The following is a 72,089-nucleotide window of genomic DNA, read 5'->3' as shown; positions in this document are numbered from 1 at the left end:
GCAGACTATCTCTTTCAAAGATTATTATTTAAACGCGATTAAATTTTCGGGTTCCCTTCAGTTTTCGTGGTAACCATCATGAGCGCACGCAGGAAAATATGCGTTGTCGGTGGCGGTGTGATAGGTTTGACGACAGCGGTCAGAATTATTGAGCAATTAAACAATGTCGAAGTGACGCTAATTGCCAAAGACTTCAGCCCTAACACGACCGGTGACATCAGCGCTGGCTTCTGGTTGCCGTATTTATGCGGAGAGGTTGACAGTGGCCTTCTCGAGTAAGCTATCTTAGGTTCCTTTTTCATGTTTATAAAATAATACAGCTGTTGCTCTTGCATAATTGAAATTAGAAAATGGTGCTCCGACAGTTTCGACTTCTTCGTAGAGTTATCTAGAAGACCTTGTGCCAAAGATATTGGAGTTGGACTGCTTTCTTGTATAACGGATTATGACGAGGTTGGTATTTGTTCATTAACGTCATCAGAAATCTATAAAAAAACACTTTCGCGGGCAAGTATGAAAGCTTTGACAAATTGAGTGTGAATCCACAGTGGAAAGACGAGTACGGATTTTTTCGCCTTGTAATCTTGCGCTATATTCCCTTCGTAGTTTACGCTTTGTTCGCTTTTTCAAATCGTGGCTTTAATTAAACCGAAAATTTATAATTTTTATTTTTCAATAAACCTTAAAACATTTTTGCTCATAAAATCAGCGTTATAATTATAAGTCTAAGATTTAAACTTAAAAATTTCCAGTTTAAAAAAAAATGTTTAGTCCAATGCCGGATTCGAACCTGGCACCTCATTTCCTTATACCACAATGCTCAATATATGTAACTACATCGAAAGATAGGCACTGCTTTTACATTGATTATGTACTTGTTTCTAACCCTATCTTCAGAACTTTAATTTTATTGTTTATGGCGAAATTATGTTGTTGATGATTTTTAACACCACATCGGAAAACATTGGCAGCAACGTATTTATGTCAGTGAGGGAACTTACAAATCGTTCCGTTTATAGAAGCGAGAAGTACTATCTCAGGCGTGCCCGAGTGGGTGATCTTTCGTGAATAGCGATACCAGCCTTGAAAATGGTCATAGCGACCTTCAAAATGACGATTTTTAGAATTAAAAACTTGGGCACCCCGGACGTACACCAGTCAGAAAATCGCAATTCATATTGAAGCTAATTGAAAAAGTAACACCATGTTAGGGAGACTTGTTTTAAAATAATTTTATTAAAATGACAGGAAACAAGTTAAGAGTTACTTCGAACTTTTCCATAACTAATAGTAAATGTGTTTCCAAAAGATAATTTGAAACGTTCCTAAAACCGATATTTTCACAGTTGTTAAAATGGAAGGCTTCTGTTTATTGCCTGGAATGTAGACTGGAACGTTCTCACAACCCAAATTGGTTCTTGAGTATCCTAAATTTCAACAATGTTAGGCCTTGACCTAATTGGTTATTGAGTATCCTAAATTTCAAAAATGTTAGGCCTTGACCTAATTGGTTCTTGAGTATCCTAAATTTCAACAATGTTAGGCCTTGACCTAATTGGTTATTGAGTATCCTAAATTTCAAAAATGTTAGGCCTTGACCTAATTGGTTATTGAGTATCCTAAATTTCAACAATGTTAGGCTTTGACCTAATTGGTTATTGAGTATCCTAAATTTCAAAAATGTTAGGCCTTGACCTAATTGGTTATTGAGTATCCTAAATTTCAACAATGTTAGGCCTTGACCTAATTGGTTATTGAGTATCCTAAATTTCAAAAATGTTAGGCCTTGACCTAATTGGTTCTTGAGTATCCTAAATTTCAACAATGTTAGGCCTTGACCTAATTGGTTATTGAGTATCCTAAATTTCAAAAATGTTAGGCCTTGACCTAATTGGTTCTTGAGTATCCTAAATTTCAACAATGTTAGGCCTTGACCTAATTGGTTATTGAGTATCCTAAATTTCAAAAATGTTAGGCCTTGACCTAATTGGTTCTTGAGTATCCTAAATTTCAACAATGTTAGGCCTTGACCTAATTGGTTATTGAGTATCCTAAATTTCAACAATGTTAGGCTTTGACCCAATTGTGTAGATTGAAGGTTATTCTGTTTTCTGGCTATCTGCTTTTAGCACTGTTGCCTTTTGAGGAGATGTCGAAGTACTGGCGTCAAACCCTGAAATGTCAGTTTGTGGTTACGAGTGTGATCACCGCTCAATTGTAAGATTTCAGAATTCCATTTGTGTTATTTGATCTTACTGACTGGGGTTCAGGTTGCAGACATGGGCCAAATCGCTAGTGATTTTAAGAGATTCACTCTCAATCAAGAGTGAGAGTGGAACTAAATAAAAATCTTCACTCTTTCCCCCTCTCGCTTTCCGTTAAGTACAGTTCACTCTTGGCGAAAGAGTGAGGTTAGTCAAGGTCACCAATTTCACTCTTATTCCCGGGGGAAACTTGAAATTTAAGGTAGGAAATTGGAATTCGGTCCAAAATATATACTTTAAAAGGGAAGAGTGCTCTGGTCTTTACTTTCCTTATTTCAGCAACCACGCCATTAAACATCTTATTTAAGAATTAGGATAAGATATATTTAATTTAGGTTCAAGTCCTCTAGGTTAAGTTTAAGTTGCCCAATTAAAATACTCTACAATGATTCTCTGACGATGTTATCATTGGCTTTTTAAAATTTTAGCTTCCTTAATAGATGGCACAACGCTCTCCAGTAAAATCATTAAATTAAATTTATATTTAATTTCCCGACTTCTTTTAATAGCATTGAAAATCCATAAGAGTCATAGACCTGACCTTGACCACCTTTACTCTTTCCCCGCGAAGTGAAAACTCCACTCGTGGAGGTTTGTTTTAGGGAGGGGAGTGAGAAAAGTGAGCTAGAAAATTACTCGCATAATTTCACTCTGAAGCCTAGTTCTCACTTAGCGAAAAAACCAATTTTCGCGCTGAAAATTGACGCTCGCGAATAAAATTTGCGATTTTTTTCAAATTCGCCGCTAAAGTCGCGTCTCCGCGGTATCTATCGAATGTTCTATTTTTTTGGCGATAAAAAGCGTTCCCTCGATCTACTCCGCTCCCGTCCGTCACTTATTAAGCCTAGGTCTTTATAAAAGCGGCTCAGCCAACTTGACCAAGATACTGAAGTAAAGGTAATTATCTCACGAATAGAATCGTTTATTTATTGAAATTATCAACAGGAACATCCATTTGGTTCATTTTGAACTGATGTTTAATGTTAGGCCTAAAACATTATACTAAAAACCCGCACGAGTTGTTTTCAGCGTTTTTAAATTTTCGCGCTAAAGTGAGAACCGCTTCCCCAGCGACCGAAAAACCGCGTCTTTTTTCGTTGCGCGAAAATTTTATTCGTCTCGAAAATTCGCCAAGTGGGAACTAGCCTTGAGTGTTGCCCAACTCTGCCAGGGAGTGCATTTGAACTGGACGTCACTCTGATAGGGACTTTGGTGTTCAAACAGTTACTGTGTGACTGTCTACGTGTACCTAAATTTTGGTCATAATTATAGCCGCCTGCCGACCGAGTTTTAAATTAAATATATGAAAGCTGTCTGCTCGTTGAAAATTATCTCTGCACAACAGCTGAAAGCTCAACCGAAAAACATTGAAATTCAAAAGTCGTCTGCTATTTCTTCACATATTTAGTTGACGGATATATTATGCCAGATTGCGCTAAATTTCCTAAGCTCGAAGCTTATACAAATACATATATTGTAAATCCGACTAAAATCTGGTGTGGATACAATGTACTCCTGTACATACCCTTTCCCACCGCCACTAATAGGGTGCCAAAACTTATTTGGCGATCTTTTAGTGTTCAGCGAAAAAATATTATCAAAGAGAATTTCAATGGAGGTGTGAGGGGTTGAAAGTCGGTTCAAAAATGTCACTGAAACGTCATCAGAGTGTAACCTTGTAAATGCGACGAATGGCGACCAAATTACGTATTTTAAATGGGCTTCAATCCCCCCCAACCCCACAGCTGTCCCTTGAAAGTCCCTTTAATTTCAGTTAGGGCTGATTCCAAAAATGTATTTATGTATACTTTGGGAGAATGACGATGTTGAGACTGGCATCTATAGGAGCAACAAACACAGCACCCCATACAAGGAGAACGCAACCCGTCTAAAGTCATGCATTTTCTTGTGTACAGTTTTCACTGATTAGACCCTTGAGCGCCTGCTGCCGTCGGAAGGGGAAAATTCGGAAATTGTTTTCCCCTTTCCGTAAAACGTTCAGCGTAAAGGTTAGTCCAATGTAAGTGGTACACAACACTGCATTAGCGTGTTTAAAGGCTAGCTGCGTTCTCCTTGTGTTTTTTGCTCCTAGCTGGCATAATGGTCACATTTTCTCTAAGCACGAGAAAGGAGGAGGAAAAAGTAACTCGCATATGCTTTGATAGCGTCCAAAGACGTCATTTTTAAGGGACCAATGAGATCCCAGGCTGATTAGATTTTTTTAGGGAGAAGGAGATTACTTTTCGAGGATGAGGTGGACTGGCAGAAATGCTAAAATCGTCGCAGTCATTCTCCCCAAGTAGTAATTAATACATTCTTGGTGATACGCCACTGGATAAACTAGTGGATTAAATCTAGCAATATCACTTACTAGCTAGGAACATTGAATTGGGAATAGTACCGCTAGAATTACATAGGCGCGTTCGGGAATTGTGGTTTCGCGAAACAAATTCTCAATTTCGAGTCGGCGCCCTCCAATAGTGCCACTTGTAAGAACCTTGGGCACACTCAGCGGTCAACACTATCATTATACGGTGGCGCCACCTATCACTTTCAAAGTATGTACAGTACTAAAAATTGTATAGAATATAGTTCCCGCCGCTAACAGTGGATGGCACCACCAACAAATGTTCGAGTTCTCAATTTTGAAAAATTTGTTTCGCGGAAGGCAGATTGAAACTGAAATTCTAGCGGTACTATTCCCAATTTAATGGCTAGGAATTAATATTAGTGTTGTTTATTCTAACTTTAGGATTTCGGTGGCAACAAGCAAATTTTGGGACTAAGAATGATGTCTGAAAGGGAGCAAAAAATATTTCCATCTTATAAGTAAATCACTTTTACTGGTTATTTCGTTACCGAATTACCTCTTGCAACAATTGCCTAATCACCTAAACCAGGAACCTCTACTTGGAATGCTTATAGCGGCAGATTTTCGTTTCGATGTGGCTGACGGTTTTTTTGACGTCACTATGTTAACTTAACAAACAACAACGTGAGAGGGGGGCGCGCAGATAAGATTTTTTCTCTCGTAGGCGGGGCCAAAGCCGTCAGAGTGATCTTACCATACGCGGTACGGCAGGATAAGCATGCCAAGTAGAGATATGGATTCCTGCCTAAACAAAGTATGTATGTATTTCTAATTGGGGAGAATGACCATGTTGAGACGACTTTTGGCGTTTCTCCCAATACCCCTCACGTTCTAAGAGTAAGCTCTTTCCCCCTCAAAAAATCAAGTCAGTTCGGTTCCTCATTGGTTCTCTAAAACTGACGGCTTTCGATGCTATTGAAACCAGGCGTGGCTCCAGACAAACATATCGGCCATCGTCTTGGTTTTAAATAATATTAATTTACTTTTATTTAGTAAAAATATTTATGCTTAATTTACGTTAAACTGGTAACATTATTTTTATATAAAAATTATATATTTAGAGTGTCATTGGTTTTTTTTTAATAAATTACAAACGCTGGGTAAATAGCAACTATTTGGGGGGGCATGTCTCCCATGGAAAAGCCCCCATGGAAGCACCCACTGATCACTTTTTACTTCCCCCTCTTGTGCAGAGAGTATAAATAAATGCCGTCTTTAGGGCTGTGCGAGTAGTGGTTTTAGGCAATCGAGTCGATTAATATTGAAGTCGAGTCAAGTAATCGAATACTTGAATAAGGGTAAATTTTATCTTATTCGAGTCAAGCAATTCAGAAAAAACCTCGAGTAATATTTTTAACGAGTCGTGCTATCGAGTACTTGATTAGGAGCTGGTTTTATTCAAGTAATTAGAAATGAAATTTAAAATGAGTATAAACTAACTTTCAATATTCCCTTAATTTAAATGAACCACAGCTGAAAATTTTTCCTTTAATTTAAATGAACCACAGCTGAAAATGTTTTCTTTAATTTAAATGAACCACAGTTTCCACAACTTTAGAAACCTTATAGTGACTAGTGGAATAAAAAAAAGGCTACTACACTAGGCTACTACTAGCCTAATTATAAAGTAATTAATAGTAAAATAACAATACTAAATACATTTTTTTAAATTATTAATGTACCGTCTGTCCGTGGGTACGTTCAACAGCAGTCAACGAAAAAAAACTCGATGGATTTGATATTTTCCACCGATGAGCTTTTTCTTCATAATGACGTCGTAAGTTGCTGAACGCTTTTATTCAGTCATCGGTGTTTTTTAAAATGGCGTAGCTTTTATAGTAGTTTTACGTCAGTAATGACGTCAGTCATGACGTCAGTCATCGGAAAAACCGACTCTTCCAGCCGATGACTTCGATGAGCAACCGATGACCATCGTGACGTCAAAACCGGAAACGCGAAAAAGCGTACAGTAGGAAACCGATGTCACCGATTACTAATCGGTGAGTCCGATGAGCGCTGCTGAACGTAGCCCAGATATTGCTTAGGAAGTTAAGACTCGTGAGTCCTAACGCCGGCCGACATCCGAACTCGCGAAGAGACATCAAAGTGACACTCCAAACCAAAATCAAAACTTAATAATATTGATGAAGATTAAAAATTGCAAAAACCACTTCTTGTACAATAAAGAGTTTATTTAAATCTTTAAAAATTTTAAATTCGGACGACTAGTTTCGCCACCATTCGGGGGCTTCGTCAGGTCAGGCTTTGTTTTGTTTTATGTACAAGTGCCGTAAGTTACTTTTAATAATATTGTTTGGAGAAAAACCGCGTAGGCGCACTACGTATTAAAAACCGTGATCCATTCCCAAGGTCATACGAAGTGTTTGTTGTTTGTACGTCTTGTAGGTACCGTTTATTATTTAAAGAAAGTGTCGGCTCTAGGTGAAGTAGCTCTTTTTTCAACAGATGTCGCTAGCGTTGGAATCAAAACAAGATGCTGAAGCTACATTTTGACCCAAAAGGGGGGACATAAAAGTATGCTTCGCGTTGATTGGCTCGTTTGTAAATTTGTCAATAACTTCAATTATAGTAATTGTAGTACAATATATTTTATATGGGATATATAACTTAGGTTGAAGTTCATTAAGTAGAGTAAAAGTGGTCTAAATATAATACTCTATAATGGCTCTCTGACGACGTTATTGTTTCGCTATTTTGAATTTTAGCTTCCATTCCCATTAATAGATGGCTCCACGCTCTCCACGAAAGTCATTTTTTTCGAAGATTCCGATAGATTCATGGCCATCTCTATTAACAGGGGCCTTTTCATAATACAGGTGGCAATGATAGAGCCGACAGTTGCTTTAAACCCCAAAAAGTTGCCAAAATTGAAATTTGAGCATCTTATTCGAGTAATCGAGTATCCGACTATGTAATTTTTTGGTACTCGATAATCGACGAGTATTTCCAATTACTTATTCGATGATGTTCGAGTACTCGCACAGCCCTAACCGTCTTTATTAAACTATGAAACGAAAGTACCTAAATAGAGCGACTCTGAGCGATTGTACAAGCAACTCTCAAAAGCGGAATTTTTCTGGGTGCATCCCTGTTTAGTTTCTCCATTTGACTCCGATTCTCGATATCCACTGTTTAGTCTCTCCGCAGATTGACGAAGCGGGGTCAAATAAGAGGGGCTAAAGAATGGTGCTAAAAAGGGTGTATTAGTTAGATTAGTATTTTTGAGTGTCCAGGTAAAATGATAAACTGAAACTGTTTAAAATAAATGAAAATGTTTGATATTTCACAGAAAAGGGGTCTTCTTCACAACTCTATATGCTCAATGCAACAAATTCTTACCATATCTTCAAAAAAGGTAAATAATAATAATAAATTAATAATACACTCTTTCATTTGATGTCAGCTCTATCTCTCAGTTAAAATCATCACCTAAATTTTCTAGTCGATTTTTGACTGTTACTTTTGCGCTCGGTTCGTTCGGAGCAAACCTTTACGTGTTCCAACGAGCTTGTTCGCTCGGAGCAAATCTTTACGTTTTCCCACGCGCTCTGTTCGCTCGGAGAAAACCTTTACGTGTTCAATCGAGCTCGGTTCACCAGGAGCAAACGCTTACGTATTCCGACACGCTCGGTTCGCTCGGAGAAAACCTTTACGTGTTCAATCGAGCTTGGTTCACCAGGAGCAAACGCTTACGTATTCCGACACGCTCGGTTCGCTCGGAGAAAACCTTTACGTGTTCAATCGAGCTCGGTTCACCAGGAGCAAACGCTTACGTATTCCGACACGCTCGGTTCGCTCGGAGAAAACCTTTACGTGTTCAATCGAGCTCGGTTCACCAGGAGCAAACGCTTACGTATTCCGACACGCTCGGTTCGCTCGGAGAAAACCTTTAAGTGTTCAATTGAGCTTGGTTCACCAGGAGCAAACGCTTACGTATTCCGACACGCTCGGTTCGCTCGGAGAAAACCTTTAAGTGTTCAATTGAGCTCGGTTCACCAGGAGCAAACGCTTACGTATTCCGACACGCTCGGTTCGCACGGAGCAAACCCTTACGTATTCCAACTCACTCGGTTCACTCAGAGCCAACCTTTACGTGTAATTTTTTTTTGGTGTTCTAACTCGCTCGGCTATCTTGGAGCAAGTTTTTTGCACGGAAATAAGGCGAATTTTCGAAACTTATTACTGTCGATCGGGGTGATATTAATGACATCGGAGATCAAACTTCGTTAAAGGGACACACCGGCGTTTGAATTTAACCAGTTCCAGGCGCTTGCTTCCAGAATATGATTGGTCGTATCTGCTATCCCCGGTATCCCGTGGTAAAAACGGGTCGAAATTTTTGAAACGCCGGTGGGGCCCTTTAAATGTTTCGCTCTACATGCACGTTTATTCTTTATATTCAGATTTGAAGAAAGAAGTGGAAAAGTGAAAATTGCGAAAGTAGCTTCTTTTTCTCAGGTACGTGTGACATTTTCATTACTTACTTTAAAATTGGTGCAAGACAGTTTTTCCTTTCACATTTTGGCCTCTTAAAGGGGGCCTACGTCTGTGATTGTACGGGAATGGTTTGGAATTTATCACTACGCCACTGACTTCGTGCTTACCATCTCGAAGGAAAATAAATCGCAACGTCAAATCGATCATAAGGACTGACAAACGCTTATATTTTCCGTATTTCAAGTGTCTTTGGAGAAGTATGAAATGTTACTCTTATGACGTCATAAGACAGAGCGTTATTAGCATGATACAGTATATTTTGTTGAAATACCTATTCATTGTAAACGAAAAAAAAGTACGTTCATTCGTCGCTTCTGACGCATCATGGATCAACAATCTTAGGCAGTGATTCACCAGCTTATTTAAATTTAATTATTTGGATCAAAAGTTGATCAAATATTATTTATTTTTATATATTTATAATTGCGTAAAACAATTGAAAAAATTAAAATGTGTGCTTGTTAATATTTTGATTTTAACAAAACATATTTGATCCTTTCAGGATATGACTTGATCCAATCTTGACATATATCATTTGATCCAAAAAGATTTCATAATTTCTGGATATTCTTGTGCAAGAATATTTGATCCAAAATATTTCTTTCTTCCTGGACATGATTTGATCCAATCTCTATAAATGTATCAAGTGTCATAGCGATAAATACTAGCGAAAACGCAATTAAGATTCAAATTCTAAAATAATACTTCTTTAATAATAATACAATCAGTTTTGGTCATTTGGTAATACCTAAAAGGATAATTTTCGGTCGCTTAATGATATATTTTAGAGAAAAATTAACCGAATATAAGTTATTTATTTTGTTTTAAAACGTACTAATTTTTTAGATTAGCGAAGCAATTTAATTATTTTTCGTGATAGAGTTACGGCAAATATTATTTTTCGAATAATAATATTTCAGGTAAAATAATATTTAAAAAAAAACGAACAATCTTCAGTGGTTAGCTGCTCTTTAAATTAATCGTACCAAAAAATATAAAAATATATTCTTTAAAAATATAATTTTTTTACGAGAAAGTGGTTAATTGGTAAGACTTATTAAGAATGTTTTTTATTCATTAAATGAAGTAATCGCTGATTTTTATTTTTCAAATATCTTTGTTACGAAAGATCATTTTTGAAATAAAAAAAATAGTTATCTATACGAATAATTATCCATTAGTCCCAGAACCTTCAATTTTTAACCAGTTGGAACTATTAATCAAACCAGTTGGAACTATTAATAAAAACTAGCTGGAACCATTAAGTAAGCCAGTTGGAACTACTAATAAAAACTAGCAGGAACCATTAATCAAACCAGTTGGAACTATTAAGCAAACCAGTGGGAACCATTAATCAAACCAGTTGGAACTATTAAGCAAACCAGTGTGAACCATTAATAAAAACCAGCTGGAACTATTACGCAAACCAGTGGGAACCATTAATAAAAACCAGCTGGAACCATTATGTAAACCAGTTGGCACCATTAATGAAAACACGTGGGGAAACCAGATGGAAATGTGTTCCAAAACACATACTGAACCATTTGACCATACCCAATTGGAACCATTTGTTTATCCGAATAAAATAACTGGAACAAATGAGGTGATAGACTTCGGATAATTACTCATATCGCCGAACACTACTTTATCCGAATTAGCCGGGTTACAATGCGTAGGAGGGTGGTGGCAAACCCTTCATGCCACGGTGAGCCAACAGCAACCTAGGCTCACTGTTACCGTTAACAAGTTTTTTTTGAAAGGGGAAAACTCCTCTAAGCACAAGCTGGGATCAAACTCGGCTCCTCTTGCTGCGAAGCGAAAGTGCTAACCACTCGGCCACCCCATTTCACTTTCTATGTTGCTTATACTAATATTAATATCTTTTTCAGCTGGTGGATGACTACGACGTGGTGGTGAACTGTACAGGACTGGGCTCCTACACTTTAGTGCCCGATCCCACTCTGACTCCCATTCGCGGACAAATTGTTCGAGTTAAGTGTCCAAAGAATATACATTGTTTTCAATTTTGGTTTTATATCTATACCAAGAATTTATTTATACTTCTAAGTATAAATAAATTCTTTGTAAAGGGAAAATGGTCAAGTTGAGACGATTTAAAGCAACTGTAGGCTCTGTCATTGCCACTTGTATTATGATAAGGCCCTTGCTATCAAGGCCGCCTTATCGATAAGGCAGACTAGGCAAAGTGCCTAGGGCCTACGAAAATGTTAGTAGACATTAGGGCCTACGATTCAATATAATAAAGCTTACGAAGGTCCGAAAACTCGGTAAATGAGAGATTTTTGCCTAAGGCCCACGGAAAGGTTAAAACGCCCCTATTGCTATTAGAGATGGCAATGAATCTATCCCTTTCTTCGAAAAATGACTTTACTGGAGAGCGTGGTGCCTTCTTTTTATGACACAGGAAGCTAAAATTCAAAATAGCGAATCAATAACGTCGTCAGAGAACCATATGTAGAGTACTATAATTACACAACTTATACTATACTTATTGGACTTCAACCTAAATTATACATCGCATATAAAATAAATTGTAAAATATTACTTTAATTTAAGTTATTGACAAATTTATAAAAGGGCTAATCAATGCGAGAGGTAATTTTATGTCCCGCTTTTTGTGTCAAAATGTAGCTTAAGCATCTTGTTTTGATTTCGACGCTAGCGACATCTGTTGAAAAAGAGCTACTTCAAGTCGCGACGACACTTGCTTTAATAGCTTTGCTCCCGATCCCTTCGCCCTAAAAAATCAAATCCGCCCGATATCTTAATGATTCCAAAAACTGACGTCTTCCGACGCGATTGAAACTGACGCCAGTGACGTTTTTCTTCCCCCCTCCCTCGTGCCCGAGGGAGAAATTCAAGCATGATTCCGCGGATCGTCTCAACATAGTCAATTATCCAAGCATACATTGTTGTCTTTACCAAAAGCGACATAAGATCCAAAAGTGTGTCAACTTTACGTTTGCGCCCTTTAAAATATTTACTAAGAGCTAGTCTGTTGTGAGAATAATAACCTACTAGGAGGCATAGTACTAGCAACAAAATATGGTCTGGGGCGATTTTCTTGCCTATACTTTCTAAAACACCTCACTCGGCGGCGCTGGGGTGGATAAAATTTCTGATTTTGGTGAAGTGTTTCTAACCCCTTCTCCCACTCCCTCTTTTTAATGGCGACCAGCTCTCATTAAACATTATACCGTACTGACACACTTTTGGGTTTTATGTCGCTTTGTCTTAACTAATGTATTTTTTTTATTTAGGTTCGAGCGCCATGGATTAAGCACGCTCTGAGTTGCGGACGATTTCACGCATTACCAAAGTAAGACAAAGAAATAATTACAAGAATTTGACATCTATCGACTATAAAGATAACTATACAGTGGGTATACCTTTCACTATAAAAGGAAGTCTACGCTGACCTCATGGGTATTGAGGTCATGATGAGATGACGACAAAGTACCATACTCATCTACTTTTCCGCCAATCTGCGTCGTGTATTGAAACTTGCCAAATAAAGTATCTACGAATATCTGGTTTCAGCCTCCCGTATATCGTAGCGAACGTTCGCCGGGTGTTTAGTCACAAAACGTAAACCTAGACGGCGATCTTCTGCACGAAAGAGTGTCACCAACAATCGAAAGTACAGTGATGATTAGGCCAAAAGAGCAGGGGCCAAACATGGGCTCATGCATCACATGTCGAGGGGTCCAATAGAAGCTCGCAGTCTAGTGGCCGTAAAGCCAGATATTATAAAGTAGAGCATTCGATGGTGGATCAATGAAATTCATAGTTTTGCCAATAGGAGCGTTTCTGATGTTTTAGGGTGAAACGTCAATAATAGCCCTATTATCCTAGCTTAGGGGGACATGTTTTGTCCAACGAAGGTTCTGCTCAATGGCGGATTAACCAATAGTCTTAGTATGCTTCAACGGCTACAGAATCATTTGAATTTAGTAAAAAGGGCTTGGAAAATGTCAACATTTTATTAGTCGTATCTGTTATAACTAGGAACAGAAGGGGAAGAATTTACTGAATTTTTCAATAATTATTTGTCCCTTTAAACCTAAGTCCGGGAATTTGCTGAAGGGGGGCTCGAGACCGGGTTTGGTCTCGAGGGCCCCTAATTAAGCTCTGGCCTACATTAGGGACCCAGGTAGTAAGCAATCTATTACTGGTTCTGTTAAATAATTCGTTACGATAACTTGGGGGAAACGCCTTCCGTACTATACCGGTGTGCAGATTTCAATGTGTGTGGAACGGTGTTTGCAATTAAATCACTGCCCCCACATTACTACAACCAAATCACAAAACACTTTCTAGTTCGTTTAAAGAAAGCCGTGTAAAATTTTAAATGGTATCGTGAGCACAACGACGGCACATCACAAAGTGTTTTAATACTCATGATTAAATTGTTAAAATTTAATTACGAATAAATCATTTCCATCAGTATAAATCAATTTTCACTAAGATTAAATCACGCCAATCAAATTTTATCTTTTTCAATCACGATGCAAAATACTTTTTAAGCCACAATGTAACCATTTTTCAATCTATTCTAACCTTTAAACAGTGGCGGATACAGAAAAAACTCAAGGGGGGGGGGATAGTATGGGTGTAATAACAAATCATCATATGTATCCGCCACTGCCTTTAAACCTATACAGGGTGTTTGATATTTCTCTGACAGAACACTTTTCTCGAAAAATCTGTAACTTTGAAGAAAATTTAAAAACATTTCACGGTTTTGGAAAATCTATGGGCTTTCAATGTAATTCCTCACTGGGGATTTGCTTACCACCATATCATGTGCAGTCATGAATGTATTCGTTTGAACGATGAATATCGAACTGCAATTTGGGTAGTTTGACTTTTGTCACTAAATGGGAGGGCCTTAGTTATTTTGATGTTAGTTACGCGCCACCACTTGATGAGCAACGTTTTTAAACCTGGCTAGTTTCATTCCCAACGCGAACTTTATTTCGCAAATTATAATACGCATACCTTTATTTATGATTTTCAACTGATTTTGTCGTAGTTATAAGTGATCTTCTTGTCGGGTTGCATAGCGCAATCCGGAAAACGTTTAGTGAGAAATTATGCCTGAAAAACGCCTGTCTCCTGCTTGGCTTAAATGATTACGTCAAACACGTAATGGCACCGCCCATCCTAGCCCCAGATGTTAGAAAGGGTTATGTTACAGTTTGATATTCATGGTTTAATTTCACCTTATTTTGTGGGGGGTCTGCTCGGTGATCGACTTTTTAGACCATTTTTTTCTAAACGGGCAGGATTATTTAACGATCTTGAAGAATGAAGTAGTGAACGAGCTGGACGACATTCCTCTGCCCAACTAAAGACGACTCTGGTTTCAACATGACGGCGCGCCACTACATCAATCTCGAGCGGTTGTAGAACATTAAAACGCCACGTTCCCTCAAGTTTAATTACTAATTCATGAAATTAAAGACTTACCTACTGAAAATATATACCCGGAAAATTTCGTAATTCTAGGCTATATACTTTTTGAAAAATGTCCTACACTCTGTGTAATCCTTTTATATCGATTTATTAAAGGGCAACGCAAGTGGTCATGCAGGGGGGAACTATGTTTTCTTCAACAAGCCGTAAGTAGGTTTTCCAAAGATGATTTTATACAGCGCAAAAGCCTTATTCTCCTTGGTGTAGCCACGTGGCGCAATTTCGCTCTCAATCGCGAATTTTTCGATTTTCTTCACTGAGTTAGCTCGCAATCAACGAACCCAGGAATTTAGGCTTAGCTTAATTTATTTATTATGGAGAAAAGAACTGGGTTAGTTTCCGAGAGTTGGACTTTGATATTTTCGATTTAACAATGTTTTGGAATAAAATTATTTGTTAATTGAATATTTTTAATTATGGAAGTTGAAACATTAGGCCTTGGACGCGGAAAATCTCTGCCGCTAGCCTCACATTGGATTAAGAAAATTCAACACCACACACACTCCTATATCCCGTCTCCCTTAACAATTTCCCTATCATTATACCGCGACAGAATATTTATCTTTTTTTATTACATTTAGTTTGTAGAAGTTTAGGATCCGATTTGTCGGTAAGCACGGAGACTTCACTTTCCTGGGCCATTTTCGCGACTAAAAAATGCATGGATTTTGCGTAAAAACCGCGAGAGGCGCATTTATACAAAATAAATTCGGCAAATATGGTTCTGCTTTTTTTACAGAGGGAAAGGCTATTTCAGATAGCGCATGCGCAGTCGTTCTTTTTATCTATAAGATAATTTACCCCCATGCATGGTCACTTGCGTTGCCCTTTAATTGAAGTTACGATTCAATCAATTATAATTTCAATTACGATTTAAACATTTCAATTGTTGTTCAATACATTTAATCATGAGTAAATACGGTTTAATTGACATGACCAGGTTTAGGAAGGCATCGAAGAAAGTTCTTGGATGTTAAATTCAATAAGCTTAAACTACCTTGATTTAAAAAAAGATATTTATTTAGGTAATATTTATTTTTATGCAGCTCTGATTATGTTCAGCTTGGCGGAACTGCCCAGAGAGGCAATTGGAATACAAATGTAGATCCAAAAGACACAGAAGAGATCTTGAAAGGTTGCTACGATCTTATTCCTAGTTTGAAGGTAAACAATAGTAATATTGTCTAATAAACATTTTTCATATTCAAAATTGTCAAAGCGAAATAATTCCCAAAAAATTTGTTTTTCTTTAACTTCTGACCTACGATTCGATTTTTGTTAATTATGCGTCTCTTTGAGTGCTCTTTCACACTATGAAATATCCCGCTTACCCTATCCACTCCACCTAGGAAAATGTTTTTAAAACATAAACCACGATAATCTTTAATTTTAAATCGATTTAAACCACGATAACTTACTTGGACTGGTTCTATTCAATTTATTACGATAATTCACATATAAAAGGGAATAGAACAACTGATATTCTGTGTGATACACCAACACTTCCAATATTGGCCACTCCAGTATTTTGCTTTAGAAAGGGAATTTTTACTTAAATGTTTAGGGGTCGTCCATAAAGAGTGCGTTGAGGTTACATTGACGTATAGGTGTGAATTGGGTCATAGTTCTGAAAAGGTGCGCCACCCGGAAGCACTAGCCTAGAATGCTTCAGGATGCAACAGCACGAGCTTATATTCGAGGAAACAGCCATCCTGAGAAGTGCCAACAGACACTGATATCATATTACTGAGCCCTCCTGCTGGCCAACTTCCAAACGGAAACCCCATTACATTACCTCATGACTCGCAAGTCTTACATATAACCCCTTTTAGACAAGGCTGCGATACTATCTGGGATACGGTTGGTCATAGAATGACACTTACACAATTTATGATTACCGCTGCACAAATACACGATGATAAACTGAAAGGCAGCAGAAGGTTCTTTTCACGGTTTCCAAATACCTGAATTTTTTTCTCAAATGACTGATAAGCGTTTGATAAGAGATACGTTCCTTAACCGGGGGTAACTTCAATGGAGGTCGATTATTAAATACACTAAATTAGATCAGATGGCACCAACAGTGTCAAATTTTAAGTTACAAAAAAATATATATATAACTTTTTGTTTCTTTCAAAAATGTATTTATTTATTAATACTGGAAGACGCCAGTTTTAGGAAACCAATACGATGCCGGGCTGATTTAAATATTTTAGAAGTTTGATGCTTACTTTTCGAGCATAAGGGAGATTGGGAGAAACACTAAAAAACGTCTGAACGTAGTTATTAAAGAAGTAGAAATTAATACACTCTTATTTTTTTATGGAAAACTTTTTCAGCATTGAAATTACCTTTATAAAACGTTGCTTAAAATATTATTAAAAGTAGTTTTTTGTAATAATGCTGCGATCATTTATTCCCTTCCCGCCAAAATGTTTAAATTGGCGTTGTGTATAATAAATAAAAGCATTTAGATCGAACCTCTAATGGTTGTGTTCTAAATTTATTTCCTAGTAAGCAGTTTGTGAATTAGTCTAAATAAAACTATTTTATTACAGCATAAACTATCTTTATACTTTTAATATAATAGCAGTGACTGCAGTGTTTTTCGTTTAAGAGAAACTTGGGTACCTAAGTAATTAATACACTTTGTCCTTTTAACAGAAAGCTGATATAATAGATGTTAATGTTGGATTGAGACCTGGAAGGGAGGGTGGACCGAGAGTACAAATTGACTCTGTAACAAATTCAAAAAGAACTGTTCCAGTAATTATTATTATTATTTGCATATTGCCAAGATCATCTTTAGCACTGTACAATTTTGCCTTATAGAATGACTAATTTTAAACTCAAGTTGAGAAATTAAGTTGGCAAAACTGGAGGTGCTTGAACCAAATTAAATATTAACCATAATTAATCTATTTTAGTTGATTCACAACTACGGTCATGGAGGATCTGGAGTCACACTATCGTGGGGCTGCGCAGGCACTGTAGTGGAATTAATTCAAACGACGTTTTATAAAACAGATTCTAAGTTGTAAATGAAAAGTACCCAAATTGGTAATTCAACATTAAATAAGAATCTTATAAACTTGTGTTTATTTTTGACACTAAATTCTGCAATAATAGACAGATTAAGCCTGTTCTAGAACACACATAGGAGGAATGTGCAGGGTAAAAATTCAGAAAAATTAAGCACTCCTGCACCTTGGCCTAGGTGTTTTTGTGAGCGTATCTCTGATATTCCCAGTACGGCCAAACTAATGAAAATTATGACACATGACAATACAAAACCTCTAGATACAATTAAGTTGAAGGATGGTACATGTTCACTTTCCAGATTCTAAAGTCATTAATACAAATGACTCTCATGATCTTCCCCTTCGGTTCAAAATAGATAAAAAGGTAGATCGGGATGTGGCAAAACAAGTTGTCACTCACTCCAAGCTTATGTGGGCTATAAAGTCATTTAAGCCCCACAAGGCCCCTGGACCGGATGGAATTTTACCCATCCTACTGCAGGAAGGAGTTTATATTCTCTGTCCTGTGTTATGTAGAGTCTACATAGCCTATATTGCTCTTGGGCATATACCGGTCTCTTGGAAGTATTGAAAGGTTATCTTTACTCCTAAGCCCAGGAAAACTAGTTATCTCGAGGCTAAGGAGGCACTTAGACCAATCAGTCTAACTTCATTTCTCCTGTCGGCAGGTCGACCTCACCGTCAATTCTGATGAGACGAGCCTGGTTCCCTTCACTCGGTGGGTACAGGACTTGTTCAACGATATTTCTTTCTTGGGGATCGTCTTGGTCAAGTCTACTGAGGTAAAATACCTCGGTGTCATTCTCGACAGTAAGCTAACATGAATGCCTCATCTTGATCTTAGTATCAGGAAGGCTAAAATGTTTTCTGGAGAGTAAGGGGCACCATAAGCGAGTCTTGGAGTCTTAGCCCAAAGGTTGTTTATTGGATCTATACTTTGATAATCAGGCCCATGCTGACATATGCAGAAGTGGTTTGGTGGTTGAGGCTAGTACTTAAGTCGGTACAGGCAGAATTACGCACTGTGGTTTCAGTTAGTCGAGCAGTACTGGTACATCTTTGAGGTTCGATCTCCTTGAATAATTCCATAAGCCAGATGACTTCAGTGAACGCTTTGCTTCACGCCATATACTCAGCTTCCATGGAAGATAGTGCGACCGATCTCTGTTTACGACTCGCCCTAGATATGATTCCACCGCTATACAGAAACAACACGCCACTGACGGAACGACGCCCATTAGTATCAGATCCATGATCAGAATCACTGTATGCCTCCAGTATCCTGGGACGGTGATTCGCTTTGTACAAGATACCCCATTGTTGTGTTCCGCTGAGATAGCGCATTATGCGTTTGACCATCTTCCAAGACCCTGGAGGCTGGAAACAACTTTAATTGACATATTGCCAGGTAGTTTAAGCTCCCGACCGTTTCTCTATATAGAACGGTCCCATTATCTTCTGGATCACTGGCTTCTGTCTGATATCTTTCCAACGGAGTGGATACAGGTTTGGATTGGTTCATCTCAGACGTGGGCAAAATTCTGAGTACTAAATAAACAGTGAGCATTCAAGTGTCGAAACTTTAATTACTTATAAGTAGAGTTATTAAAGACCGTGAGTTGAATCGACGGATCTCTATGTGAGCAATCTCCATGAAGCTGATTTTTTATTGAACGATGGGGCCTCCTCTTTCGCTTCCATCTTTCCAATGAAATTCAGATTTTAAAACAAAGCGTTTGTTTAATCAAATTAACCACACTCAAAATATTTTTATCACCAAGCCTATTACTATTCTACGTTTCCTATTGAAAATAATTTAATCTAACAATGTTAATATTATTTTAACTCCATTCATATATTTTTGTTAAAATAGTGCAGTATAATCACACTATGTTTCTTACTTCATGATCTGTATTTTTCAATTTTTACTTCCGGTGAAACAATCAATTAAATATAAAATTTAAGTTTTATTTATAAATGTTGAAGCCAAATGTGTATTTAATGTTAGGCAACAAATAAGTACCGTCATCATATTTTCAATAATCTTAGTCAACAATTTATTTGAATATAGGGTGTTAAAAATTATCCTAACCTATTTTTTTAAAACTGCCTGCCCAATTGAGATAGGTTAAGACTTTTTAACCACAACTTAATTGAACAATCGGTTTCCAAATTAAATAAAAGAACTCGCAAGAAGGTCCGATATTGGAGGTAGAAGTTGCAGTACCGTTCTCCTCTCAGGGGGTTGACATAACAGCATCCCAACAGCCATTTTTCTCTAAAAATCCCAGTAGATGGCGTTTTAACCGCCAAACCTAATTTTTATTCGTGCACATTTTCAAGGTCAATTTCAAAACTATATGCAATGTTTTTCTAACAAATTTTAAAGGTTAATACTATCGTAAAAATAATAAAAATTTAATTCCGAAAACCCCAAGTAGATGGCCCATTAACCCTCAAACCTCGAAATTGTTTTCGTGCACCATGTCAAGGCCGAGGTCAAATAAAACGCTTTATTTTGAAAACTGAATTTCATTGGAAAGATGGAAGCGAAAGAGAAGGCCCGATCGTTCAATAAAAAATCAGTTCAACGCGAACGCAACGGTGAGTTTTTCGGGCGCGTTCTCTCTCTTCGCCGAGAGCCATCAAAGGGAGCGAAAGCCCTCTTCATTCGCGACAGACTCGTTCGTCGCGCCGTAAGCGCCTACCCGTCATCGTGGCCTCTCCACGTTTAGAGAAAGCTCGCTCACTGAAGAGAGAGCAAACGAGGAGAGAGCGGGATTCGTTTAGATTAGATTGAGAATGCTCACATAGAGATCCGTCGGTTCAACTCGCCGTCTTTAATAACTCTATTTAAAAGAAGCAAAGTTTCAACACATGAATTCTCACTGATTATTTAGTACTCAAAATTTTGCCCACGTCTGCGAGAGCGATTAAAGCGAGCGAAAATCCTCTTCGTTCGCGACAGACTCGTTCATCGCGCCGTAAGCGGCTACCCGTGAACGCGGCATCTCCACGTTTAGAGAAAGCTCGAAAGAGCGAACGAGGAGAGAGCGGGATTTGTGTAGCATAGATTAAGTTCGCTCGCTGATAAATCCTCTTTAGTTGATTTTGTGATATTTTAAGAAATCGATGTGTAATACGCTCAGCAAACAAACAACAGAAATATTGTTTCTTAGCTTGCTTTTTTATTAAGCAAACGGACACGAACTTTTTTTGGCTTACTTTTTGAACGTGATTATTTACATCTAAGCAATCGCATCTTTTGCCCATGTTTGGTTCATCTTGCAACGCTTCAAGATCTTCTTGGTATATGTTTCTTGATTAATAAAGAGAGAACCATCCGGCAATAGTTTGATCTGCGTGGGAGAACAGTGGCTTTGAATTGCATTTGTAGTTCTTCTAGGAACTGGATCATCACCGCTTCATGGCGCACAGCTCCCAGACCTTCATCCACGTACATAACTATAATTAGCTCACCCGTTGCGTTGAAAAATAGACATGGGCCAGCATCGCTCTTCTTCATTTGGAACTTGAAAAAAAATCAGTGAAGTGCTTGTTCCAGCAACGTGGTGTTTGCTTTAGACCGCAAAGGCTCCTTTTTCATTTGCAGACCTTATTAGTCGCATCTGCGTAGCATTCCGGTTGATTTGTGTATATTTCTTCCTCCGGGTGACCGTAGAGAAATGCGGTCTTGACGTAGAATTGGAAAAGTCGAGGATTTTGATTCGCTGTTATACTCAAGACTGTTCTTATTGTTTCATAGATTGCGACCGGACTGAAGGTTTCTTGGTAGTCTACAACTTTTGTGACGAATATCCCCTTACTCTGTTGTTAAGTACCCTTGATGAGACTTGTTTCGGTGTCATAGCTGGATTGGATAGTGCTTGCCATCCTTCTTCAGAGCTGGACTGTCAGTTGGAGCGGTATCGACAGTATCTGTAGGGCACTCTTGAGCTGCTACTTCCCCTGAGATTTCATACTACCCATAGGCCCAGCTCCTTTGGATATACAGGTTTTTCCCGGCTCGAATACGACATCAGGACTGAGGACAAGCTTGTTAGACTCTTTAATCCAGATTTTGAAAACTTGAACGTCTTCGTTGTAGCCGACAAATAGCCCTCTTTTGCCTTTTGGGTCCCACTTTCTTCTTCTCTCGTCGGGTGTCTTCATATAGCAGAGGGTGTTCAAAAATTTTAGCCTTGGATTCTTGGTAGTTTACCATTGAACAGTTCATAGGGCGACTGTCCTTGAACACAACTAGTGCCAACTGGATTTAAAATGAACGTTGCCCTGTTAACAGCTTCCGCTCATAAGCGATTGGGTAATTTCTTAGCGTGCAACATCGTTCTCGCCATGTCCATGATAGTGCGGTTCGTACGTTCAGCAAAACCGTTCTGCGGTAGTGTGTATGGATTCGACCTCCGCAATTGGGCTCCAATCAGCGACATAATCTCTGCAACGTCTTTATTGTCGAGCTCTCCTCCGCCGTCTGACAGAATGCACATGATCTGATAACCACTCTGTTTTTCAATGAAATGAACGTCTTCCACGACTTTTCGAACTTGAGATATTTCTTTCAAGAAAGTCATTCGGAACCTCGAGAAATCGTCGGTGAAGCAGACGAAATATTTGACTCCGCCAAAGGATGGTACTTCCATTGGACCGCAAACATCGGCGTGTATGAGCTCTCCAATTCTGGTAGCTCTCTGGGACCTCTCAATGAGCGTTCTCCAACATTTCCTTCAAAACAGGCTCCACAGAAATCGTCGCTTGGCTGGAAAGAGATGTTCATTCTTCTGAGAACGGATTTTAGCTGTTGTTTGTCCATGTGACAAAACCTTTCATGCCACAACTGCAGGGTTTCGTCTTTTGCTGCATTTGCTTCATGCCCTCGGATACGGACATTAAAAGTGTAGAAAACGCCATTGAAATTCGCCACGAGTTTCAAGGTTTTCTCTCGAATGAATTAAATTGTGGCTGATTTGTTAGAGTATTACGCCGCACCTTCGCAACGTATGAGACATCCGTGATTTTAGAAAAATTAAGTTTGCCAGCTTGATCGCATCCACTTCGATGGAACATTTGATAGGTGCCTGTATTTGATCTCCATTTCCAAGTGTGATAGGGATCGGCTCTTTTAACTTCTGATACTCGGTGAACCAGAAAATCTTGAACAACATGTGACAGGTAGTTCCAGTGTTCACAATGAAGGATCAACGACTGATTCTGCTTCTTTCTTTTTCCTGGATTAACACTCGCTTCTGTTATGACCTCTCTTTACACAGTTGAAACAACACACGTTCTTCTTACGATGCTTCTGCTCCGTGAAAGAACTTCTATCCTCGTTGTTACTCCTATCCAATATTTTCTGAAGAGAATAGTTTCGCATTGAAGACTTACTGTATTTTGTGTAGAGAGCGTCCTGACCAGTGACGGTTTCTTCTGCTCTCTGGGCGGTCCTCAGACCGTGTCTTTTCTCAGTGGCCATTAGTGTGGTCGTAAGTGACAAACGTACAATCTGCTGCTGGACTGTTGAGTTCATTTATCGTATCGTACTCAACAGGAAATCCGTTGAGAATCTTTACGTGGATGCTAACTTCGTTGGGTTTGATGTGGAATACGTCCATCTTATCAACGAGTTCATTTAGTCTCGTGATGTACTTCGCCATGGGTTTTTCGGGACTTTTCAAATACGGCTTGGACCACTCGAACTGCAAATTCAGCGCCTCTTGCTCAGTCTTCATTTCGTACGTGTTATGCAGGGCCAGCCACATATCCTGAGCATTGGAGTGACGACGAATGTTCGGGAAAATCGCTTGAGTCCACCATCATGGCGATGATGACCCTGGCCGCTTTATTCCCCTTTTCCCAAGCGGCCACCTTCTTAGCGTAGCTCGCTTGATCTGCAGTAATGGCTTGCCTTACAACAGGAGGAGGCATGACAATCTCTCCTTTGACGACTTCATGAGCTCCAGGCTTCTAAATCAATAGGATATCTACTCCAAAGTTCCAATTCGACGATCCTTGCAGTCTCTGACACCCAGCAATGTCTTGCTCCGCCATCATAAACAGTCGTAAAGACAATTGGCGATAAGACAATTACTTGAAAGGAATATAGCAACTTGACTTTGATGACGAGATTACAGGAACAGGGCTTGGGCTCTGCTACCATATGAAAATAACACAACTAAAACTAACGGATTCTGGTTTCAGTTAGTTCAGCTAAATGAAGGCGACCGTATTTGACAAGCAAAACAAATCAAGTGTTTATTCAATAACGATAAAAAGTATTTATACAATTCATAAAACGTATTAATAATGACAGATAAGGGAAGATAAAAACTATGGTTAAAAAATAGGTTTACAATTGTTTGTTTTCAACAATTGCCAGCTAAATAGGCATCTGCATCTGCATCTGACCAGTGAGAGTCATATGTGCAGGGCGTGCATTGCAGAGGAGGAAACTTCCTCACATGTCCTTTGTGTCTGCAATTTTTATGCAGCTAAAGGTTTGAACATCTTGGTATGCATAGGTTGGAATCGAGATAACTTTCAAATATTTCGGCGAAGGATATTTTGTGCTTTGTTTGTGAGACTAGGCATTTCTAGGTTTTTGCCTTATAGAATGACTAATTTCAAAAGTCAAGTCGAGAAATTAAGTTGGCAAAACTGGAGGTGCTTGAACAAAATAATATGTTAACCATACTTAATCTATTTAGTTGATTCACAACTACGGTCATGGAGAATCTGGCGTCACTATCTTGGGCTGCGCAGGCACTGTAGTAGAATTAATTCAAACGGCGCTGTATACAACAGATTCTAAGTTGTAAATAAACAGTACCCAAATTGGTAATTCAACATTAAATAAGTAAATTTTATAAGCTTGTGTTCTGCAATAATAGACTGATTGCGCCTGTTTTAGAACACACTTCAGAGGAATGTGCAGGGTAAAAATTCTGAAAAATTGAGCACTCCTGCACTTTGGTTCAGGCATTCAGACCTATCAGTCTAACTACATTTCTCATAAAAATTCTGTAAAATTAGTTGACAGACATATTAGATAAGAGGTTCTTAGAGTGACACCCCTCTGATGCTCAGTGTGCCTATAAAAAGTAAAAATCTACTGAGACTACCGTGAAAAATTAAGAACTCCTGCACCTTGACCTAGGTGTTTGCTAGCACAGGGATAGCCTGACTAATTGACTATTTACATGAGCCCATTTTAAATGCCAAGAAATAAATTAGTAAAAATTAAAATTTAAAATTCTGGACCTAAAATTATACTATAAATATCTAATTAGATCAAAAGATGGAGTGTTTAAATGGTTGAAAGAAAGATATATGCATTCCAAGGCATTATCCAAATAAACATTTAAAATGATTTTCCAAATAAACATTTAAAATGATTATCCAAATAAACATTCAAAAGGAAAATCAAACATTGAAGTTCCGATTTAAACATTCTGAGGCACTAAACCGATTTTCTATTATTGCTAAATAATTACCAGAGTTTAATTGAACTTCTGTTGTTTGGGGTTGATCTTGCCCATAATTATAATATACTTTACTTCATTATACCGTTAAAAGATTTTGAGATGAAGCTTTTAAAACTATAAGTTCGATTTTCTCATGTCATAATAATTTAAACATATCAAATTTAACCACGGGAGAATAGCATCACCCCTCATCCTAGCACCAAACCAACTACCAAATTTGCATTGGTGTACACAGCTTGGCCCATATCCCATAGATAACAATATTAAAAGGGAGCTAGTGGTGTTGTTATCGAGTCTAAATATTAAAATACTTAATCCTACATTTACTTTACAGTAGGGATCGTACGTGGACCCCGACCCCGACCCCTATAGTCGGGGATCCCCGGGTTTTCATCCGCGTCCCTGATCGGCAGGGGCGTACCTTTGGGTGGAGACTGGGGGGAGGCTCCCCCCCAAAGCTTCGTAGAGTTGGCAAATCGAGGTGGACTTGGAAAAATGAAAATTATGAAATATGTTAGTTAATTAAAAAACTACTAAATCGATTATAAACGATGTTGCAACAAGTCATTTAGAATTTTCCAGCAATTTACTTCCCTAAAGTCATTAACTATGTTTGAGATTTCTATGTAGTTGCTTCTCCGCGGCCGCACGCCGAGGCTTTATGCAGAGTCCCTCGCTCGCATCCCACGAACGAGTTGAAACTGTCGAACACCCTCTGCCCTCAAACCCTCAATCCTCTAGTTCCCTTCCCCCCGAGTACGGTAGGCTACGCGGTAACGGACCGGGGACTCTGGAGCTACGGGGCCTAGAGCAGAGAGAGAGAGAATACGGTAAATTACGAGGGTCTTCTAGGCTATGGCAGTAGTCTTAGGTGAGATAGTACTATATTGTAATATTCTGGTGGTACTCGTAAAATAAAGTTCTATTTTGAATATGTGTAAAGTTAATGTTACCAACATAATCTAACTTCTAAACATGTAGTATAGGTTTTTTAGGCTTTTAAAATGACATTAGAACATTTTATATGAGACCAGTTTAATAATTCATAAGCTAGGGGGTCACTGTTCACAAGGACCAGTTTAATAATTAATAATCTAAGGGGTCACTGGTCATATGGACCACTTAAAAAATAGCTTATTTCCAAGGCTGCTTGAGAGTACTCTTATTTTGGCGTTTTCACGATAAGCAGACTGGTCAAAATGAACCCCGCAAATCGCGTCTTCCTGTTGTGGTCCTGTGGACCAGGTGTCGCATCAAGTTGCCTTATAGTCTCAAGCTATTTCTTTATTAAAGTCGGTCTTTAATTGGGAAACTATATTTTAAATCATAGCTTCAGATAAATCCCTTCTATTCCTTATTTCTTATTACACACTTACTTATGCATTGACCATTTTTGTTTCTACCGGTATTAACACAACCTTTAACTAAAACGTTTCTACCCATTATGGTGTTTATTAAAAAAATATAATAGCTTATTAAACAATTACAATAGCCTATTAAAAATAATCTTTTTACATTAATTTACTTTGTCTAATAAATCGCTGTAACTTCGAGACGCGTTTAGTTTGCTAAGCCTAATTCTCCGTTTAAAACTTTGCGTCAATTTCGCGCGAACCAACGTCGTCTGAAAGTAAAATCCACGTAACTAAATACACAAATCCGAATGATATACATGGATTTTGCTTTCAGGTTTTAATGATTCCCACCGCTAGAGATAGATGGCAACATCGTCGAGTGATAAAGTTTCATATTTGAGGAATAAAATTTGTCCTGCGACTACCAGATTTCAATTGTACCTCTATTTATTCCCAACTCAATGGGCGCTACCACGGAAGAGTGTGGCACTACAGTGGCACTACAGCGCCACCATGATTTGTTTTGGTCGAGAATTGAGCCCAAAAGGTCCCAAGGAGTGTTGGAAATAAGGCGGTGGCGTCGGTCAAAGTCAAGTTTATTTTGGGCTATGACCAATAAATTAAATTCAATGGTCATGCAAGTTCTTTCCCCACTGGTTTAAGGGGTTTTCCCCCGAGATCTTTGGTGTCCCTTTCCATAAAAACTTGTTGAGGTTAACGGTAATAGTAAGTGTAGGGAGCTGTTGGCTCGCGTGGAATGCAGGGCTTGCCACCACCCTCCTACGCATTGTAACCCGGCCACCTGAAATAAAGTCTTTAAAAGCCCCTTGATGACTTAGGGGGTGGTGCCTTGGGTATTAGCCTAGCTGATTATTATTATTATTATTATTAATGGCCAGTTTATTTTTAATTAAAAGTATAATTCTATCCGCGACCGAAACAGCTCTAGGTGGCGATGCGGTGCCTTAGTTTTCCCGCCACTTCTTGTGTGTGTAGCGTCTGCTAGAGCTGAAAATAAATACATCTGGGGTCTATGACGTTCTGTGTTGTATTCTAATAATAAAACTAGTAACTTCTGAGGAAAATATTATATATTTTTATATATTTCAGGGCGATTTAAAACTTTGATTGTTAGTACCGTCTGCTAATGCGCGACCTGTTACTGCTTCCGTCTGCTGCCGAATGAGGGCGTATCCATAGTTTCGGTCGCGAATACCGAAAAGAGAAAATGATATAAGAGTTGCGCTCTCAGTTTCTCACAGCAAATCGAGGTGGACTTGGCAAAATGAAAATTATGAAACATGTTAGTTAATTAAAAAAACTCCTAAATCGATAGTAAACAAATCATTTAGAATTTCCCAGCAATTTACTTCCCTAAAGTCATTAACTATGTTTGAGATTTCTATGTAGTTGCTTCTCCTCCTTGTATAACTTACAAGACCTTATTTCTATGCTAGGCAGCTAGTGTGCCGGAACTTTAATTCAGCCTTGTGGCAAAAGCTTTTTAAATAGTAATTTTTCCTACAGCACCTTATAAAATTCAAAGGCAGATAGACGCGTGATAGAGAATATCAGTTGTTCGTTATTATTTCAGTGTTAATTTTCTACGTTAAATTGGCAATCTGCATAAAATTTATAAAAATACCTAGTCTTAATTTCTATAGGAGATGTTACAGTTTTTTTTTACTTAGGGTAAATTAGGTAAGTCGTGAATATTATAGTTTATATTCTTTAGGAAAGTGAAAATTTTACAAGCCAATATTCCTCAAGTTGCGTTGGGTAAAGATAACGTGTGTTACAGTGTCGAATGTTCTTCGTTTAATATTTCAGTAATAAGTGTTTGAATTGTTTATGTTACATTTGGGTATGAATAATTCCAGTAACTGGAATCCAGTTATTCAAAGCAGTTCAGTTAAACAACTAGTATTAGTCAGGATGAAATGTATCTATTTTTTACTACAGCGGGATACACGACGAGAAAATAGTAAGCGAATTAGACAGTGGCGTAGCCAGGATTTTTTTCGGGGGGGGGGGGGCACACCATTGAAAAAAAAGTAAAAAAATAAAAATATTTGTACGTACGACCATACGTTTCCGGGGGGGGGGCATGTGACCCTGTTTAGTTTCCTCTTTACTATCGCTTTCCTGAACTTTAAAGTCGTCTGTTTGCACGTATTTACTTAAATATTTAACTTGACTTGCCTTTATATTAGCTTGGGTAGATTTAAACCTTTTACCCCGCGAAGTTAAATCAACTTGAACAGATTTACTAAGATTCGCCGCCATAGCAATCTATTTTCGCGTCTTTCGCGACGTCAGTGAGTCACGTGAGCTGACGATTCTGACGACATCGTATGTCATCATTAGGGCATACGCTTGTCAGCCAATTAGAAAAAATCACGAAATTCAAGGTTGGTCGAACTGTTGTTACACTCGTAAAGCATTATAGCATATGGGCAGTGCCATCCTTCCCCTTTATCTCCTTCTGGTACTATTAATTCAATTGTATAAATTGTATAGCATATAGTTCCCGCTGCTAACAGCGGATGGCGCCACCGATTATAATTTTAATAAAACATTTAAATTGAAATCTACCGTAACAATCCAAACTTAGACGACTTGACAAACTTTGGTTTTTACTTGGCAAAATTCACTTACACCCCCCCCCCCCCCCCCAAACGTACTCTCTTCGGTACGCCCCTGCTGATCGGGTCGGGTCGGGAAATTTTTGAGTCAGAGCATGGACTAATTAATGTATACACAGGGACGGTCCGCGTAGGAAATTTAGCGGCTAGCGATTGCTAAATGTGCCCTCGAGCGGCGATTGTGCGAACTAACGACAAACTGAGTCAAGGGGGATGGAAACGGGAGGAAAGATTTAAGGGTACAAAAACAAGCAGTCGCCTTGCCGGCGATGTTGTAAGCTCCACGTGCGTTTGGTAAATGAATTCATTTATATTAACAATTAAATTGATTGATATTAATTTTTCGGCCCATACAATCGAGACGTTATTCTCAATTTCTCCAGACCAAAAGAAAATTAAAAAGTGGATTTAAGTGATTCCGATAATGGTAAATCAAAGATTTTTTTGGACAAGGCTTAGAAAAAGATGAACAGGAAAGGTATAAAGAAATCTTTCGTGTGTTCTTTATGACAATACTTCGAATCACTTTTACACGAAGGGTAAACACACAGCTTTTTCCTCATAATTAATTTGTAAAACTACTTAAATAAATTAAAGCTCTTAAATCATACACCTTATTCAAATGAACGAAAAAAACCATTTGTTTTTCAAATCATAAGCAGACGCCAACATCGATAGACTCCAAGACTTGCAGATAGAGGGCAGCATCGTTTTTCCGTTTGATGACGTTTTGACTCGGCTAACTTTGCTAAAGGGGGGAGGAAAAGAGGGAACAGCATTAACAAGACTTAGTCGCCGATTTTATGAGAGAGTGGCGTTGTGCGGACCGTCCCTGTGTATACATTAATTAGTCCATGGTCAGAGTTTTTAAAAAAGTCGGGGTTTATTTTTTCGAAAAAAAATATTATCGTGTTCTAAACGACTAGACTAATGAAAAAACTGACTCTCTTCATTCTAATAAACGTTTTGGCAAAAGTGCACTACAGCGGCCTCATGTAATTTCGTTTTTTTTTTTGGTGGAGAATGTAGCACATGACGTGTAGATTACGAAACTATTTTTTGAGCCGCAAATGATAATTAAATTAATTAACTTAATTTTAAAAATTTAGTAATTTTAGGGAATTACAGTGTTTTTGTATTTTTTGTGGCGGAGAATGTAGCACTTGACGCGTAGATTACGAAACTATTTTTTTGGGCCGCAAATGATAATTAAATTAATTAACTTAAGTTTTAAAAATTTAGTAATTTTAGGGAATTACCGTGTTTTTGTATTTTTTTTGTGGGGGAGAATGTAGCACTTGACGCGTAGATTACTAAACCAATTTTTTTGCGGCCGCAAATGATAACTTTTTTAATCAACTTAACTTTTAAAAAAGGCGTCATTTTAGAAGTTTAGTAACGTTTTTCTAAAGAATATTTTCTTCGTGTATCCGTCGACACCACTTTTTTGACACGCCGCAGCCCCATTCCGACGAAGATAATTACTTCCAAAACACGTAAAAGACTTTACTAAACTCCCCGTATTGGCGCCTGGCGGCGCCGCGCACTCACTTCGCTCAAGCGCTGGGGGCGCGCAGCTCCTCCCCAACCCCATACTAAAAAAAGTGATGGGCCATCTATAACGCGACCTAGAGGACAGTACCAAGCCTTACGCATCAAGTAAATACTTTTAATCTCAACCAGAAAAAAAGTGGCCCAAAAATAGAAAACACCTAGAAAATGAACAAAAACTGTAATAGATTTGATAAAGTACGGGAATATCACTTTGTGGCCCAAAAATACAAAACACCGAGAAAATGAACAAAAACTGTAATTGATGTTATAAAAAAAGGGAATATCACGTGGAATTCATTAGGAACACACGACGGAAATAAGTACAACGTAACACGTGAAAATGCCCAAAAATTAGAAATTTAAAATTACATTAAAAAATTAAATAATCATTTGCGGCCAAAATAAAAATTACCCTCGGCATCTACGTGACAAGGTCTATCAGGCGCAACCAAAATTAATATAAAATTCAATAAAAATGTGAAATTTTTAAAATTAAAAAAATTAAGTTAAACAATTAAATAATCATTTGCAGCCAAAATAAAAAATACCCTCGTCATCTACGTGACAACGTCTATCAGGCGCAAAATTAATATAAAATTCGATGAGGCCGCTGTAGTGCACTTCACCCAAAGTTTTTTTTTAAATTAAAATACGTACTTATTCAATTATTTACAATTTTACATATTAATATTTACATTCAAAATTTAATTATTTTTAATAATTACAAATGCAATTATCCCTGTCCCCGACCCGACCCCGTTTTCCGGGGTTTTTATCTCCCCGACCCCGTTCACTAAAATCTCTCCCCTTACGATCCATACTTCACAGAATAAATTTCATTAAAAAACTTTATTATTTAGAAAACATTTATTTCCTTTTTTTATGTTTAGATTTCTTTTGTGGCTTTGGCAAAGTAGTTTTACTCCCACTTGCTTTACATTCTGCAACTTGGTCACTCGATGATTCTATACTTAGTTTTTCTAATCCGGATGTTGTAGCTTCAGTTTCCATTTCACTAACATCATTTGACCTGTTTTCATCATTTACCATCCTATCTGAAAACCTATTTCTTACTGTAAGTAAGAAAGAAAAAAATTTAGATTAATAACAGATTTGGTATTAGTAGGTTATTTTTTTCAAAATTTAAAATTCTCAATGTGATTCACCCTTTCAAGATAACATTTTTAGAAGAAACGTTACCAAATTAATAAATTTATGATTATTTAAGGTAAATATGTAGCTAAACAATGAACATAGGAATAATTTATACACAGCTCTATGGAAAATGGCCTTCGGCCAATTTTTCTGAAATTTGGATATGTTGTACTTTCAAACATCATGATCCAAAGTGTTAATGGGCTCAACAACCAAAACTCCACATTTCGGCCGCTAGAGACCCACAAAGATAGAGATATATGTAAAAAATTGATATGGTTTTTCTATGATTTAGAATGCGAATTTCAAATCTAAGCTGGTAATGTGGTCAGAAATTTATATACCGGTGCTCCAAGCGAATCAAAAAGCCTACTACACCAGTGGTCTCATCAGATTGCCCTACGCCAGCGTCCACAAGCCCGGACAGGTGACAAAGCCAGCATGGGTAGTAGACCCTACTACTGATGGTCTCACCCTCGACGCAAGCCACTCATCCCAACAAAAGGCGAAGCAATGGTTCGACCAGCTGTGGGATAGAGAGCGGATGCTATAGCAACTCCAGCCGGCACCCCACCTACGGAGTTAGAGAGCCAAGCCCTTTGGAGAGAGCTCCTAAAGGGTGTAAGGCCAGACTTGGCCCACGGCCAAATCATACCACCAACGGCCGCGGGTGGCGCTATATTGTAACTGTTATAAATAGTAAGGCATCATCCTGTTGAAGGGTTGTTGTTAGAAGGAGGCTGAGGTGAACGGTTTCACGAATCTAGGGTAGTGCTGATAATTTAAAAGTGCCTAACAGAAGACCACCTTGATCGGACAACACTCAGACCAGGAATTTTGTGAGAGATATTAAAAGGGTTTTTTGATTACTAATAATTTTGTTAAATTATTGCCTAAGTTAAATTAGTCCCTTACATTTTGGTGCCCCGAGTGAGGATATGATTATTAATTGCCTTGGCAAGTCATAAAATTCGAACGATATTAATATTTCTACAAATTTGGTCGTTGAGAAAACGAGGTCCGAAAAACAGCGCCGCCATATTTGTTGTGCCGATGTTTTCGCGCCAAATTTGTTAGTCATCTAGGCACGTGGCGTCTCGAGCCAATCAGCGTCTGGGAGGCCGGCTGGCCATTGTTTTCTCGACGAAACAACAACTGATCCGCCATGCCCGTATCTGTCGACAATGTCTGAACATCGCCGATGCAATTCTCCGTTATTTTGAAAAACTTAATTGACAAGGTAAGCTTTAATAAGCTTAATACAAGTAACATTCGAATCATATAATAAGCACCGTTTGTTGTTTTACCAAGTTATTATATAAGTGAAGTACGTTTTTCGAGCCTTGGCTTTACCTGTCGTCAGCATGTTTTTATATACGCGATTAATGTGGTTTTTAATGGAGTTTTTAGAATGCTGGCTTATTTGGAGCGTCGGAGTCTGTGGTTACTGTGCACTTTTGGTTGTATTGCTCGCTTTTCAGAAATTCAGGAGGATTGGTAATAATCCTAGGTCTAAGTTGAATTTGTGGATTAACTTCTTGAAACTGCCTTGGTCTATAGTGGCACTATTTCGTATGATTGGTGGACTAGTCTTTACTAACTATTTAATGCCTTTTTTATGGAAATTAGATGGGTTACATAACAAAGTGAAGGCTTGGAGTGCTACGCCTATTGACCCAACGTCTCATGGAGCAATTGCACCTCTTAATCCAGCCAGCAGTAGTACTGGAACTGTCCCAGCAATGAGTACACTGTGGCCGATCTAATGAAGGTAATTCAGGATGGACTGAACCAATTACAACCACCTCCAACTCCGCTGCAACCACCTCCAACTCCGCTGCAACCACCTCCAACTCCGCTGCAACCACCTCCAGCTCAGCTACAACCACCTCCCTCTGTGGGTGGCATGCCCCCACGGTCTTTCACGCCACCGGGGACCGCTACTGACACCCATGTTTACCAACGTGGAGCGTCTCCATTTAACGTATTAGGACCGGCAGGGAGTAATCCCCAACAGAGGTCTGTTCACTTTAGTAGTCCCATTGGACAACAGTCCCAACTGCCCGGCATCCAACCTTTTCCCTCTAACCGATTATCGTTTGGGTCAACCATTGGTTCTGGAGGACAACCTTCTATTGGAACGCAAGGTGGTACTACAATGATGAGCACGAGCGTGAGTAATCTTAAAATTCCTATGCACTCCTTTTCGGGTGTAGATGAGTATCCTAGAGGTTTTCTGAAAGAGTTACAGAAATACATGGCGGTGAAACAATTGGAAGTGTTTAACCTAGCAGCTATCTCAAGGGCCCTTTTCCAAGGTTCTGCGCATATCTGGTATGAAGTAGTGTTCGTACGGGGACCCCGACCCCGACCCCGAAAGTCGGGGATCCCCGACTTTTGTCCCCGACCCCGACCCCGACCCCGACTATCGCAAACTAAGTCGGGGTTTTCCATTTTTCGGGGTTATGTTTTCGTAATGTAATTTTAAATTTTCGCAGCGATGCACCCCGCTAAAATCCTAAAAATATAAAATAGATAGGTTCCTTCTCTCCCTTTTTTCGTGGGCAACAATGGAATGATCCGAATGACCTTCGGCCGATGCTTGACGCTCGACTCCAACGTCAGTCGCTTTTTTAAGTTTTAGTTTCATAATTGCGGTTTTTTCGGCCTCTCTCAGTCTCAGCTAAGGAGTGTGGAGTTTGTAGTTAGAACGTACTTAAACAATTACAATGCCTAAGCAGTCTGTGATTTGGGACTATTTTGAGCAACCTTCAAAAGAAAAATCCGAGTGTATGTACTGTAAGAAACAACTTTCAGTAAAGCATGCGTCAACTAAAAATCTCTGGGATCATCTAAAACAGGTACATCCATCTATGCACAATAAAGCAAAGACAGAAAGCATCAAAGCGCAGAAAGATAAAGAACGAGTGGACATGCAGAAGAAGTCTGTATATGATTTATTTAGAGTAACGGGATCGAGATCATTGAGTTCGAATGAAACGGCGGCTTCGGCAACTACTTCTTCAACAAATGCCAGGAGAGAAGGCTCTGAAGCGTCGGTAGTAATCGAAAATGTAATGGAAATGGAGGAATTGAACACAGCAGTTACGAGCCCTTCTCCGACGCCATCTGCTTTCTCAGATAGTGGTTCAAGAAGTTTTAAGACGGGGCCGCTTGATTTGTATTTAGGAAACCCGAGACAAATTCCGCGTGTAGATAGATTATTAATGTCATAGTTGGCTGATGCATGTCTTCCATATTATTTGGTAGAAAATGAAAGGTTCAGAGTTTTTATAGAAGCGGTGAATAAGCTATCCCAGCGTTACGCAATACCACACGAAGGCAAGTTAAGACTTTCAATTGGGCCACTGATATTTGACGCATTAGGCTGGAAACTGAAAAGCGTCGTTAAAGACGTAGAATGGTATTGTTTTGATACTGATATGTGGACTTCACCTAGCCAAGATTCCTATCTGAGTTTCGTAATTCATTTTATCAATGCTTCTTGGGTTCGTAAGATGGCTGTTTTGCAATGTAAACCCGTTTACAGTCGACATACTGCAGAGACAATTAATAAAGAGTTATTTGAAATCAGACAGCGTTGGGGTTTGAAAGAAGAAGGTTTACACATGGCGCTGAGAGACTCGGGAGCTAACATGGTTCGCGCTATGAGAATTGGGGAAATTGACGATGCAAACTGTTTTTTGCACTTACTTAATTTGATTGTCACGAAGGGAATTTTAGCCCAAAGAACTGTCAAAGATATGATTTCTAGAGCGTCATCAATGGTTCAAGACTTCACCTATAAATTCGACTTTAAAGATGCACTTCGTAAGGCGTTCGATAGCCATGGGAAAACATTTTTACATTTCATCAAACATCAACCAACGAGATGGAATAGTACTCATTCTATGTTGGAACGAATAGTACTAATTAAAGACGAAATTATATCAGCCATAGCTGTAATTGAATCCTCGGGTGTTAAAGTAGGAAAAAGCAAATTAACAGCTAACGATTGGAAATTGATTGTTCCTTTGTGTAAGCTACTGGAATTAATACATGAAACTACTTTAATGGCCGAAAATGAACAAAGTTGTATAAGTGAAGTAATTCCACACGCTAAAGCTCTCTACGCAAAAATGATACAACTAAACGCGGTTTTTGTTGGGTCAACGCAAGATAGTTTACTGGACTATATCGATCGATATTTGTATGGAACGGATCCACGAGCTCAGTATGTGAACGTGGAAACAGCTGATGGCTATCGAATTTCAACTATTTTAGATCATCGTTTCAAGCAGAAAAACTGGTTTCGAAGTGAAGATCACTATAATGAAGCCGTAAAAAGATTAAAGGAGTTAACTGCTATCAAATGTGCAAAGAGACTTAGCACATTTGGGCAAGGAAGTGATGAAAGTCTTAGTTCATTTTTTCAATCTAGAGCTAATTCTACTGAGAGTGAGAAAGATAATTCAAAAACCCAGTCGTACTGGGAGAAATCAATTGAAGCTATAAAAGACGCTGGCGAGCTTCATCATGATTTTTCTGAAAGCCTTGACACAGTTCAGGTAGAAGTGACTGAAAATGACATAGCTATTGAGTCTACTCGTCAAGTAGAAAGCTATTTCTTGGAGCGAGGCATCGATGTACACGAAGAACCTTTAAAATATTGGAAAATCAAACAAAACATTTATCCAGACTTATCATCACTTGCCCGGCAGTATCTTTGCGCTCCTCTCAGTAGCGTGGCATCCGAACGCGTGTTTGAAGTGGGTAAAAGAATAATTACTGACACAAGAAATCGACTCTTACCAGAAAACGCCGAAAAATTTTTGTGGCTATATTACAATCAGAGAGCATTGAACTTTGAAATTGAAAACATCGTTAAAGAATTCGAAGAAGAAAAAGCTTGTGGAAATACTTCTATTGATAGTCCATGGGATTGGGTAGAGATGAAAGACACTGAAGAGCCAATCACTGAGGCTAGTGCCGCCAGTTACTCTTGAGGCTGAGGATACTGAGTAAACACTAACTAAACACGTTTTGGTTATTTCAATTTGTTTATGGCTAAACGACTAGAGTAATGCTTACTTATTTTAAAATATAAAATCATTAAAATTATGTTAAATACAGTTTAAATCATATTATGTCACTCGACTCTATTATCCTGTCATCCATCATTTCATCATCCATGTAAAAATGTTTTGCATAATAAATTTAAAAAAAAAACGTTATAGACCTCTATTTTAACATCTACCTATCTTATCTATTTTTACTATTAAATTACTAATAGTCCCTAGGCTCAGAGGATGGGTTACAGAAGATAGCCCAATTTTACTGGTTTAAATTAGATAGTGTATTTTTTATAATTTTTCTATTCATAATAAATACCCTGAATTTTCCATCCCCGACCCCGACCCCGACTTGTTTTTCGCGGGGTTAGACCCACCCCGACCCCGACCCCGACCCCGACTTTATTTGGACCCCGTACGAACACTAGTATGAAGGTTTTGAGTCTAGGTATGACTTGGCCACCTGGACCTGGGATTTATTTGAGCGGTCCTTCCGAAAACGATTTATCTCAGAAGGTCGGGAAAGAAGTCTCAGATTCCATATTGAAAATACCAGACAGGAGTCCACCGAAAAGGTCAGTCAATTTATAGACCGAGTAGTCCAACAAAATTTGATGTTAAGTCAACCTATACCACAGTCCGAACTGGTAACCACGTTGAAAAATAATGTTTTACCCGTGTATGCTACATTCCTAATGACCTATGATAAAGACGATATAGATGAGTTCCGACAAACGCTGGAGGAGATGGAAAAACGGATGGGAGTTCTTGACTGGCGACCAGGAGTCCAGATGGCAGCTGTCCCGACCATTATGAGCACAGTCTACAATCAGCCATGCGTGCACTGTGGGGACATATCCATCCGCCGAGTTTGTGTCAGTGGACCACCCAACGAAATCCACCCAGACGGCGAAACGAACGGAAGCAACCCAAGAAGGTTGAAACAACCAAACAGACGAAAGGACTCTGAAGGAGGGAAACTCCAATCAGGATTGAATGAAGCAGGAATTCAGTCCTCCGTATTGCAAAGTCCTGTTCTTTTAACTATGAAGATGAGTCAGTCGTATGGAGTGTTTTTTACCTTGAACAATACTAACCAACTTTTAGCCTGCATAGATACGGGTGCAGAAGCCAGTTTTATTACTCGAAAATATTTGGATCAAATGGGTGTAGCGAATAATCTTACTAACTATAATGAGAACTGTTTCCAGGCCAATGGCGAAACTGTTCCGATATTTTTACAATTGACGCTTTCTACACATGTCAACGGAGTCGACACAGGAGAACTCAACTTTTAAGTTGTTGGATCCCTTCCTTGTGCCGTCATACTAGGTAGGAGAGTTTGCGTTAAATACAAACCTATAAACAACCTAATCGAAGATGACCCATACCCATTACCACGAGTAAATGAAATTCTAGACAAAATTAAGAACCCTAAATATATAACTAAGTTGGATTTAGGAGCAGGGTTTTGGGAAGTTCCCATGGATCCGGAAAGTGAAGAGTACACTGGTTTTATTGTCGACCAAGGCAAATATCAATTTAAGAAGATGCCGTTTGGTCTCAAAACTAGCCCTTCCACATTTCAGCGATTAATGGATCGAGTTCTCAAACATGGTGACCGCTTGGGCGTATATTGGTATCTTGACGACATCGTAATTGCTAGCCAGACTTGGGCCGAGCATCTCAAGGCCTTGAGGTTCGTGTTCACTCAACTAGAGAAGGCTGGATTAGCAATCAAACTGTCCAAGTGCACTTTCGCTTGTCGAGAGGTCGACGTGCTGGGTCATGTCATAAGCAATGAAGGGATAAAAATCAACGAAGGTAAAGTCAAGACCATCAGGCAATACGCCGCACCGAAGAATGTTGCAGAGCTCGCAACCTTCCTAGGTATGGTCACTTACCATACACGATTTGTTCCCAACTTCGCAGACATGGTCGCACCACTTCAGCGTCTCAAAAGAAAAGGAAGCTTTGAAGACATTAAGAATAATATAGCCAACGCAGTTATCTTACATGTACCCGATGATAATCTTCCATTTATAGTTACTACAGATGCCAGTGATTATGCTATTGGGGCAATGCTGTCTCAAATACAAGATGGTAAAGAAGTTCCGATGGCGTATACCAGTCGTATATTCAAGGGGGCTGAAGAGAAATACAGTATACCGGAGAAGGAATGCCTTGCGATAGTCTACGCAATAGAAAAGTTCAGGTATCATTTAGATGGGCGAAAGTTCACAGTGGTAACAGATCACAAAGCTTTGACTTGGCTGTTTAATCTAAAGGATCCCAAAAGCAAGTTGATCCGTTGGGCTTTGCTTCTACAGGAATACAACTTTGACGTTGTATATATACCTGGGAAAACTAACAGGGTAGCAGATGCGTTATCAAGATCAGTAGAAGTGCTTCAACGAGATAAAACTATACCCTTGAAGCAATTACTAACCATTTATCTAGCTACGGGTCAGCAGGCACTTGTACCTATTCTTATAGATGACATCAAGAAAGCCCAAGATGAAGTCTGGAGTCCTATTCTGGCGTCTCTACGTGATGGTACTGACCATGCCCAGTATGAACTGAACAAAGATATAATCTATCGCAAGTCAACGCCCCAAAAACCTTCCAAAGCGTTAGTTCCTGAATCTCTACATGAATGCCTCTTCGATCAATACCACAATCATCCTACCGCTGGACATCGAGGTAAAATTGTAACTGAACATAAGATAACTAAGAAATATTTCTATCCAAAGTTCCGGAAGATCATTTATGACTGGATGCGACAATGTAATACCTGTCAGCAATACAAAGCGAGGAATTTGAAGACACCTGGTAAAATGATCAGTAACACCTCAACTGATGGTCCGAGCCAATTAGTTTTTATCGATATGATGGGACCGCTACTAACCACTGCCAAAGGCAATAGATTCATTGTGGTAATAGTAGACTACTTTACAAAGTATGTGGAATTATTTGCTATTCGTAATATTTCAGCTTGCACTGTAGCTAATGTTTTCCTTAAATACGTTTCGAGACATGGAGGTCCCGAACGAGTCCTATCCGATAATGGTTCACAATTCACTTCAGCAGTATGGAAAGAAATGTGTCGACTGATGAAAATAAAGCCACGTTTTACCACACCGTACCATCCTCAAACCAATTTGAGTGAACGAGTAAACAGAATTCTGGGCGAATTACTAAGTATGTATGTGGGAAATGCCCATAACAAATGGGATATTGGACTGGAGTTGCATCAATTTGCTATTAATAGTGTACACTCTGTTCAAAAAGTCTTTGCCCGTGGAAGATTTCGAACATTTTCGTCCGTCATTTCTTTTATAGTTGCATCAAGTCGAAGCGGACATCGGTAATAGATTAATAAAATGTTTAGCTACAAATTGGCCAAAATCATTTTCTGGATAGATTTATAATTTGGCCTATTTTGGCCTAAAAGAGGGGGTGTCAACTTTTTTATTTTTGATCTCAGGTCGTTTTAAACCCGATTTTCGTGTTCTCCGGGGTTGATTTATATTTAGAAAGTGTTGGAATTACTCAAATCGACGCATTGGTTCAAAAGATATTCACCAAAGAAGTTTTCACAGAAATTGAGAAATATCTACACATCTTACCAAGCCATTTAAAATAATAAATGTTGACGGGTTTTGTCGCCATCTATAGTTCCTAGAAGTTATCTTTTTTGTTTAATTCTAAATATGTAACAAATTGAAGGTTAACATAAATAATTTCATGTGCTCATTTGAGAAAAACAGGGGCGACGCCAGAAAATATTTAGGTGTAGGCAAAGATTTTTAAAAGTTCCTCAAATACTTAAATTAAATTTTTAGAAGTTTTTTTGATATATTGAAAATAGTTTTAAATTTATTTTACAAGTGTTAACTAACTTTAAAATATAAATTTTAAATATAGTGTTTATTTTAGTTAGAAATTTGAAAAGTCGAGAAATTTTATAAAAAATTTTATAATGTTGCGGTTTTTAAACTTTTACAATTAACTAATCTCGCAGCAGCGCGTGAAGGCATCCTAAGACGACGAAAACAAATGGAATAAGGCTTTGAGCATTTTCAGGAAGTTAACTAGAAATCGCCTGGGCAGCTCCAGACTAACTTATGGGGGGGGCACCGTATTGGTTTTATATTGAAAAACGTAAAGAAATAAAAACCTACAATCCCGTGTGGTATATATCAATTATTACCCCCCCCCCCCACGGTGCCGCCCCGGGTAATCAGCAAAATATGTAGCAAACACCAATTACAAAAATCTGAAAATTACGCCTAACGAGGGCTACGGACGACTTCAAAAGTTTATTTACGTATGTTAGTAAACACTTAACTTCATATGTATTTAATACGTTTACGTTATCGTTAGTACTAATATAGGACCGTATGGATATTTGCTAGGCTGAAGATGAGATTGCGTTAGACTGGTTATTTTAAAGGTCAATTAAAGATCCGCGCCGAGTAGCGACTTTCGATAGCTCCTTTAAATCCATACACATTTACCCTGCTCGAATATAAACAGTAACCTTATAGCTATGTCGGAATATCGGGACATACTGAGATTCCAAAGCTGTGGGAGGCTTTCTTAAATATAACTACGCGCGTTAGCCATGCGCGTTTCAAATAGGTAAATAAAGCAAAAGCGATCTTTTGATCACATATTTTATCTCGAATCACAATGGACAAATAAATATGCTTATCTTATATTCTACATTTGTAAAAATATTAATAGGGAATCATTTCTCCCCTCCTTCTTTGACATTTCGTCAGCCTACGACGAAAAGAGTCGGTTAATATTCTAGCGTAATCATTAGGAATAGCATTAAACGCCGCTGTTATCATATTTCCTAAGTTGGTATTCTTTTTTCCATGAGTTGGAGAATTTTAGACCACAGGTTTTCGATGGGGTTCAGGTCGGGGGAGTTCGGCGGCCAATCCAAAACTTCAATACCTTCTTTTTCCAAAAAGTTCTGAACGATCCGAGCGCAATGAGCTGGACAGTTATCGTGCATAAAAGTAAACCTATACAAACAATGCTAATTGTTTAGTTATTTCCCTTACCCAATTGTTTTATAAAGAATACCTTCCACCATTTTGTAATCCGAATATGGTCGCAGCCGATGGTATCATGGCCTCTCTCAAAATCCCGATATAATTTGCCCCGTTAAGTCTACCTTGAACTTCTTGAAGGATACCTATTTTACCGTCACCGATGCAGCACCACACATTAACGGAAAATCTTCCACTGGTTTTAGCGCGATGCATCATGGCCGGCTTTGACCTTTGACCCTTCCTTCTAGTCATCCAAACGGTAGGAGAAGACGCCGAACTTTGAAAGGTCTGTTAAAAATCGAATGTTAGTTAGGTAAAACGAACTCACGACCATACCTTATTTTTATACACCTTTTCATCGGAAAAAAGAATAAGTCTCCGTAAGTCATTTCTGGGCCAGCGCAGAAGGTCGTTACAAAACTGGCGTCTAAGAATCTTGTGACGATTTGTTAAAAAAGGCTTACATAAAGCACGGCGTCTTCGAAGACCATTGACTTTTAACCTATTCCAAATAGTTGAGTGCACAGCCCTAACGCCGTAGATTTCCTCCCATCTATACCTCAGTTTTCTTAATGATAAATGTTTGTTCTTCGTTGCTTCTCGAACGTCTCTCCTTGCTGTTGCCAGTGGGCGCCCAGGTCTTGATAAATCCTAAAAGCCGTATATAAATATTAGAATAAAGTAAAGATTACTTTTAAAACAAAAATTAATTACCTGAATTCTGCTGTGATTTCTGAATCTTGAATAAGTATACTTCGCACCTCTTTCCGAACAACCAACTTGATTTGCAATATTTCTCCAACTTTCACCGTTTTCCCTCGTGGTAATAATTTGTAAACGTTGGGCTTCGTTGATTCGGGGCCTTTTAAAGCTGAATCACTTACTTAAACTGCAAGGTTCGCGCATTTTATACCGAAAAATTACGACCAGGGTATATGCATTTAGAAGAGCTAGGATCGTGGCATATTGATTCAAGCAGGGTAAATGTGTATGGATTTAAAGGAGCTATCGAAAGTCGCTACTCGGCGCGGACCTTTAATTGACCTTTAAAATAACCAGTCTAACACAATCTCAGCTTCAGCCTAGCAAATATCCATACGGTCCTATATTAGTACTAACGATAACGTAAACGTATTAAACACATATGAAGTTAAGTGTTTACTAACATACGTAAATAAACTTTTGAAGTCGTCCGTAGCCCTCGTTAGGCGAGCTGCCCCGGCGATTTCTAGTTAACTTCCTGAAAATGTTCAAAGCCTTATTCCAACGTGGCGCCAAATCCAATTTTCTTTAATCGGACTTACGCCTACGCATAAAATTACTAGGGAGAAAATTGAATTCGTCGCGAAACTAACAAAAGTAACCAAGTGGGAACTCGGCTCAACGAAAATGCTACCCAACTTTTATCTCGGGGCGTCGAAATTTCATAGCAGACGATACTACCTTCAATTATCTATTTCGATTTTAACCTGTTACCTTAAGCGCCTCTCACTTTTTAGGGTGTAGCGCGGAGATTTGGTTTCGTCGTCTTAGGATGCCTTCACGCGCTGCTGCGACATTAGTTAATTGTAAAAGTTTAAAAACTGCAACATTATAAAAAATTTTATAAAATTTCTCGACTTTTCAAATTTCTAACTAAAATAAACACTATATTTAAAATTTATATTTTAAAGTTAGTTAACACTTGTAAAATAAATTTAAAACTATTTTCAATATATAAAAAAAACTTCTAAAAATTTAATTTTTAAGTATTTGAGGAACTTTTAAAAATCTTTGCCTACACCTAAATATTTTCTGGCGTCGCCCCTGTTCGTTTCTCAAATGAGCACATGAAAATATTTATGTTAACCTTCAATTTGTTACATATTTAGAATTAAACAAAAAAGATTACTTCTAGGAACTATAGATGGCGACAAAACCCGTCAACATTTATTATTTTAAATGGCTTGGTAAGATGTTTAGATATTTCTCAATTTCTGTGAAAACTTCTTTGGTGAATATCTTTTGAACCAATGCGTCGATTTGAATAATTCCAACACTTTCTAAATATAAATCAACCCCAGAGAACACGAAAATCGTGTTTAAAACGGCCTGAGATCAAAAATAAAAAAGTTGACACCCCCTCTTTTAGGCCAAAATATAAATCTATCCAGAAAATGATTTTGGCCAATTTGTAGCTAAACATTTTATTAATCTATTACCGATGTCCGCTTCGACTTGATGCAACTATAAAAGAAATGACGGACGAAAATGTTCGAAATCACCCACGGGCAAAGACTTTTTGAACGTGTACATCATAAAACTATTAAAACGTCTCCATTCTATTTGACCTATGGACGAGAACCGCAAATGCCATGGGAGGAAAAAAGCACCTAGTAGCAGATGAAATTGAAGAGTCTACGATAGAAGCATATGAGAGAGGACCACTTCAGGAATTACATCAATCCTTTGAGGCAGTTCAACAGTTTGCCAGACTAGCCCAGGAGAAACAGAAACACTATTATGATCTAAAATTCTCAGGTTCCGAAATGGAAGTAGGCCAATTAGTATGGAAACGTACCCATAAACTATCTAACGCAGCTGCAGGTGTCATGGCTAAGCTCCTACCCAAATGGCAAGGTCCGTACAAAATCCTACAAAAAATTAGCCCGGTAACCTACGAGTTGTAAGAACTCAGAACTGGTAAAAACGTTGGTAGATGGCATATAGAACAACTAAAGTATTTTATTGAACAAGAAAATCTTAATTCTACATCCAATGAATCAATAGTCTCGAGAGCAGACTCTGATGACTCCGAAGTCGAAGAAAATACTCCCGAGCCAGAGGAATCCGAGGGCGAAATTCCTGAGCCAGAGGAATCCGAGGACGAAGTTCCCGAGTCGGAGGAATCCGAGGACGAAGTTCCCGAGTTGGAGGAATCAGAGGGCGAAGTTCCCGAGTCGGAGGAATCAGAGGGCGAAGGTGCCGAGCTAGAGGAAACCAGCCTACTAGAGCCAGCTGACAATAACGTCGAAACCGAGGACCCGGTCGAAACCACATCACAATTCCAGAAACCATTGGAACTAGGATGGACTCGTGAGGTAGTCTTTCGAAAGAATGCTACCCGGGGACGTATTGGCGACACTTACTACTATTCACCGCAACCACAAGTGAAAAAGTATAGGTCTCGGGAAGAGATAAAACGAGCTTGGGCATTATTAACGTCCGCAGGTTTAGTACAAGGCTTGCAAACTGACTACTTCCATTTTAGTCCAGAGCCGATACCTGGGGCCCTGGCCCATCAGGAAATAGTTCGACCAGCTAGAATATTACTAACTCCTGCCTTTTCCATCTTATAAACTGTCTAATAAAAATATCTAGTTGTGAGAAAGGGAGAAATTCCAATGAGAGGACGACTTCATGAAAAACTGCCGTTTCCAGTTCTCTCCGCCTGGATCTATTCATACGTCAGGAGACCACAAATGAGTATCATTCCGAGGCTAACTGCCTTATTAAGCTAATAAACTATATTTTCGATTATAGAGAACAATTTTATGTTAAATTATTTTACTAAAACTACCGGTACTGTGCGCGAAAATTAAAATGAATGATGTTTTAAATTGTTAAATAACTATTTTAATGATACTTTTGTTAAATAACTACTACTTTTAAATTTTTTATGTAGGGTCTGGAGTGTTGTCTTTTAGAGGGAGGGAGATGTAAGGCCAGACTTGGCCCACGGCCAAATCATACCACCAACGGCCGCGGGTGGCGCTATATTGTAACTGTTATAAATAGTAAGGCATCATCCTGTTGAAGGGTTGTTGTTAGAAGGAGGCTGAGGGGTAGTGCTGATAATTTAAAAGTGCCTAACAGAAGACCACCTTGATCGGACAACACTCAGACCAGGAATTTTGTGAGAGATATTTCAAGGGTTTTTTGATAAATTAGTCCCTTACAAGGGGAACGACGGGCACACAGTAGTCCAAGTAACCCGGCATGCTTTGTCATAAACATGACGTCATGGACTATTTTTGGCTTATGTTCTTGTCCCTCACTCTCCTGCTTACTGCGATAGCATACAGTTAATGTTATATACTACTAATAAAATTATTACCACACAGGAAAAATTCTTCGTTACAAGGCACCAACTTTGAATTGAAATTCGCGTTCTAACACAAAAACAATATCAAATTTTGATATATATAACTCTATCTTTGCGGGTTAATTTTCAGAAAAATTGGCCGAAAGCCATTTTCCATAAAGAAAATTTTTAAAATTCTAATAAATTTGTTAATTTTATTAATCTTGGGCAAATAGAAATAATGAGTAAATTGACATAAATTTGAGTAAATCAAAACATTTTGATAAATTCCATAAAAATAGATTAGGCCACCAAGAATTTTACATTTTGAGTAGCAAACACAAACTTAATTTAAGTTACTGGAATTTTACAGAACTGCTCCAATTTGTAATAAACATTTCTTAATTATATTTAATAAAATTTTTGTAAATTAAAAATTTTTGCACTTACTCATAATTATTTTCATTCAAATATTTTTGAATTTACCCAAAGATTCTCAAACTAGCCAAAATAATTGAATTTGCCCAAATAAAATATTAATTTTTCCAAATTATGTTAATTTACACAAATATCCAAAAGAAAGTGTCGGACTGTCGGCTCGACGTCAAGTAGCTTTTTTATCAACAGATGTCGCTATCGTCATAATCAAAACAAGATAGTTAAGCCACATTTTGACCCAAAAGGTTTTTATAGGTACCCTTCACGTTGATTTGACAATAACTTAAATTATAGTAATTTTTAAATATAAATTTTATATGGGATATATAATTATGGTTAAAGTCTCGTGTTGATTGGATCCTTTGTAAATTGGTCAATAACATAAATTACATCAATTAGAAACAATATTTTTTCACGGGATATATAATTTAGATTAAAGTCCACTAAATAGATTAAGTTGTCTAATTATAATACCCTAGAATGGTTCTCTGAAGACGTTATTGTTTCGCTATTTTAAATTTTAGCTTCCTTTGCCAGAAATAGATGGCACCACGCTCTGGAGTAAAGTCACTTTTTTCGTAGAATAGGATAAGTTTCATGGCCATCTCTAATAACAGGGGCCTTTTCATCATACAGGTGGCAATGATAGACCCGAAAGTTTTAAGAATTTACTCCATTTTGGTGTATTTTATAAAATTACCTTAAATTTAAATAAAATTTATTTTGGGTAAATCTATTCCAATTTATAATACTATTTATTTACCTAAATTTTCCTCAATTTATTCATGCTTACCCAATTTTAGTCACATTCACACCAAATATTCATAATTTTATTAATTTTTTTCTTAAAGCTAATAGTAATTTTTAATATTTTTCACTTGAAATCTGTTATATTACCATATATAATTTACAGATAATTTTATATTTTGAGTAGTCAGACATTTTTGTTTACCACGGAAAAATGAAAGTTGTGCCCCAAAATATAGATTCTATCACTTTTTATCTTTTAAATGATAGTAAAAAAAAAATTGAGCAAGGAACGCCATGGTCAATTTTAGGGGTCAGAGCAATTTGAATTTCAAAGATATTCAAGAATTCGGTTTCTACAGCATTGAAAACCCTTTACACCAAACTTGAACCAAATCAGTCGACGTAGGGTTGACAAGCTGTGCCCAATTGTCAGGGTCACCCAGGGATGAAAATGCTTTGAGTTTATAGACCAATTGAAACTCGCCACAATAGACTTTGTTGTAATATACTTAGATTGAACACACATTAAAGAAGTAAAGAATTTTACCTGACTTATTTGTCCTGATATCCCATACTTTCAAATTGTCAGCACGATTATCACCGCCCATAGCAAATACATAAGGACAGTCAGGACACGATGATAATGTAAATAAATCCCCCTAAAATAACAAAAATAAAATAAATTATGCATGTAAAGAGCCCTTTTAAATTAATTTAAAATAAAATAAGCTGTAAGTGAAATAAACTTATGACAAAAACTTACTATATTTGGATTATTTTCTAAAACCAAAGATGGTTGATTATTTGCAATATCCCAAATTTTTACAGTTTTATCATCTGAAACAGTGACTAGGCACCCATTACAAGCAGAGCTTATGGCAATATCTAAGAAAAAAAATTAAGTTAAAATTAAGGCAATAATAGAAGTTCTTGATGAATAAAATAAATAATGTTAATGTAGAAAAACTAATAATATCAAACTATTACAATAAGATTAAGTATAATAAGAAAATCATAACAAACCTGAAACTGATTTATTGTGAGCTTTCAAAGTAAAAACAGATTTATCAGATCTTGCATCAAAACAAACCACAAATCCATTACTAGTGCCAACCTAAAATTTAATATTGAAAATTTTTTAGTTAAAACAGGAATTCATAGCTGATATCAGGAGTTTACAATAAACCCGCCTTCTGGGTCACAATTTCTTGTGACTGTCGGATAGTGTTCGGGGTCGGGGTGGGTCTAATCCCGCGAAAATCAAGTTGGGGTCATGGTGGGTCTAACCACGCCAAAAACAAGTCGAGGTTGGGGTAGGGGATAGAAAATTCTTGGTATTTATTATGAATAGAAAAATTATAAAAGTACCCCAATTTTACTGGTTTAGATTAGATAATGTATCAGTCTCTAAGCCTAGGGACTATTAGTAATAGTAACAAGAGATAAGATAGGTAGATATTAAAATAGAGGTCTAAACTGTTTCATAAATTCACAACTTATTTACAAACGTTGTAACTCCACACTTCGTAGCTGAGACTGAGAGAGCCTGAAACAACGGCAATTATGAAACTAAAACTTAAAAAAGCGACTCAATTCGGAGTCAAGCGTCAAGCGAGAACTACGTCAGCGGCATCAGCCGAAGGTCATATTCGGATCATTCTATTGTCGCCCACGAAAAAAGGGAGAGAAGGAACTTTTATTTTTTTAGGATTTTAGCGGGGTGCGTTGGCGCCAAAATTTTAAATTACATTACGAAAACATAACCCCAAAAAATGGAAAAACCCGACATATGGTGATACAGACTCAAAGAGAAGGAAACTAAACTGAGATGAAAACAGACTGGAATAAATATTTTCCTTGACATTCTACAAATTGTGCAAAAAAAACCACCAATTTATCTTTCTTTTTTACCAAAAACCATGATACCATTTCAAACATTTTTTTTTCTTTTTTTTTTTAATAATAATCAGCTAGGCTAATACCCAAGGCACCACGTTAGGCCCAAGTCATCTAGCGACTTATAATGCCTTTAAACAGGTGGTCGGGTTACAATACGTAGGAGGGTGGTGGCAAGCCCTTCATGCCACGCGAGCCAACAGCTCCCTACACTAACTATTACCGTTAACCTCTACAAGTTTTTATGGGAAGGGGAAACCGAAGAACTCGGGGGAAAACCCCTTTAAACCAGTGGGGAGAGAACTTGCAAACTCAACGCAGAAGGAGTAGTTCCGAGTTTTCACCCAGTGCCACAAGCTGGGATCGAACCCGGCTCCTCTTGCTGCGAGGCGAAAGCGCTAACCACTCCACCACCCCACATATTAGTTGTTCAACCTTTGCTCGAAACATTTACCACTGATGGGTGCCATGTTATTTTAGTAATCTTAACCGGAAGTTTACAAGATTTATTGACATTGGGGGAAGATTTTAGAATTGTTATATTGCAACAATATCAGTTCATAAACAGAGAAATTAGATAGTTCAATACTGATATCAGTCAACGGTAATAAGACAATTTAAACCTATTGTAAGAAGTTTTACCAAAAAGTAGAAGGGATCGAAATGATTCCAAAGAACTTTTTCAACCTCTCCATCAACATTCCAAATTTTTTGTTCACCAGGTGTGCGACAGTCACATAAGCTAACAACTCTGGAATAAAAAATGTAAAAATTTATGGATTTTGTTTTATCATAGTTAAAGCATTTCCAACAATATGTAGAAATTGATTCAAAGTGGCATAATATTTGAAAATGATGGGATATTTATTGTTTTGGCCACCTTTGTTTAGTAAAAAATTTCTAAAAACTTACTACATGAATACTTTCTGGGGTAAAAATTCATAATCTACTATGCTTTATCATCAAAATGACCATGTGCATTTTATTTAAAAACTGGAATTCAGTTTCTAAGGTTAGGAACTCGAGAAAAACGTTTTGTGTGAAATCCATTGGGTAGGGATGAGCTGGCACTCTAGAAAAATCTGTTGTCAAATTACTTGTAGGGGTTAAAATCCCAAGAAAAACTGACATTGTAAACATTTCTATTAACACTATGGCACCCCAAAACTTATTCCCGTGTAACTCTGTAAGGAAATTTGAGGAATGAAGTCCCATTAGACAACTCAAAATACAACATGACGTTAGCCCTAACTAGTGATACCTTGGACAAATAATTACTGGACTCAAAACCTTAGCCAAATCCCCTGTTTCACAATTTGCACCGAGATAATCGCGAAATATTTATATCCAAACACAAAACACGTGCATAAAAATGTCAGATGACCTGCATTCCATCGTCTGCTCTGCGGTTTTTAATAGAAGTGAAGCTTTTGGAATTTTAATATGCTTTAGATTATTCAGTAATAATTGTATTGAAATAAAAATGAAAGGGTAATAATTTAATTAATTTAAATAGGAAGTTTGCTTAAATAAAGTTGTAAGCTTTGACAACAGTGACAAGCTAAGAAAACTAGGCCTAACAACATCTGCTAATATTGGGAACATGTTTAGTATTTGTATAGAAATCTTTCCAATACTTGACACTACGGCGCTACAAGTGGCGCTGCCATAAAAGCACCAAGTGCCCCATATGGTTTCGGGTCCAGTAATTATTCGTCCAAATTGGTACAAATACCCAGATACTAAATAACACAACACTGTTTCAATTTATTAACAGTACATTTAATAAATAAATGAAACTTACTGATCACAGCCCCCAGTCAAAATAATTTCTCCTTCACATGGATGCCACTTAAGAGACTGAACCTTAAAAAAAATTTTAAAGAAACATTGAGATTTTTTTCAAAACATTAATGTGTTCATATCAAAAGCACAAACGTTGGTTACTAAAAAACAGGATTCCCAAAAGGCATTTTTCAATTTTCGGGGTATAAAAAACATCAACACGTAAAAGGTAATTTTCCAATTTCACAAATTTTGGAAAATAATCCATGCGCTAGAAGATTGGATTAATTGAAGTTAGAGAGACGGCTGAAATTCTGACAAGCAACAACTAGCATTCTCCAAATCTTGTCTGGCACCATGACAACTGGCTTAGTTATTTATTAATTATTTGTGTAGCTGCTTCGGTCGGTAAGGCGTAAGCTTGTCTTTTAAAAGAAAAGATGATCATCTTAAAGGAAAGTGTCATTTATATTAATTAGACGCTTGATCAAAAGCAAACGAGGTGATATTTGGAATAGCACAGCGATAGTCCCCCCCCCTGAAACACTATTATATTAATAAAATTACCTTTTCATTGTGGTGCTCTAATTTCGATACTGGTTTTGACTCTGAGAGATCCCAAAGAATCACCGAGGTATCTGCAGAACCACTAGCCAAAACATGCCTTACAGTCTGATTCCAAGAAAGTGTCAACACTGCATCGTTATGGCCAGATGAATTATTAACTTTCTATTTTGATAAATAGTTCAAGAAATTAATTTAGGGTAAATGTATTTAATAAGATTTTAAATAGCTACTTAGTCGAAAGTGATGCACTCGTTTTGGAAATTACTATAATACCATAGTCAAATTAAGTTCTATCAATTGCTTACGGAATCAACTGGATAATAATTTCAGACTATTGCTTATGTTCGAGTTAAAATGAATTTCACCAAGCATATTGGATTTTTTTTATATACTGCTCAAGATGTGTTACCAGAAGTATATAAATGAAACAAGAAGTGTACTAGCTTAATTTTTAGCCTTCCCCTTGCATTCCATGAAATTTTTGAAGCTGACATCAGGCAGACGACGGTAAAAATAGAGGTCACCATTAGAGTGTAAACTTTTTACCCTAAGACGTTTTATTCGCCTGTTCTCGGGGTAAGATTTACCCTGTCCCGAATTTTGTTCGCTTATTCCAGAGCTCAAAGGTTACACTTTTTACTCCTCCTCGAAAGGAGGTGTAGAGGGAGTAATCTAGCTTTGTCGTCTGCTTAAATTTCGTTTCACGAAAACATGACTTGAAACTTTTTATAAATAACCTTTAACTACTCCCTTCTTACTCCAACTCGTTTCTTTCGTCAAGACAGAATTGAAGTAAAATGACATCATATGGCTACACTTTTTAACCTGCTCAAAAAAACCCAGAACAGGCGAAAAAAAACGCTTATTGAGAATAGAGGTTAGAAAAAGTAGTGTTCCCGGTTCAGTAAACACATATAATGGCGTCACCCAGTTTTTAAAAATTGTAATAATTTTATAAGTCATGCTACTTAATTTTACTCACTATTTATATTTGAAAGATTTTTATGGTCATGGTGTTTTATTTTGATTTGAATTTAACCCGGTATTTAATTCGAAGAAATCTCTAAGCCTTGGTGGTACCATGGTATTATAACCGGTTGAAACTAGTTGTTAGTTTTTACTTCCAAAAAACTCATCTTAACTTATTTATTAAACCACCACAAAGACCATCAACATCAATGATCAGTTGTAAAAAAATCATCATCATAATTGACTAACTAAACTGTAAGTCTACAGGAAATGTAGAGCCTAATTTGGGTTTGTCAACCATATTTCCCTAATAACATACATACAAAATTTAATATCTTGACAAAATAAATATAAATAAGAAAAAATAACCGTTACATACCTTTTTCCAAGTTCTAACATATCTCCAAAGCCTACTACGACTTTTCTAAATTCCGGGGTCTGCTAAAAAAAATGATCCATCGACCAATAGCCTTTCTTCAGATGATTTTATTATGCTTATCGCCACTACTTTTCTTATGTACCTCATATGAATGAAGTCATGTGATCGTTGTAGCAGCGTTACCGAATTATTTCCATCCGAGCGAATGGGGGAAGGCAAATGAAATTACATGGCGCACGAAAATTCTAAGTAATACACTTCTTGTTTCAATTATATACTTCTGGTGTTACTAACAAATTAACTAATGTAAGAATCCCAGCTTTCAACAAAAATCAGATATTAATAATACTTTTATAAAGCTATGAATTTAATTGAATAATTTGTTCAGTCCAAAAGATAAAATAGGGAATTAGTATAACGAAAGTGGTTAACACGGGATATAAAAATTGTTGTTTAACTTAAAATCAGCACAATACGGGAAATTACTGAACAACATACATGGATAATAAAGTCTCATTCTTATGAAAGTCTACTAAATTTCTGCTAACTTTCTTTATATTATGTAGTGTTGTAAGTCGGAAAATGAGACCTTTTTTCCGGAAAATATTACGTATTTTTCCATGATTAGTCTAATATATTGTTTGCAAATTTAAATGAAGCAGCATTTTCGCCTCATTTTTTTAATCCAAAAGTAAAACTAAACCTCTAGACTAGTTTAAACTGATTAACAATGTAACAATATTATTGTTTTATAGAATGGTTACTGATATTAGACATTTTATATCAATAAAAAGATAAAAACTTTAAGAACCCTTAAAAAGTAATTTATGTTTAAATTTTTTATTTAATGATTTCCGGAAAATTAACAACATTAATATTATGTAAATAATCTTTAGGTTAAAAGATATTTTCCAACTTATTCAGAATCTCAATGTTTTACCTTTTTTTTCTTCTTGGATCCTAACTTGACTACAGGTTCTAAAGTGTCAACAATATCTAAATCCCAGATTCGGATCACAGGAGTCATATCCCCAACAGCCAAAAAATTTCCTGAAACGAAAAAAAATTAAAAAAAAATAATAACAAAATTCGAAATGATACTAAATGATACTACTAATATTACTCTTACTAATATAAAGGGACATTTTTAAGTAAAAGAGGTATATTTTTAGGAACTAAAAGTAATTTCCTTCACCAGTTAACACGTGAAACCTCAACAATTCATGGCGAGTGTGAATGAAAATGCAACAAACCTGAGTTGAAAACTAAGCTCACCAACTAAGTTGTGGATAGGCCTTTATTTCTAACACAAATTACGCACCTTTTCTTTCCGTTGGATCATAATCCATCCACTCCATCACTAATGGATAAGCAGGGAGGACAATGTCATGATGCACGTAAAAATTACCATCTTCCTCATTATACACTAAAAAACAAGAATTGATTTGCACTTGAAAATTTCAATCAATCTAGACAAAACTTTAACTATTACACCACGCCTTCAAGAAATCAACAGGAACTCAATGAAAAACATTTTAATAATAACTACCATGAACTTCTAAAGAACTGTAATCCTCTTCAACCCTGCCAACAGCAATCAAGTTATCGCTAGGCTTGATATTGAAATCATTTTCATCCTCAGAGTTATCTTCCTACATAATAAATACATAATAAATATTATATACAAATATATATTCAAATGTTTCAATCCCTTGCCTCATCTTTCACTGTTAGGTAAGGATCTTCATCGTTACTTGCAAATTTTGTGAAATGGGCCAAGCTACCAATGCCATGTGATTCTACAACAAATAATTTTGAAATAAGTTTTAAAGGAAAAGTCCATATTTATTTGTAGAAAATATATTAAAAAAACCCAAAAATGCAAATCAACCTAATATATAAATTTCTAAAAGTTTGTCTGTTTGCCTTATAGTGGTTCAACTTTCCACAAGTGTTATTAATGTACAAAGTAAGCCATAAGTCTACTCTCCCAACATGAGGTCCTGGGGCCCCTAGATTTACATTACGCTTACGTCAATGGTTTTTATTTTTTTGATATTATAGTGAATAGAATATAAAATAGATTAAACACATTAAATGGGTAGCCAGAGAGATTTACATTGGTAGACACCAAAAACAAGACACAACAATATCCTTTAGATTTTAAAATCAAGTCCATGGATTTCATTCTGTTCTTTAGACATACCAATACTCTTGAAATGTAATCTTAGTGTCTTAAATTTGCAGATTGTGTCTTAGTGTCTTAAACTTGGCGGATAGTATCTTACACTGTAAGGACTATACGAACAAGTCAAGTCAACTAGGTGGGGCTCTGGATGAAGGACAGCCTACTCAGATGGTAGCAATGAAAGCAGATTTCAAACAAAGGGAATTTACTCTATATACAAAAGCAAGAATTCATAACACTTCTTGGGAGCTATCATCTTCTAAACTTTCTATTCATTTTATGTTAGAAGAAACCACCTATGGACTGTGAGAAGGATGATAAAATACGCGAAAAAGTAGATTAGTCCATAATTAAAAGGGATAATATAGCTAAATCCTAAACAAATTTGAAGAAATTAAAAAACTTACTAATAACTCGTACCCAATAGGTCTTCGAGCAAAAAACGCGAAACTCGGATCTAATAGATCTTGGAGTAATAAACTAAATTAAAATTAAATAAAATAGCCAGAAATTCCAACGGTAGACCGGTTTCGTTCTATTTGGAACTCATCAGTACCGTGCGGGAAATCTGGCTGGCAACTGTCAAATCTAAAGGAGAAACTAAGCCTAAACATTAAAAATTTCGAAACGCGTTGCATATAGCAACGGAAAGCCGAAAAGGGGGGGAGTGTGGTGGAGAATAGAATATACGATAAGTTAAGTTAGAAGAAACCACCTATGGACTGTGAGAAGGATGATAAAATACGGGAAAAAGTAGATTAGTCCATAATTAAAAGGGATAATATAGCTAAATCCTAAACAAATTTGAAGAAATTTAAAAACTTACTAATAACTCGTACCAAATAGGTCTTCCCCCCCCTTTTCGGCTTTCCGTTGCTATATGCAACGCGTTTTGAAATTTTTAATGTTTAGGCTTAGTTTCTCCTTTAGATTTGACAGTCGCCAGCCAGATTTCCCGCACGGTACTGATGAGTTCCAAATAGAACGAAACCGGTCTACCGTTGGAATTTCTGGCTATTTTATTTAATTTTAATTTAGTTTATTACTCTAAGATCTATTAGATCCAAGTTTCACGTTTTTTGCTAGAAGACCTATTGGGTACGAGTTATTAGTAAGTTTTTTAATTTCTTCAAATTTGTTTAGGATTTAGCTATATTATCCCTTTTAATTATGGACTAATCTACTTTTTCCCGTATTTTATCATCCTTCTCACAGTCCATAGGTGGTTTCTTCTAACTTAACTTATCGTATATTCTATTCTCCACCACACTCCCCCCCCTTTTCGGCTTTCCGTTGCTATATGCAACGCGTTTTGAAATTTTTAATGTTTAGGCTTAGTTTCTCCTTTAGATTTGACAGTCGCCAGCCAGATTTCCCGCACGGTACTGATGAGTTCCAAATAGAACGAAACCGGTCTACCGTTGAAATTTCTGGCTATTTTATTTAATTTTAATTTAGTTTATTACTCGAAGATCTATTGGGTACGAGTTATTAGTAAGTTTTTTAATTTCTTCAAATTTGTTTAGGATTTAGCTATATTATCCCTTTTAATTATGGGCTAATCTACTTTTTCGCGTATTTTATCATCCTATTCATTTTATGTCTAGTGTCGGCTGTTATGCCATGATTTATAGCCGATAAACATAGCAGCACATCATTGCCACCTGAATTATAAAAAGGCCCCTGTTATTAGAGATGGCCATGAATCTATCAGATTCTTCCAAAAATGCGACTTTACTGGAGAGAGTGGTGCCATCTATTTATGGCAAAGGAAGCTAAAATTAAAAATAGACAAATGATAACGTTGTCAGAGAGCCATTGTAGAGTATTATAGTTAGATAACTTATACTCTATTTAGTGGACTTTAATTATATATCGCGTGAAAAAATATGGTTTCTAATTGATGTAATTTATGTTATTGACCAATTTACAAAGGATCCAATCAACACGAGGGGTACCTATAAGTACAGCCTGTTTGATTTAGACGCTAGCAAAATCTATTGAAAAAAGAGTTACTTCACATCGAGTCGCCAATTGCAAAAGGTTAGCACAGAAATGGACTAACATACATTGTTTACTTTTAGTTCATGGGTAATAATTTCCTACAATCCCCAAACCAGAATTTTAGAACTAGAGAAGCTAGCACCTAACATAGATTTTAGAAGAAATTAAAAGACAAGTTTTGACCATGTAGTGCCAGTAGAAAGTGTCTCGTTTGTTTAACATTCATAGCAACATGATCAAGATAAACTATAATTTGTATTTTGTAATAGGTCATTTCAAGTGCCCTAAGTGATTTGTAATGGTAAAATAAAGTAGTAAAAATTTGTGCAAATTCAATATGATAAATAATGTACCATTATCATCATTATCATAATCATCTAAATTGTATTTTGAATGAATATCTTCTGGTTCATCTGCGACTAACTGAGTATCACAAATAGCTTTTGCATTTTCATCACAGTCTTCTTCAATGCCATCTTCAACTTCATCTTCCAAATTTCTAAAAACAAAATTTGTTTTAACAATCTATAAATTCTGAAAAATAAGCCATAGCCTATACGCTATGTTCAACTTCTATTTTTGTTTCATAACAATTATTAGCATATTTTGTTTACTTTCTCCAATTTCTTTGAAAGATTGGCTCTATAACATTTAGTTTAGTTAAAGGTTAATTAAAAAATGTTAGCAAGTAATTTATCTTACTTTAAATCACTCCTCGCTTCTTGAATTAAGTTTTGAAGTTCTTCTTTGGATAACTGTACCTAAACAGATAAATTTTCAATACAAGTTTTATCAAACATCAAAAATAATAGTTTTTTTTTAAATTGAGGTGCTTGCTGGGATTTTTCAATAATAGGTCAATAGCCAATTTTATCTCTGTTAGCAAAATCTTAAGGAGATCGTTGAGTAGATTACGAATATATAAATTATTTTTACTGGAAAATGAACATATTCAATTTTTAAATTAATTTAGAAGTTGGTACTATGCAAAAAGGTAAGATAAGGTATAAACAAAGTACTGGTTCATTAGGGCTTGGCACTTTTGCTACGCTCTCGTTCTGGGTCGCGCTGCGCCACCCCAGCCCAGCCCCATTCATGCTAATCAAATTGGGCCATCTACCATTGCGACTTAGTTAATTTAAAAATTCAATATTAATTTAATAATAATAATAATAATCAGCACCACCGGGTATGCAAGTGCAGGTGGGAGTTAAGGTTACAGTCTCAGCAAAAATACTAGTTTATAATTGAATCGCACAGGCTTTTATTACTGAGACAAAATACTTAATATATACAATATATAAATTATATATTTGTAATCTACGCAACGCCCTTCCGTAAACTGCAACCTTAAACCTCTTCGTGGTGGAAGGGAGTAACAGGTGGGGAGGCAACTTCCCACGCTGGCCAATCAAGGCTCTGCTTCTTCCATAAGCCAAGGTGGGAGGTATCATGCTGAGGGCTGAGTGGTACCGGGGAAGCGAAATTACGGTATCGTTAACGATGCCCTTGGGGTACCAGGCGACACCCCGTTGTATTTTAGCCTTCCGCCCGAACAGAGGATTAAGGGCTCGTGGGATCTTCATGTATTCCAATAAAAACAAAAACAACAAAGAACCATTGGACAAGGGTCTATCTTTGACAGCACCCGGCTCCAGCCAGGGGAAGCGTGTATCTCAGGATACTACCCTCCGTTCTACAAGTTTACGTAATGGGTCTGTCTTGGAAGATACCAAGCCTATATTGCTAGGGTCTGCCTCTGGCAGTAACCAGCATCAGAAGCAAGGGTCTACCAAAGACAACACTCACGACTGAGGGAAGCAAGATGAGTGCTTCTAAGGCTCGTACTCGCAAGAGGAACAAGAGTCGCAAGACTCTAAGGAAGTTGGCAGAAGACTATGCAAAGTGTAACTCCTCTTCAAACAAGAGATCAAGGGAGTCAGACCACGACTTTCCAAGCTCTCAACAACTGACTGCCACAGACTTTCAGTGAAGCTGTAGGTTCTATGTGGATGGCCATCATAAAAGATGGTTTCCCTCGAATTGCTTAACCGGAGAAGAAATGGGAACCATCCAGCGTGGAGTTCTGGAGATGATAGATGGGATACCCTCGGGTAACCCTCTTCCTCAATTCTGGCAATTTCAGCTGAGTGGGGTTTACCTGTGCAAAGATGACTTCATAGGTAACTGGTTAAGTCAGGAGTTCGACCACAACGAACAGGTTCTTCGGGGAACGAGGCTTTTGGTTACAAAAGCCAGTGACCTGCCGAAACCTTTTAAGGTCGCTCTCCGAACCCTAAAGTCCTTCTCATACGTTTACAAACCTTCAACGGTGTATTCAACACCAACTGTTGGAAGGTTAATCCTACACCTGTTAATGCATCCGAGTCTAATGACACGGTTATTTCAGGACTAGAGGACTTGGAGCCTCTGTTAAGCGGCTAACAGAGGACATCAGAGATCTCTGTGTATTGGACGGTAAAGAGGTCCAAGGCATGGTGGCTCAGCCAGGTGGAGTAAGAGTGGGGGAGACTGGTGGAACTAACCTAACCATTGATATTCCCATTACGGCCAACGATAAGAATAAATATCTTGACACTATTAAGTTGAAAGATGGCAGTCATTCTTCATCGGGTAAGGAGATTAACTCGTATGTTAGATGTAAACTTTCCTGACTCCAGAATTACGAACAGCACTGATTCTGATCCCCTTCTCATTAGGATTGCACGTACCAAAAGGGAAGACTGGGTGGAGGCGAATAAAATTGTCACGCAATCCAGACTTATGTGGGCAATAAAATCTTTTAAACCCTATAAGTCTCCAGGGCCGGATGGGATTATTCCCACTCTTTTGCAGGAGGGCATTGATATGCTCTGCCCCATGCTGAGCAGAATCTATAGGTCTTGTATTGCCCTTGGATATATTTCAAGGACCTGGAAACTTTCTAGGGTTATCTTTATTCCGAAGCCAGGGAAATCTAACTATCTCGAGGCTAAGGCCTTTAGGCCAATCAGTTTGACTTCCTTTTTTCATAATGAAGGCTGCAAAGCGCTTTGTCATTAATGACACTGTCTTTGGATCAAAGCTATGCTGACGAGTCGTGTGGTGGTATCCTCCCTGCTTGGTGAATCCCTTATGGTCGCCACCAGCCGTGGCTGCCTGCAAGGTGGTGTTCTATCACCTTTTCTGTGGTGCCTCATTGTGGATGAACTATTGGTGAAGCTAAACAGGGTTGGGTGCAGCTGCTTCGGCTATGCTGACGATATCGCCATCATCTTCACGGGAAAATTCCCCAACACTATTAGCGATTTAGTTAGAAAGGGCTCTTGCATCAGTAGAAAACTGATGCAGGGAAGTGGATCTTACGGTTAATCCTAATAAAACGGTTCTTGTTCCTTTTAATCGTAGAAGGATGCAAAACTCTTTTAATGATATCTCCTTATTTGGGACTATCTTGAGCGAAAGCACCGAGGTGAAGTACCTCGGTGTTATTCTAGACAGCAAACTAACGTGGAAGCATCACCTTGACTCTATAGTTAAGAAGGCTAAGATGTTACTTTGGAGAACCAGAAGTGCAGTTAGCAGGTCATGGGGACTTAGCCCTAAAGTGGTCTTCTGGCTGTACACCATGATCATCAGACCATTGCTCTCTTTATGCTGCAGTGGTCTGGTGGCCTAGAGTCCGAATAAAGACTGTGCACCCTACAAAGGCTGGCTTGTGTCAGCATCACAGGAGCTATTAAAACAGCTCCAAGTGCTTCTCTAGAAATTCTCCTGAACATTCTTCCTCTTCATCATTTCATAGAAGAAGCTGCTGCTATGGGAGCCAGAATGGTTGGTGGAAGGCGAATATTTGGGATAGTAAGCCTTTCAATACCTATTTTCCAAGCCGTACAGAGTGGTTCAATCACAAAACCCTCGCGGCCAGAGGAGAAATCGTCTGGTTTACCGATGGGTCTAAGACACACTATCGCTCAGGTTCGGGAATGTATTGTCTTACTAGCAATCTCGGCCTTGGTGTCTATGCTAGTATTTTTCGGGCGGAAATTGCCGCTATCTGCTTCTGTGTTGACTTATGTCTTAAAAAGAAGCTTTATTGTAAGGTTATCCAAATTTATTCGGATAGTTAAGCGGCCCTCAATGCTCTTAACCAGTTTCAGATCTCTTCAAAACTGGTTTATAACTGGTTGAATCTCCTCTCGGAGCTAGGCACCAACAATAATGTTCAGCTCTATTGGGTTCCTGTCCATCGGGGGTTCTATGGTAATGAGAAGGATAATTTCTTGGCTAAGGAGGGAGCATAGGTTCGGTTCTTTGGTCCTGAACCTGCCGTTCCTATCCCCTCTAGCATAGTACGCGGCCTTATCTCGAACTCTATGACTGACTGTCAACTCAAGCTTTAGCTTGAGATGGATGGCCAAAGGCAGGCTAAAGAGTAGCTCGGGCCCCTCTAGGCAGAGAGCTAGGGTCGTTGTCCTACTAACAGGTCACTGCTTTCTTGACAGACATCTTTAGTTGATTGAAATCAATGATGATCCAATCGGTAGGGCATGTAGGTTGAGGAGGAAACCGCCTCTTTGTAGGTGCGATTATAATGAGGCCCAAAGATTCGAGCATAACATTCTCCATTTTGTGTCGGATATCAGGCTTTTTAAGTCATAAGGTTGGGGTTGCACAATGGACCACTGGTCGAAATGCGCGAACGGGCATGTCTTTAGCCCTTCTCCCCTTTCATTAATAATAATAATAATAATAATAATAATAATCTACGCACCGAGTTCTTCAAGATTAAGCTAACAGAAATAAAATTGGCTAGTGGGACCTATTATTGAAATTAGCTCTCGCTTTGCAGCATTAGACTGAGTTTACAGAAACTACGTTCAGTAAATCATAAACTTACTTTATCAGGAATTGATTTAGCAACACCACGTTTTATCCAAGTTAGGCAAGGCACAAAATTCATTACTGCAAACTGAAAGACAACCTAAAAAAAGGTACAATGTTCAAAGTTTCGAATTGGAGCAAAGACTTAAAAACAAAATTTTTCTAAAATTTCTAGACAACTAAAAATTACTTTGCCTGTGAGCTTGCTTAAAGGGCAATGCAAGTGGCCAGTCACAGGGAGGGGCTCAATATTATTGGTGAGATAAAATAGACAGTAAAATAAATGGGTGTGGAATTTTTAACCGTTGCTGCTCCTTCAAAACTGAAAACTAGCTAGGGAGGGAACAATAGCTATTTACGAGAAACAAATATCCTAAGTAGACGTAAATCATGATCCCTCGTAGATCACTTAGCGCTATCTAAGCTCCCTGATCATTATGTTTCGAACATAAAAGCTGAAAAAATGCTCTGTTACATCATACAACAATAAATAGTCGATGGTGATTTCCAATCATTTAAGGTTTATTACTTAGTTAAAATTTCATAATATTTACATTATACAGGGTGTCCACTAAAAAACGAAATATGGTAAATAACTGAAAAACATTTTCTTTTGAAAATTTCAAATTTCTATGGAACATTCCTCGTGCAGGGGGACATTTAGTAGTGTAAAAATGAATGACCTTGAACCATTACTTCTAGGTCATTTAAAAAGTATTTAGAGAACCATTGGGTTTACAGATTTGGTTCCAATCAGAAAGTTGTTGCTCGCCATAGTATTAGTTCAAATAACTTTGATTTGACCAAATTTGACCAATCAAAAGCCAAGAAACTGAAGGTTAATGAATTCAGTGTTTGATAATAAAATAATCTGTTTAGTTCTTATGTAACTAAATCAAAAAAATACTTCATAGATTACAATGGTTCAATTATGCCACCGTCAGCTATGATACATGCTTGAGCTCGTTTAACGACCAAGTTCATAGTGTTGTTCAACATTTCAATTGAAATGTCACGGAATGCATTAATTATTCTTCCTTGTTGTCACGACAACCAATCTTACAGAAATCAGGTTCAATTCATTATAGTGTTTGTACGGGGTCAAAATAAAGTCGGGGTCGGCATGGATCTAACCCCGCGAAAAACACGTTGGGGTCGGGAATGGAAATTTTTTTGTATTTATTATGAATAGAAAAATTATAAAAATTCTCTAATTTTACTGGTTTAGATTAGATAGTGTATCTTTGAGCATAGGGACTATTAGTAATAGATAAGATAGGTAGATATTAAAATAGAAGTCTATAGCTTAGGCATTGTAATTGTTTAAGTAAGTTGTTTCATAAATTCACAAGTTATTTAAAACACTGTAACTCCACACTCCTTAGCTGAGACTGAGAGAGCCCGAAACAATGGCAACTATGAAACTAAAACTTAAAAAAGCGACGTTGGGGTCGGGAATGGAAATTTTTTTGTATTTATTATGAATAGAAAAATTATAAAAATTCTCTAATTTTACTGGTTTAGATTAGATAGTGTATCTTTGAGCATAGGGACTATTAGTAATAGATAAGATAGGTAGATATTAAAATAGAAGTCTATAGCTTAGGCATTGTAATTGTTTAAGTAAGTTGTTTCATAAATTCACAAGTTATTTAAAACACTGTAACTCCACACTCCTTAGCTGAGACTGAGAGAGCCCGAAACAATGGCAACTATGAAACTAAAACTTAAAAAAGCGACTCAATTCGGAGTCAAGCGAGAACTACGTCAGCGGCATCAGCAGAAGGTCATTCGGGTCATTCTATTGTCACCCACGAAAAAACGAAGAGAAGGAACTGTTGGTAAACATAGTTTTCCATTACTTTGGCATCACAAAATCTGACACTACCTACTTATATAAATCTAATTTACTTATGTTTATAATTACAGTACGCGTTACGATCGTTTGGTGGCGCCAACATCAGTATGTTCTGGTATATAAAGCCATGCAGACTCAGCTACTCACCTCACTCTTAACTTCTAGCTTCAGTCACTCACTTCAGCTGTGCCTATCTTCCTGGTATTATGTTTAATTGTAACTATTAACTATTGTCTCTCATGGCACTTGTGATGTTGTAAATATATATTTTAACCAAGTTCATTTTATAAATTTAACTTCGTTCAAATACTTCGTCTACAATTTCGTACCGTCATAAAACTTCACTTAACATGGTAGCAGAGCGTGGTTGGCGGTATTGGTGACTATATTGTTGGAGAAGACCCGCAAGGCGTGAGAAGAGAAGAGACAAACGACGCCATGGCTGAAGGCGGAGTAGTGGTGAGTCAGATAGTTAAACTAACTTCCACTAATTTTCGAAATTGGAAATATGAGATGGAATAACCGTTGGCTGAGAAAAATTACTGGGACTTAGTAATCGAACCGAGACACCACCCGATCCTACTACTGCTAAGGATGCTGACCTAGCCAAAGTCAGAAGTCGGGATTCCAAGGCTCATTCTATCCATTGACCATTAGCCAGGAGTTGAGGGATCTATTTGCCGTTACGCCGAAGCATTCCTATACCCTGTGGACTGTGTTGAGGAATCAATTTGAGACAGTGTAAAGGGCCTGTGTTGGAGCGTTGATGACGTATCACGATGGTGAAGGTATACCAGAATTTTTGGCCCGACTATACACACTAAAGATACAGTTAGAAGAAGCAGGTCATCCCACAGACGATGTTCAGGTAGCCTTCAAAATGATTGGTAGGCACTTATGATTCTTTAGTGGCACATATCTAGCAACTTGACGATTCAGAGTTCAAACCAGAGCGCATAAAACAAACCGTGGTCGCAGAATATGGGAGACGATTGCAAAAGGAATCTACTAATAATGCATTTTCGGCAAGTAAATCCACTAAAGACAAGTCCACGACGTTCACTGGTGAATGTCACAAACGTGGAAAACAAGGACATCATTCCGGCGATTGCCAACAACGGAAGAATCCGAAGCAACGGAAAGATAAAACACAAAGAGGCGCATTTTTGACTATGGCGTTTTGCACAAACTCATCTGCAAAAGAATGGATTCTTGATTCTGGGGCGACCAAGCATTTCTGCTATAATTGGCGAAGGAACTTCTTGAATTGAAGGACATGGGGATGTCTGGATACAGATAAAAGACGACATAGGTAACATGTTTCGACTTAAAGACGTCATGTATTCTCCCGGAATGGGGAAAAACCTTATTCCCGAACGATTGCTTGATCAAGCCAGATACAAGAGTTGTAGAGAGAAAAAGAACTGTCGTACGTATTTCCCTAATGGATCATTTGCGTTTCAAGCCCCATTGTCGAAAAACAACCTGTATACAGTGGAGGCACAGGTCATGATTAACGGTGCAGATGGGGAAAACCAGAAGAATACTAAGTTTTATGCAGCGGCAATGGCAACCGTAAGTCAGCTTTCTTTAGGCATAGGCAATGAGTTGACGTCTCTGCTACTTCGAAACCAGGTATTTGTCGCATGTATATCTCCTGGCATTCTTCACATCTAAGTGGAAGTGTTCCCAACCTAGACAAGTAACAAACAGAACCAGGAAGAGTCGTATCAGGCTGAAGTTTACGACCGGGGCAAAGGCATCTTCGTAGTCAACTCCTTCAACCTGGTTGTACCCCTGGGCTACCAGCCATGCCTTATATCGGGTAATGCGCCCCTACTATCTTCTTTCAGGATGTAAACCCACCGACATCCAACGATCTTCTTTGAAGTCGGTTTCTGGACAAATTCAGCGACGTCTCTCACGTTCAGAGTGTCCACTTCGGTCTCAAATAAATCTCAAACCTCTCACCGGACGTGTCTTGCAAATGGCTCTGGTGAGTAGGTTTGTTTTGATCCTGCTCGTCTATGAGGTAAAAGGCCAATCTATCTATTTTATATTTTTAGGATTTTAGCGGGTTGCGTCGATGCAAAAATTTAAAATTACATTACGAAAAAATAACCTCGAAAAATAGGAAACCGCAACTTAGTTTGCGACAGTCGGGGTCGGGGTCCCCTTATGAACACTAATTCATTAACCTTCTATTTCTCGACTTCTGATTTGTCAAATTTGGTCAAATCAAAGTTATTTGAAGTAATAAGATGGCGAGCAACATCTTTCTAATTGGAACCAAATCCGTAAGACCAAAGGTTCTCAAGATAGTTTTTGAATGATCTTGAAGACATGGTTCAATGTCATTAAATTTTACACTAGTAAATGTCCCCCGGCACAAGGAATGTTCCATAGAAATTGGAAAATGCCTTTAACAGGTGGCCGGGTTACAATGCATAGCAGGGTGCTGGCAAGCCCTTCATGCCACACGAACCAACAACTCCCTTCACTAACTATTACCATTAAACTCTACAAGTTTTATGGAAAGGGGAAACCAAAGAGCTCTGGGAAAAAGCCCTTAAACCAGTGAGGAGAGAACTTGCAAACTCTACGCAGGAATGCTTTTGAGTTATATCACACAGTGCCACAAACTGGAATTGAACGCGGCCCCTCTTGCTGCGAGGCGAAAGTGCTAACCACTATGCCACCCCACCTTTCTCCATGGTATTCTGCTCAATCCTTTCATACATTGGTCAATGTTACTTAGATTAAATATGTTCTTATTCCGATTCATAACATAATAGATTTCCTTACATGCTTGTTTAACTAGAAATTTTCACTAAATTAGGTTAAAATGCAAATTATTAATTGAATGAAGCATCATAGACGTGAAAAACAGAAGAAATGAATCAGCAAGTCAGTGACAATGGCAACCATGTCAACACGAAAAGTTCCACTTTTCACCTACTCCTAACTTAAAAAACCTTCGGAAGCCGTTCGAATTTATTTTGCTGTCTAATACTGTGAGGGGAGCGATTTTGAAAAGCCACCAAGCCTTTAGTGGGCAAAAATAGAAAATTTACATTTAAATTGTGGCAAACATGGGGTCCATTAAGCTAGCCCCCCCCCCCCCCTCTCTATAAATTTTAAAAATTTCATTTCAACTAATAATGCAGAAACACAACCTCAATGTGACACCCTTACCTTCGGTTGGAAACTAAGGGGTAATAATCAGGCTTGATATTCAATAAAAACTGGTTAATTTATTAAATATTAACTATTTACATATAATACACTAGCATTTATCATATTATCATACTGACTTCTAGCATGACCTCCACATACTAAGAAGGAACTGGCTGACAGCCAACTAGCTCACATAAGAAAACCTACAGTTCTCACTAGGTGTCACCCTATTATTCTACAGGGGATAAAGTCAACTTATTCCAACACCTTCGAATGGTTCATCATAATTCTTATTCTTAAGAGACCTCAATGCAACATTACGCGATTACCTTACTTTTGGAGCTATCGTTAACCTAGCCCCACCACTAAGGGGGGGGGGGGCTGCTGTTAATTTAGACCCTAATTTCACTATGTAAAATCTCTCAAACCATTTAATCGCATTCAAAATTATTTTATGTCGCACTTATTTGCATTGACCTGTAGTGATAATGGTGATGTATTCCCCTTGATTAACGAAATTATGGGGGCTGTTGTTAATTTAGGGCTATTTTAAGGTCCATTTTTTTTAACTTCCAAAATTGTACCTTGGAAAAATATGAAATAAAGTTTCCAAAGTAAAAATAATTCTACAAACAAGTTTTAAGAAAAATTCAGCATGTTTTATTTCTTAATGCTGACATAGCCATTTGTATATTAAATAGTTAAGTCATTAATATTCATGTGTGTAGATACAATTTATTTTTTTTTGGTCGATTGTGACGTGTGGGACAATTCAGTCCTCTCGTCCATTTGATTAATCAGGGCGAGATATGTGTAGCGGCCACGACAACGGGGGGATACCTGGGGACAGGGGTGGGGACACCCGTGGCGGAAGTATTCCGACCACCCGTTGGAGGATTGGTGGTCTTCCTCAAACGGCCATCCACAAACTCTGCCCATCAGATGCTTTGGATTACAGGAGTACGCCACTACTCCCGGCGTGTAGATAGAATTTCATGATTTACATCTGATAGGTACCACTGAATTAGAGACTCTAAGTTGGATGGACCTAGTGTCACCTGCTAAATCATAGGACCCTACGAAACCGCTAAATAGGCATAATATAATAATAATAAGAGTTCATTGTACAGAAAATAGAAAGTGAATACTCATGCATTAATAAAATGTGTTAAATGCTATCCTCTATTATTGTCTCCTTCAAGCTATTGTGGATAGTGACGCTGCAATGTAGGAGACATATGACTATTTAATCGCGCATGATAAAATACTAAAATTATTAAAATATATATATATAATCAGGCTGGTACTCACTTGCCCAATGCCCAGTAATGTAAGTACACCTCGTAATACCTACACTTGGCGTTGTCGTCTACACGTGCTTCATAGCAGACAGCGTAGTTCGTTGCTTGCTTCAATCAACTACTAAATCAGGGCTACACATAAACCAAATCAAAAATGAACTGATTTGTCTTCATGCAAAATTTTTTACGGGATTTCTGTTTTAAATTCTATGATGAATACGGTTACCCGTGGCGAAAACATTTTTTTTATAATGCCTTCACAATCCATGTAGACAAATACTAAAAAGCAAACCAGCATACTTCGCATACCTGTCCAGTTAGCCAAGAAATTAGACTAGAAGCACTGCCCTTTCCGCCAATCCCAAGGGAAACAGGCGAGCTAGAAGGCTTACAATAGGGTGGAATCGCGATTTACGCGCCATCTGACAAATGCATTAAACATTGTCGCCATGGCTACGACGCGAATTTCGAAGAGGGGAAAAAAAGGTGATCCACTGCGCATCACGTCGTGCGCAGCGGCGGTCTTTTCGTGTTTAAATTTTTGCGTCTAAAAGCATATCCGCAAAAATTGTTAAAAACTGCGCTTTTTCACATTGTAAAGAGAGATCTGGGAAAGAAATAAATTTCTCCTTTCATAAGTATGTAATATTATAGTAAATATTTTATAATAATCTCGGAATAAGAGATTTTTTACACTAAGATTTCTTCTGAGAAATGCTGAATTACTAGGAAAATGGGTTTTAGTGGTAAATCGCGAAAATTGGACTCCATCTTCAATTACTTCATATGACTTTGTGTGTAGTAAACATTTTCTGCCGGATGAAATTTACTTTCAAAATGGAAGGCACCATTTGAAAGCAAATGCTGTACCTACACAAGTAAAAATTACCCTATACAAATAAAAAACTAACTGAAATATGAATAATTTCTTTATTAAAACAAGAATTTGAAAGAGCTCCCAAAAATATCTATTCCAGATCAAAGCATATTTACATCTTCTAGAGTATGCCAATTTATTGATTTTAGAAATTGTTATTTAGTTTCCCTATTTATCAGAGGTTATTTCAGAAAACTTACGGAAAAGTGAGCTACCGGAAACCACTCAATTTGACTTGACTAACACTGATGATAGTTTAAAAGACACTGAAACCAAGATTTTGGAATCTCATGTAGGCATATTTTAAACCACACTGAAATAATTAAAATTTAGTTAAATTGTGATGATTTGTGGTATTTCAGACTTACAATGATTGCGCAAAGTTAACGTGTGACTTTAAGGGTGACACGGTAGATATAGTAGATTCTTGTGATTTTTATGATTTTCCTAAAGCTGTTTAAATAACTTAATATAATTTCAGATATATAAAAAAAGTTTTTAATACGTTTCCTACGTCTGTTTTATGTTATTCCACGTGACCATATTTACTTATTTAGTTTAAATTGTTTCTAATATGAGATGGCGTGACTATCGCGATTCCACTCTGATGGTAGCCTTATAGCTTGGAGGAATAAAACAAGTATACAGGAGTTGCGGAGAGCTGCGAAATCGGTTTCGTCAGTGACCGTGAACTCGTGCGAGACGGAGGGGTTCAAACGCGACTAGCGCCAACTGCATACGGAATTTTGCAACTATTATCGTTTTATATCATTGTTTTCGCGTCGTCTGGTTTGTTTTATTCCTCCAAACAAATACGAGTCATTTTGGAAAAAAGCGCAAAGAATTTAGAAATGTTTCAAAACAAACCAGACGACGTGAAAACAATGCAGTAAAATGAGAAAAGTTGCAAAATTCCGTATGCAGTTGGCGCTAGTCACGTTTGAACCCCTCCGTCTCGCGCGAGTTCACGGTCACTGATGTAACCGATTTCGCAGCTCTCCGCAACTCCTGTATACTTGTTTTATTCCTCCAAGCTTATAGCTGGTACGTCCTCGCCCAATCCAATCGTGCTTCTATAGTCAGTTGCAGGCTAAGAAAGACAAAATATATAGTACATTCGGCGCAAGGATACCTCAGACCAGTTCCGGCCAGTCGACCGCGCGTAATTTAAATTTGACCACTTTACGGTCAATTTCAAATTTCGTGAGTTACATAATTTTTTCGCACCATCTAGGAACCGAAATTGGAATCTATTTTTTAATTTCATGTTGTCATGAGTTTAATTACTGAATGCAGCTAAAGAAAATTCGATAATTGAAGCTCCAAATATTTTAAATAGCCCAAGAGGTTACTATAAAAAGCATGATAAAGGTTTATTGTTAACAAGTAAAGAGAAAAATATAATTTTAAACGTCTATAGCTCATTAAGACAACGTTACCCCCAAGAAAGCGTGGTAACTATTTTAAAAGAAACTGCCGATTTAACTGGTAAGACGTAGAAATAAATTTACAAAACTAAATAATTATACATACTATTTTAAATTTAAGAATGCTAGGAATGCCTTATCTTTTAAATTTGCTCGCCACCACATTTATGAAATTAAAAAATAAAGATTCCAATTTCGGTCTCTAGATGGCGCCAAAAGACGTCAAAAAGAGCGAAATTCGAATTTGACCGTAAAATGGCCAAATTCAAATTTCGCGCCGTGGAATGACCGGAAACGGTCTGAGGCATCCTTGCGCCGATTGTACTATATATTTTGTCTTTCTTAGCCTGCAACTCACTATAGTATAATTTCTATTTCTATGGCCAAGATAGAAGCGAGCTAGACAAATATACAAAATGCGTTTCAATTTGTTTTTCATGTGGTGTTTTCAATATTTAATAAATACATATTATTTTTATTGATTAAAAATTAAGTTAACCTTTCTTGTATTAGGGTTTATTTTGATTCCAGCCAATGTTAACTTTAATTCGAATCCTTTTTAAAAGATTAGGGCCAAAATCCGAATCGCATACCAACAAGCTGTCGCGTGGAATTTGTCTCAAAGTAAGGCTAGCCAATTTTTAATATCTATACCATTAAATATTAATTGTACATTTTTATAAAATAAAATCTTTTTATTTAATTTGGAAAAATACCTAAAATTTATTGTACTGTTTTGAAGCCATAGACGGTTTTTGTATATAAGCCAAGTTCGCTTCTATCTTGGCTAACTGGTAAGCGAAGTGTGCTGGTATGTTTTTTAGTAGCTCCCATGAACATATTAATTTCTTCCCGAAATTAACAGTAACTGTTCTCAGTAGTCAGTTCAGTTCTTTTCCCACCCCGGGTAAGTCCCTTTAGCTTCCTTGCTTTTAGTTCAGGGAGGCTCACTATCGCTTCGCGTTAGGGTCACAGTGGAGGGGACGCCGTTGTTTCACCACGTTGGTCGTTAGTTAGGTTTTTCTAATCGACCACCATTGATCAAGAACCTGTTTGGTTAGGTAGTATTCTTCATTGTTGTGTTTGATGTCGTTACTCGTTAGTCCGGGGGACACTGTCTCTGTCGCGGTAATAGCGTCACGTTCGGTCACTTGGGCTGGGCACTCCACCAGTAGGTGAGTAACCGACTCGGTGGGGTCGGTGCAGAGTTTGCACTGGGGGTCACCACAAATAATTTCTTCCTCCCTAACTGCAGTCGGGAGAGCGTCCTTGCGCGCCTGAAAAAGAAGGCAGCTTCCCCGGCTGTTATCTTATGGCGTTTTTCTTTGGGTTGCTCCGAAACCGCTCTCAACTCCCTTTCAGATCAAAAAAAATTGTCGTGTGACGTCATCGACCCTTAAGAGAGCGGACGAGAGTACTTTTCCAATGATAAACGTAACTTTTTTCGAATTAGTATTTTTGGCGCGCTTTTCCCAATGAGAAAC

At 37.7% G+C, this 72,089-nt stretch overlaps 2 protein-coding genes across 2 annotated transcripts; one reads left to right on the top strand and one right to left on the bottom strand.

The window, feature by feature from the left end:
* The first annotated feature begins 45 nt into the window (after window positions 1-45).
* On the top strand, window positions 46-17,743 carry LOC149956009 (D-amino acid oxidase-like). Its single transcript, XM_090164578.1, has 10 exons — window positions 46-275; window positions 348-453; window positions 5,017-5,093; window positions 7,946-8,011; window positions 9,060-9,114; window positions 11,043-11,144; window positions 12,435-12,493; window positions 15,699-15,816; window positions 17,317-17,418; window positions 17,580-17,743. Exons 1-10 carry the CDS (start codon window positions 79-81, stop codon window positions 17,691-17,693), a joined length of 996 nt encoding a protein of 331 aa, XP_090020704.1. The 5' UTR covers window positions 46-78; the 3' UTR covers window positions 17,694-17,743.
* A 13,833-nt stretch (window positions 17,744-31,576) lies between these two features.
* nclb (PWP1 homolog no child left behind) lies at window positions 31,577-68,407 on the bottom strand. Its single transcript, XM_090164577.1, has 15 exons — window positions 68,312-68,407; window positions 61,982-62,065; window positions 57,784-57,842; window positions 57,435-57,580; window positions 54,606-54,688; window positions 54,439-54,541; window positions 54,211-54,315; window positions 53,830-53,939; window positions 51,542-51,703; window positions 50,994-51,055; window positions 49,832-49,940; window positions 48,317-48,407; window positions 48,057-48,178; window positions 47,841-47,952; window positions 31,577-31,819 (listed from the first exon to the last, which is right to left on the bottom strand). Exons 2-15 carry the CDS (start codon window positions 62,042-62,044, stop codon window positions 31,614-31,616), a joined length of 1,533 nt encoding a protein of 510 aa, XP_090020703.1. The 5' UTR covers window positions 62,045-62,065; window positions 68,312-68,407; the 3' UTR covers window positions 31,577-31,613.
* Window positions 68,408-72,089: the final 3,682 nt, after the last annotated feature.

The sequence above is a fragment of the Leiobunum rupestre genome, chromosome 2 (genome assembly GCF_980474605.1).
Source record: "Leiobunum rupestre chromosome 2, qqLeiRupe1.1.hap1, whole genome shotgun sequence".
In the NCBI taxonomy this organism is placed as follows: domain Eukaryota; kingdom Metazoa; phylum Arthropoda; class Arachnida; order Opiliones; family Sclerosomatidae; genus Leiobunum; species Leiobunum rupestre.
The sequence above is the reverse complement of the archived record's forward strand: the minus strand, read 5'-3'. Positions and strand labels throughout refer to the sequence as shown.

Coding starts and splice junctions, on each gene's coding strand:
- nclb (XM_090164577.1), bottom strand. CDS start 62,044: ATGAATTTTGTGCCTTGCCTAACTTGGATAAAACGTGGTGTTGCTAAA. Junction 53,940..54,210: donor TGATCCAACGGAAAGAAAAG/GTGCGTAATTTG, acceptor TTTTCGTTTCAG/GAAATTTTTTGGCTGTTGGG. Junction 51,704..53,829: donor GATCCAAGAAGAAAAAAAAG/GTAAAACATTGA, acceptor TTATCAAAATAG/AAAGTTAATAATTCATCTGG.
- LOC149956009 (XM_090164578.1), top strand. CDS start 79: ATGAGCGCACGCAGGAAAATATGCGTTGTCGGTGGCGGTGTGATAGGT. Junction 8,012..9,059: donor TTACCATATCTTCAAAAAAG/GTAAATAATAAT, acceptor CTTTATATTCAG/ATTTGAAGAAAGAAGTGGAA. Junction 11,145..12,434: donor TTCGCGGACAAATTGTTCGA/GTTAAGTGTCCA, acceptor TTTTTTATTTAG/GTTCGAGCGCCATGGATTAA.